The sequence below is a fragment of the Arachis hypogaea genome, chromosome 18 (assembly GCF_003086295.3).
Source record: "Arachis hypogaea cultivar Tifrunner chromosome 18, arahy.Tifrunner.gnm2.J5K5, whole genome shotgun sequence".
NCBI lineage: Eukaryota > Viridiplantae > Streptophyta > Magnoliopsida > Fabales > Fabaceae > Arachis > Arachis hypogaea.
In genome coordinates this window covers 125,326,075-125,398,163 of record NC_092053.1, presented here as the reverse complement: position 1 = coordinate 125,398,163, position 72,089 = coordinate 125,326,075, and the positions used below count along the sequence as shown (strand labels likewise).

Genomic DNA, 72,089 nt, shown 5'->3' with positions numbered 1-72,089 from the left:
ACTATAATTCTATAAATATAGTTATTTCTGAGTAAGAGAATATTTGAACTTATTCTTAAATGTTAGTGAGACTTATAGCAAATTTGGTGTTTGGGTGGCAACACAGCAAGTAAGGGTGGATTTTTACTCTATCTGGCCTCGCTTTGCCTTACAATAGTCTGTATAGAATCCATTCCATCCATATTCGCAGGTAGTAAAAACCTATATCCTAACCCACCCATTTCTACCCGTTTCTATTAATTATTAAAATTTAACACATAAAATTAAATCTCAAAATTTATAAAACTATGATTATATATAACAAAAATTAAACTAAAAACTTAAGAATGATACAATATGAAATAATACTGTGAATATTTTTGTTAATTTTTACATATTATATATATATATATATATATATATATATATATATAGTTTAATTTTGATGCATTGACAATGTAAAACGTCTTACACAATTAGTCAATTATATTTTTTTAATTATCATCCCGCATTCAATGTGAAATAGAATTATTTTTATTAATATGTCTATTCATACCCTGGGTCAAACTATCCGACTCGGGATGTTTAGCGACAAAGCGACCGACCTCTTCAGGTCAGACTATCTGACATCTTCTCAAAGAGCTCGGCCAAATTGTCAGGAAAGCCCAATAAAGGGCCCAAATAGAGGAACACGACCCAAATTCAAAGGCAGCCCAAGCCTATAGAGATAAAGGTGGTTCCCTTGAAGATAAGATGACCTCACCCAAAGATAAGATAAGATAAAGATAACTAACTTATCTTATCTAAAAAGGTCACTCCACACCATTATAAATACACTGGAGCACCCAGGTATAACTCATACTCTGATTCTCCTAAAAACCTGTTTAATACCCTTGCTAACTTAAGCATCGGAGTCCCTTGCAGGTACCCCCACCCTCCGGTGACTAAGGATCAGCAGCATAGTCAGTTCAACAAGTCGGACACAACCGCTCCGGCCGTCACTCACCAGCCGGACACATCATCTCCGACCAATACAGAATATCTCATCCGAGATCGACCTACAGTTTCAGGTAACCCTCGGAACATTGGCACTGTTGTCAGAGAACCTGGAAGTCATCCCATCACCATGGCAGACGACCATGACAACGACCACGATTCGGATCTGGAAGATAGAACGCCGCACAAGAATGCGGACACTACACCAAAAGATACTCCTCAACCTAACAAAAACAACGATTCATCAACTGTGGGAGCCATGGAGGCACTTCAAGATCACTTAAAGCAACTCAAAAAAGAGGCGGAGCATCAATGAGAAGCTGAGAAAAACCTACAAAGGGAAATAAGACGACGCCGGAAATTGGAGGACAAACTCCTAAAAATCGAAGCCGATCTCAAGGCCAAAGCTAATCGATCCTCTCATGAGGATAGCTCCCGCAAGGACTAAGATCCATTTACCAAGGAGATCATGAAGACCAAAATCCCAAAAGACTTTAAACTCCCGGATATGACTTTGTACGATGGCACTACAGATCTCGGCCATCATCTCAGCAATTTCAGAAGTAGAATGTACCTCACCGACGCCTCAGATGCAGTTCACTGCAAAGCCTTTCCAACTACTTTAACAAAGATAGCAATTAGATGGTTTGACAATCTACCTCCTAGATCCATCTCAAGCTTCGATGACTTAGCCAAAAAGTTTCTGGCCAGATTCTCCATCCAAAAAGATAAGGCTAAACACGCCCTAAGTCTATTAGGAATCAAGCAAGGAGATCGGGAAAGTCTTCGCAACTACATGGAAAGATTCAACAAAACATGCCTGGACATACAAAGCCTACCAACAGAGGCCGCCATTATGGGCCTCATCAATGGCCTGCGAGAGGGACCTTTTAGTCAATCTATATCGAAAAAACACCCCACATCTCTGAACGAAGTGCAAGAATGAGCGGAGAAGTACATCAACATAGAGGAAAACTCTCGACTAGGAGACACCTCAAAATCCAGATTCACCTATCCCTCCCGGGATAAGGATAAAGAGTCCAAAAAGAAGGAAGATCGACATGGGGAAAAAATAAAAAAATACCACAATTACACCCCTCTTCGGGTATCCCTTGTGGATGTCTACAGAGAAGTCTGCCACACTGAAAAAATACCCCCATCTCGACCACTCAAAGGCAAAAAAGGAGGAGGAAATCGGACCGAATATTGTGAATACCATCGAATCCGCGGGCATTCCACCAACAAATGTTTTGACTTAAAGAATGTCATAGAAAAACTAGTAAGAGAAGGGAAATTAGATCGGTATCTAGCCACCCGGGACGATGAGCAAAGAAAAAGAAGAAGGGACGAAGATGTCGGACGAACCGAGCGATCACCTCGTACACCAGAAAGACACATCCATATGATACACGGAGGGTTTGCAGGAGGAGGAATCTCCAAATCATCTTGCAAAAGATATCTTAAAGAAGTATATCATGTTGAGGGAAAGGAGGAAGCACCCGACATCCCTGCAATTACTTTCACCAAAGAAGACGCATCCGGTATCATCTCAGGACACGACGATCCCATGGTCATCACCATTATACTGGCAAATGCAAATCTCCACCACACACTGATAGACCAAGGGAGCTCCGCCGACATCTTATTCAAAACTGCCTTCGACAAGCTCGGCCTGGAAGAAAAAGAACTTAGAGCATATCCGAACATCCTGTTCGACTGGGAGACACCCCAGTGCAACCACTTAGATACATCTCACTACATACAACCTTCGGAAAAGGAAACCAGTCAAGAACACTCAAGATAGACTACATCGTGGTCGACGTGAGTTCTGCCTACAACGCCTTAATAGGTCGGACAACATTGAATCAGCTCGGTGCAATAGTCTTGACTCTACATTTATGCATGAAATTCCCAATTACGGAAGGGGTAGCTACAATAAAAGCAGACCAGAAGACGGCGCACCGCTATTACAACGAAAGTCTAAACCTCAGAGGCAGAGGAGAAGAATTCCACACAATCGAACTCAGTGGAGTTCAGAGGCAGGAAGAACTCCGTCCACAACCCGAAGGTAAAGTAGAGAAAGTCCAGATCGGAGATATCCCGGACAAAACAACCAATATTGGTACGATCCTAAAAGGAGACATAAAAGAATCACTCGTACAGTTCTTACAAGATAATGTCGACCTCTTTGCATGGAAGGCTGCAGACATGCCGGGCATTGACCCCAAATTAATGTGCCACAAGTTGGCGGTCTACCCAGGATCTCGGCCAGTACAACAGAGGCGAAGAAAGCTTGGGCTAGAACGATCCCAAACTGTGGAAGAGCAGGTACAAGCTCTACTGGAGGCAGGATTCATAAGAGAAGTCAAGTACCCACTATGGCTAGCTAACGTTGTCTTGGTGAAAAATCAAATGGGAAGTGGCGAATGTGCACCAACTATACTGATCTCAATAAAGCCTGCCCAAAAGATCCTTATCCACTTCCAAGTATCGACGCTCTGGTAGATGCCTCCTCCAGATATAAATACCTCTCGTTTATGGATGCATATTCGGGATACAATCAAATCCCAATGTATCCACCCGACCAAGAAAAAACTTCGTTCTTAACCCCAAAAGCAAACTACTGCTACATCGTCATGCCTTTTGGTCTTAAAAACGCGGGAGCTACTTATCAAAGATTAATGAATAAGGTCTTTACGGATCACATTGGAAAAATCATGGAAGTCTATGTGGACGACATGTTAATAAAGACGCAAAGTGAAGAGACGATATTGTACGACCTGACCCAAGTGTTCGACACTATAAGAAGGTATGGCATGCGACTCAATCCTGCAAAATGCACCTTCGCAGTAGAAGCTGGCAAATTCTTGGGTTTTATGCTCACACAAAGAGGAATCGAGGTAAATCCGGATAAATGCCGGGCCATACTCGACATGAAGAGCCCCACTTGTGTCAAAGAGGTACAACAACTCAACGGGAGGTTGGCAGCCTTGTCCAGATTTCTAGCCGGATCGGCAATAAGATCTCTCCGCTTCTACGCCACTCTAAGGAAGGGAAAGAAGTTCAAATGGACAACGGAGTGAGAGCAAGCCTTCCAAGATTTCAAAAGATTCATGGGACAACCACCTATCCTAACTCGGCCACGGGAAGGAGAACCACTCATATTGTACCTCGCAGTAGGAAGTCGGGCAGTAGCCTCAGCACTAGTTCGAGAAGACGACAGTGGGCAACAACCCGTATACTTCATCAGTAAAGCATTACAAGGATCCGAGCTGAACTACCAAAAAATAGAAAAATTTGCCTACGCCCTCATACTAACATCTCGACGACTTCGTCCATACTTCCAAGCTCATACTATTAGGGTTCGGACCAACCAGCCTATAAAAGGGATTTTGCATAAAACAAACCTAGCAGGCAGAATCTTGTAATGGGCAGTCGAGTTGTCCGAATTTGATCTTCAATACGAAGCTCGGACAGTCATCAAATCACAATACCTGGCCGACTTCATCGCAGAATTTACAGACACCCCAGAACTCCCCACAGAATGGAATATCTACGTGGACGGTTTCTCAAATAAAACTGGAAGCGGCGCGGGTGTGATAATTAAAAGCGACCAAGGAACCCAAATCGAACTCTCCCTCAAATTCGGGTTCCCTGCCTCAAACAACCAAGCAGAATATGAGGCACTACTAGCTGGTTTGAAGCTGGCTAGGGAGGTTGGAGCTCAAAAGCTTATCATCTTCAGCGACTCGCAAGTAGTCACTTCACAAATAGCAGGGAGCTACCAAGCCAAATATCCCACCATGAAAAAGTACTTGGAAAAAACCAGGGAAAAGCTCGGACAACTCGGAGAATATGAAGTCCGTCACATACCCCGAGAACAGAATGCCCGAGCTGACGCACTCTCAAAACTAGCCAGCACCAAACCAGGGGACAACAATAGAAGCCTCATCCAAGAAATGCTGCAGAACCCGTCAATCTCGGAAGAAGAAAAAATCCTAGCCATAACAGGTCAGGATCAAGGATGGATGACTCCCATAATTAACTACCTCAAAACAGAAACACTCCCCACAGATGAAAAGGAGGCAAAGAGGTTAAAACAGGAGGCACAATACTACACTATCATAAATAATACTCTATACAAAAGAGGGATTTCAATACCATTGTTAAAATGTGTGCCGACTTCCAACACAAAGGAAGTTCTAGAAGAAATACACAGTGGCATTTGTGGCAACCATCTCAGAGCGCAAGCACTTACCAAAAAAGTACTCCGGGCAGGATTTTATTGGCCAACTCTACAAAAGGAAGCCACAGAGTTCGTAAAGACATGTCCGCCATGTCAAAAACATGCCAACTTTCACATCGCCCCGCCAGAGGAACTCATCAGCGTGACCTTACCTTGGCCATTCGCAAAATGGGGACTCGACCTTCTCGGACCCTTCCCTCAGGGATCGGGACAAGTCAAATTCCTCATAGTAGGGGTAGACTATTTCACAAAGTGGATCGAAGCAGAACCCCTAGCTAACGCCACTGCTCAAAGAAGTCAAAAATTCCTATATAGAAACATTGTCACAAGGTTCGGGGTTCCATACTCTATCACCACAGACAATGGCACCCAATTCACAGATGCAGGCTTCAGAAAGTTAGTGGCCGACTTGAACATAAAATAACAATTCACCTCCGTAGAACATCCCCAAGCTAATGGACAAGCCGAAACTGCCAACAAAGTCATATTGGCTGGGCTGAAACGGAGGTTACAGGACGTAAAGGGAGCCTGGGCTGAGGAGCTTCCACAAGTCCTATGGGCATATCGAACAACGCCACATTCCACCACAAAGGAATCACCCTTCCGATTAGCGTACGGAACGGAGGTAATGATCCCAGTGGAGATTGAAGAAGGATCGCCTAGAGTGATCCACTATAATGAAAAAGCCAACTCCCAACTTCAAAGGGAAGAACTCGACCTACTTCCAGAAGTCCAAGAAAGAGCTCGGATCAGGGAAGAGGCATTAAAACGTCGAATGGCTTCGAGATATAATCAAAGGGTAGTGCCACGAGGTTTTTTTGAGAATGACCTCATCCTAATCCGAAATGATATAGGAACGACTCGACCTGGAGAAGGAAAGCTGGCAGCAAACTGGAAAGGACCCTACCGAGTTATAGAAGTACTTGGAAAGGGCTACTACAGACTGTCCGAACTCGATGGGCGAGAGCTTCCTAGGTCATGGCACGCCTGCAACCTAAGAAGGTACTATAGTTAGGGATGATAAAGGATCTTAGGATAAGGCGCACTCTTTTTCTTGAAAAGGTTTTTTAACGAGGCGCCAAGCCAAGACCTATAAATTGCCCAACTTAGAGGGATAAATCTTCCACATGTATATATTTGCATTCTCTTTTGAATAAAATCTGTTTAGATCTTCTACAAATTTGCAAGCCACATTAATCTGAAACATTCATCGTCCGATTATAAAGCTACAGATCGGCAGAAAGTGAAAATCAAATTCACTGCACGATCACAATAAAGACCAACAGAGATGAAAACCAAATTCATTAAAAGGTCGACCAAATGTGGATTAAACCCAATTTCTACAAATCGGCAAAGATGAAAACAGAATAATGCAAGAAGTTATCGAAAGTGATCCATAGAAAGGATCTGACGAGGTCTTAATAAAATGGATTGCTAAAAAATAACTTAAAGACTGGCCGACGTAAAGAAGTCGGACCAGTCGTAATAACCAAAGTTATAAGTAAATCCCTGGAAAGAGGTCTGGCCAGCCCTATAAAAGAGGATTATTATAGCTTAGAATGGCCCGACATGATGAAGTCGGCCCCAAAACATAAAAAGTTATAGAAGTAATCCCTGAAAGAGACCTGAACAAGGTCCAAGAAAGAGGATTACAAAAATAACTTAGAAGGACCCGACATGATGAAGTCGGCCCCAAAACATAAAAGTTATAGAACTAATCCCTGAAAGAGACCTGAACAAGGTCCAAGAAAGAGGATTACAAAAATAACTTAGAAGGGCCCGACATGATGAAGTCGGCCCCAAAACATAAAAGTTATAGAACTAATCCCTGAAAGAGACCTGAACAAGGTCCAAGAAAGAGGATTACAAAACTAACTTAGAAGGGCCCGACATGATGAAGTTGGACCCAAAACATAAAAGTTGTAGAAGTAATCCCTGAAAGAGACCTGAACATGGTCCAAGAAAGAGGATTACAAAAATAACTTAGAGGGGCCCGACATGATGAAGTCGGCCCGAAATATAAAGTTATAAAAGCAATCCCTGAAAGAGACCTGAACAAGGTCTAAGAAAGAGGATTACAAAAATAACTTAGAAGGGCCCGACATGATGAAGTCGGCCCCAAAATATAAAAGTTATAGAAGTAATCCCTGAAAGAGACCTGAACAAGGTCCAAGAAAGAGGATTACAAAATAACTTAGAAGGGCCCGACATGATGATGTCGGCCCCAAAACATAAAAGTTATAGAAGTAATCCCTAAAAGAGACCTGAACAAGGTCCAAGAAAGAGGATTACAAAAATAACTTGGAAGAGCCCGACATGATGAAGTCGGCCCGAAATATAAAGTTATAAAAGCAATCCTTGAAAGAGACCTAAATAAGGCCCAAGAAAGAGGATTACAAAAATAACTTAGAAGGACCCGACATAACGAAGTCGGCCTCCCAAAAATCCTAACGTTATAAAAAGTAATTCCTAGCAGAGACCTCACAAAAGGTCCAAACAAAACAGGATTACTAGAAAAAACTTCAGAAGCCGACATAACATCCACAATCCCAAAGGAATCAAAGCCACAAGTATGAAACACAAAGGCAATCCAAAGAGGTCGAGCAACAAGGCTCCAACACTACCAAAAAACCTAAAAAAGGTATCAAGATAGATAAAAACCGACATGATATGGAAAGCATAAAGTTATAATAATAACAAAATGAAGTCACTAAACAAGCAACTAAAAAAGTGTCAACAGTCAGCAAACATTACAAAAAGAAAGTTTAAAAGCCCACAGGCCGGGCTATCTACACAAAACATTTACATAATCAGGGAAGATCCGAAGGCTTCTCGGCAGCACAAGGTGAAGGAGGGTGAGTCTGAATGGGAACAGCATCCACTGTCCCATCATCCCGGTTTAAAATTTGACAATCAGGTTCCGACACGGAATGACCAACCTCGGCTAAAGGAACTGAAGAAGTTGGCACCACAGAGGCTTTGGCAGCAGGCACAGAGGGAGGTTCAACATCATCGTCTTCAGGAAGGTCGTCAGGGACAATCTTGCCATCCTTTACAACATTGTCCAGACTGAAGAGAGTAAGGTCGACCTCGGGTGCAAGAACTCGAACCTGCTCCTTCAGGTTCTCATAAGCAGCAGTTACGCTGCCTACAAGGTGACCCTGGAGCTCAGCATAATCAACCTGGGCAGACTCTAACTCCTCCCTAAAATGCATCACTTCCCTGTAGGCCGTGACATAGCTATCCTTGTGCCTCAATGCTGTATCTTCAGCCAACCTCACAGAAGCCGCCAAGGCAACAGAACTAGCCATTTCGCCCTCCAACTCCTTCTCTAGCTTGGTCACTTTCACTTGGAGCTCCTCCTTCAAACCCTTCATACGGTCGAACTCTTGCTTAGCCTCCTCCATAAAGGCTTTGGTAGCATGAAGAGGGAGTTCTTGGGCAGTTCGGTACAGGGCAGCTCCCATATGTGCCATCTTGACGCTACTCCGAGTAATAAAATCCAAGTGGCGAAGGAGAGAGACATCGTCGGTAGGAATGGTACCATAAGGACCAATCTGCTAATCGACAAACTCAACCGCGTCAAAGTCAAGGGCATCAAGGTTGAAAGGCTCATTTGTTTTTTGTTTTTTGTTTGGAGGAGCACCAGAAGTGGCAACAGAAGCTTGAGGAGGATCAACCAAATGAACCCAGGGAGTAGGGATTACCTTCCTCGCCCCCGGTGAGCTCGGTATGGCTGGCTTCGACTGAACCTGGGACGACCCCCCCCGGCCGCCTTAGCCGAGACGTTTTGAGCTGCAGTAGCCTTCCTTGCCCTTTTAAAGGCCTTCATGGATTCATTATTTTTAATCATCTCTGCAAACAAAACATAACAGCAGGAAACCAAGTTACAAATCAGAAAAGAGCTTACAAGAGATAAACTCGACAAAACAAGTAAAACAAAAAAATTAACCACTACCCAGCTCAGCTCGGAGGAGAGAGGGGTTGGTTAAAAATTTCTTTGTATCGAGATGGGGAGGCTGCCCCCAGTTTTCTTCCAGCACAGTCACGAAAGCTTGCTCAGCCTCATCTAACATCTCGCACGTATATTTAGATACCATTACATTCTTTTGCCATTCCAAGGGAAAGGCAGGCTCATCATTCTCATCCAGAAAAAAAGGGTCGAGCTCCTTCAACAGCTCGGACCCTAAAAAAAGTAATTTTTGAAGTCACGAAAAGATTCATCAAACATGGAGAAAACCTTTTTTCCCTGGGAAGCTCGGAAAGAAACCCAAGCGGCTTTCTTGTTAACCACCCCAGGCTTTGTCAAAACAAAGAGATAAAAGAAGAGGGATTGTGAAGCAGGGATACCGAACTCATGACACAGAAATTGAAAGATTTTTATAAAACCCCAGGAATTGGGGTGAAGTTGGGATGGAGCTACATTACAGGACCATAATAGGTTGGTCTCAAAAGGGGTAAAGGGAAGAGTAATATTCATTTGACTAAAAAAGAAGTTGTAGGCGTAGAAAAAGGGACGCTCTCCAGCAACTCGGGTAGAAAAACAGACCATCTCCTCAGAATTTGGAGATACAACCTCATAGTTCTTTTTATCACTACCATTACCACAAATCTTATGAAATTGCCTAAGTTGCTGACAAAACTCAGAATCAACCAACGAAACACACAGAAGAACCATGGAATCCACCCAATCAGCCATGCCCTCAGGGACTTGGAAGATGTCTCAACAATATTTTTGCGAGAAAACATGAGGTCAACTAGTCCTATAACAAGGAAAGAAGATTGGATTACTAAAAAACATCTCGGATGAAAGCAAAACAACTCGGCCAACATAATCCAGCGCAGTACAAACAATAAAAGGAAACCCCAAGACCCACACCAAAGATCCAGGGGCATCCTTTGGAGGCAGGCACAGAACAAGGACTTAGGAAAACCTACAAGCTCACACCTTGATAACGACCCCTTTCAACTAAAGCAACACTTTGAGAAGAAGACTACAAGCCACAAATCAAAATAAAACCATCAAAATAAACTCCAGACTCACCGTCCCAGTTCGATTAACAAACAAAGCTACCAAGCAACAAAATGTATCAAATCATCGAAGACGCACCCCTTTTTCAGAGAAATAAAATCCTCCCAAACAAACAAAGAAAATCAAAACAAAGCATCGTTATCTTCTACAAAGTCCAGTAGCAAGGAAAGCTATCAACAGGGCAAAATCAAGGGGCAATCTTTTCAGAAGCAAACAAGTGCAGTTCACAAAACTCAAGAACAACTAGAAGCAAGCAGCAAAACATGCAAAGCCCTAAAAAGTCTCAGCAGAAATACCAGGAGTATGCATAAAAGACGAAAAATAAGCTAGAAAAAATACATCACAGTAACAAGCAAACACAAGACTACAAAAAGGTTCGAGCTTTCCAATATACATTCAGTCAGAATCAAAGCTTTACCAGAAAAAATGATAAGAACAATGAAAAGAAGAACCAATCTGAACAAAGGAAGAAGCTTTGAAGAAGATTGAAGACGGAGAGACAGAATCACCTTTCGAAGCAAAGAAAAACACTAAGAAATCACCAAATGACATCGCAAGGAAGAAATGCGAAAACCGCAAACTTCAGGAAACAGAAAGAGAGAAAGAAAAGGGAAGTTACGGAGAAGAGAAACCGTTTTGTTCGAGTGTGAAATTCAAAATAGAGAGGTTAAGAGAAACGGGGCAATTAAAAACCAATTAATGAGGGTATTAAAACCCTCGCATATTCCCAAGGCTAAGAGCGCTAATGCAAAAGCGCGCGCTTTTAAGAAGAAGCAAAAGAAAACATTCCATATTCAAAAAGGAAGAACGCTACAAAGATGAAGTCGACAAGATGCTCGAGTTCGGCTTCACCAGAGAAGGATCGAAGTTCTAAAACTAAGACTCGACCTCAAAAAGAAAAGACCGAGCTCGAGCAGGGGCACTGTTCATTCCCTGGGTCGAACTATCCGACCCGGGATGTTTAGCGACAAAGCGACCGACCTCTTCAGGTCAGACTATCCGACCTCTTCTCAAAGAGCTCGGCCAAATTGTCAGGAAAGCCCAATAAAGGGCCCGAATAGAGGAACACGACCCAAATCCAAAGGCAGCCCAAGCCTATAGAGATAAAGGCAGTTCCCTTGAAGATAAGATGACCTCACCCAAAGATAAGATAAGATAAAGATAAACTAACTTATCTTATCAAAAAAGGTCACTCCACACCATTATAAATACACTGGAGCACCCAGGTATAACTCATACTCTGATTCTACTAAAAACCTGTTTAATACCCTTGCTAACTTAAGCATCAAAGTCCCTTGCAGGTACCCCCACCCTCCGGTGACTAAGGATCAGCAGCATAGCCAGTCCAACAAGTCGGACACAACCGCTCCGGCCGTCACTCACCAGCCGGACACATCATCTCTGACCAGTACAGAAGATCTCATCCGAGATCGACCTACAATTTCAGGTAACTCTCGGAACAATGTCGTTATGTAATTAAATGGGATTAAGTACTTTTTTCGTTCCTAAGGTCTAGGGTGAAAATCAAATTCGTCCCCAACCTTTTTTTGTTATTAAAATCATCTTCAACGTTACTAAACGTTATAAAATCATCCTTTTCATAACAAATAATAATGCTTTGACGATTTTGCCCTTAAAACAAAAATAAAAAACCCCTTTCCCACTAACCCCCTCTGTCCCCCTGCATCTTCATCATCTCTCTCTCTCTGTCTTTCTCTCTTTCAACCACCACCCACCACCACCACCACCACCATCAATTATCCTTAACTCTTTTCACTTGAATCCCTTACCCAACACAAAATCACACTCAGACCTCAACAAGCTCCAACAAAGAAAGTGAGATTTAGGGATGCGATGGAAAGTACAACGAGGAGAAAAGCTGCTACTGCTGGCACTTGCTTACCGGAGGGAGAGAAAGAGAAGGTATATGACAGAAGGAGGGGTTATTGCTGCATTCGCTGCTGTTGCTGCTGGTTCATCACGGTTGCCGCTGGTTTGTCGCTTCTGCCGCTGGAGCCTACCAAGTGTGGGTGTTATTCCGGTGATATCAAGTTCTGCCTGAGACGACGTCGTTATTCGAAGCCATCAAACTCTTCCACACTCCATCGAACTAATTCCGCCGCCGCTTAACTATTTGTGATTCTCACTTCAAAATTGAATTGCTGTTGTCATTTATTGTTGTTGTTTAGATGATAGGGTGGCTGACATTGTGATAGATGAAAAGTTATGATTAGTGTTAGAGTTAACGGTTGTGGGTGGTATGGTAGTGGTGGTGTTAGAGATGAGAGAGTGAGAGAGAGAGAGAGAGAGAGAGAGAGAGAGAGAGAGAGAGAGAGATGTGCGTTGATACAGGGGACAGGGGTTAGTGGTGAGGGTGGTGGAGAAGGGTTTTTTTGTTTTCGTTTTAAGGGTAAAATCATCAAGACATTATTATTTTTTATGAAAATGATGATTTTAAAACGTTTAGTAACGTTGAGAATGATTTTAATAACAAAAAAAAAGTTGAAAACGAATTTAATTTTCACCACAGACCTTAGAAATGAAAAAACTTTTTAACCCTAATTAAATGTATGTGTAAATCTATTTTACACTAATAATATATCAAAATTAAACTTTTTATATATATTGGCGGGACAAATATTTTCTAAATCCAACTCTCCAAACCTTGCTCCACCAAAAACTTACCTCGTAACAAATCGAATAATTACCTATCTGACCGGATAGAGGCAGAGAAAAAGGTAGAATATCCATAAGTTCAGGAAGTATTGTCACCCCCTACTTGGTGCAAGTAATTGGAGATTAGAATTCAAACATGTGTATTGGGAGAAAAATATAGAGGAGTGGGATGGCAAGCAAAAGAGTCTGAAAAGCCATTGAATTCTTTATTTTGTTGATGTTTTTTAATTTCTCTAGTTCTTAGGCAAGTTGTTGTTGATAATTACAAACAGGTGACTCTATCTCGTATTGTTTCTTTTCCTTTGTTCTGCCTTTTGAATACCAAAAAAAAGAAAGAGTTTGACTAGAAAATTTATTAGGAGTGAAGCTAACTCCAATTAATTAGTTAAAAAATAAGTTTATTATAAAAAAAATTTATTATCTTAATTTTTTGAATTTTAAAATAAAAAATAATCTTAATTAACTTGTATTATAATTGATCTTTTAGATTTTTTTAAAAGAAAAAGTTATAAATCTTCTATTATATACAAAATTTATTTATTTATTATTTGGCGTTAAATTTAATATATCATGTCTATTTTATGAAAAATTATATTTATATAATTATTTGGTTTATTATTTAATATAAAAAATATTAGAGGATCAGTAGAATTTATTAGTTTTGATAATTATTTTAGTTATCAACTCAATTTTTTTAATCTAGTAATTCACTAATATACTTTTTAGTTATCAATTCAATTTCTTCAATAATAAAAGTTTTAGTTCATAACTTTATATTTTTAAACATTAATAATTAACTGCTAGTTAAAAATAATAAATTCTACTGTTCCTCTGATATTTCTAAATATATAATTTACTTTTAAGATATGAAAATATTTTTTTAAAATTTTTTATTGATCACTTTAATACATAAAAAAATACATATAAAATAAACAAAAAAATTGTTCGGAACGTCGGGTTACCGGACAGTTCGAGTGGTAGGATGTGCGAGAAGATGGGTCTCTGTCTTGGTTTGGGCACTGGGAACGGTTCGCGTGGGCTACCGATCTGACGAGCTCTTGATGAAGTGAGGGGAGTATCACCTGCAATGACACTCCGATGCCCAAGTCAGTAGAGTGTATAGGTGATGTGAGAATTTAGAGTAGGGTCACGTACCTTGGGGGAGGGGTAGGACCCTCCCCATATATACCATGTCAGGAGTGGGTCCCGCGAGGACAGACCCACCTTCCTCGAAGCTTCCCAATACAGCTGTAGTAGTGAGCTGTAAAGGACATGTGTCCGGGTCAGCCGTTGAGCATCTTGCGCCCGCCTCGTTCGAGTCGGGTGGCCTATGGATCGGGTCAGCCTGTATGACGTTTGGACTGGGCCGTAACAGTACCCCCAACGCGCCAGCAATGATCGTGAGTGTCGTTGGTGGCGTGTTATGTTCTCTCTTGTGCGTTGTCGTTTGGTCGGCTGCTCGTAGAGAGGACGTGCCTCTTGCGCGCGTATCTGTTTGTTGCTAGGGATAACCTTTCGTTGCCTCGTTCTTCGCGTCAGGCATTTAATGCTCATAATGGGTTATTACAAAATTATGCACGCAAAGACTATTTTTCTCTTGCCTTTCGTGCTTCTTGAGTCAGTTTCCTAATCCCTTGGTCAGTTTGTGCACTTCATTCCCATTTCATTTCCTTGTTCACCTTCTCCATCTTCGAATTCCCTACTTTAATCTCTGCATTCCTGCGCATTTGTTCCCCCTTACTTCCTTTCCAACCATCACAATTAACCTGGTAACACTTCCTCCTTCACTTTTTACTTCATGCGGTTTAAATTTATTGTTCATGCCTTGGTGTGCATGTTGTTCCCCCGATTGCCTTGCATGAATGACACTAGTGTTAGGTAGACGTAATAGGGGGGTTACCATTCCAATACACTGGTTTTTAGCCTTTGCTTAAGATTTTCTATGATTTTCTTTGGTCATGTTTGGTTGGATGAGCAAGCTGTAGTTTCTGGGTTAGTTCCGACCTCCCGGTCTTTTAGACTAACTGAGTGGTGCCCCCACTGTAGGTATGGCCCCCCGTCACATTGCACGGGCTTCCGCCTCAAGTGCGGCTTACGATCGGTATGCCTGGGTGACTTCTGATGTAAAGGATTCCCCTAACCAAATGGGTGTGGAGGAGCTGACCGAGTTTCGTCAAGCCGAGTACTTGTGCGGAGGGACTGACGAGGAATCTAATTATGATGTTTTCGTCCCCGCCCCCCATGAATGGATATACGAACTCAACCTACACTCCCCATGAATTGCCGACTGGATCTGGTTCTACAAGGCAATGTTTACCCAATTGGGGGTTCGCCTTCCTTTCTCTTCTTTCCAAATGGCGCTCCTTAACCGGTGTTCCGTGGCGTCGTCGCAGTTGCATCCGAACAGCTGGGCTTCCATCCACTGCTTCGAGATGGTGTGTGAATATTTAGAGCTTCCGGTGTCCGTCGACGTGTTTCTTTACTTCTTTACCCTTACGAATCCTTCTAAAGAAGGGAAGGCGAGAAATGGGTTCATATCCTTCCTTCTGCCCAGGGTCAGAGGATTTTTGGCTTGTTTGAGGACTCGTACCACGGGTTCAAGGACAAGTACTTTAAGGTACGTCTGGCCAAAGGTCGCCATCCCTTCTGGTTGTCGTTGGCAGGGCAATGCCTCATCCCGACATATTGGAGCTTCAGGGCGGGGTCAAATGCCTTTACTAAGGTAACATACAAAGGAATGTCCTCTGTGGATAAGAGAATTGCCGACGTGTTGTTGGCTGTGTTTGTAAAAAACCATGTGAAGCCCCACCTCCTTATGGGTGACCGGGAGGTCGCTAGAAATTATATTTGTGAGTAGCTTTAACTTGCATTTCTTGCATTACTGTTGCTTTAATTTGTTGCGCTGCTTCCGCGACTAATGGGTTTCACTATTTTGTTGCAGTGGGGATGTCTGCCGAAGTGACCGGCCTTGAAAATTTATTCAATACCTTCCTTGCTGGAGACAGCGATGAGGAGCAGGCCAACGAGAACCAGGAAGCTCCGCCTGAAAATAACGAGAATCAGGTGGTGCCTCCCCCCAATGCAGCCGAGGTGCCGGCCCAAAATACTGACGGGGCGCGTGTCTCTCCCGTCCGAGACGAGGCGGTCAGTACTGGCAAGGACTCGACCTCCAGCCCACAATTCGAGGAGGATGATGTGAAAGTCATAAGCAACCCGAAGAGGAAGAGGTCGTCCTCCAGCCTCGAAGGAGTCCTCACTGTGATGGAGAGGAACTTCGATACCGGGAACGTTATAGACTCCCAATTGCTTCCTGGCACGGAGAAATATTTCTATGGCTCCGACCTCCCTAGGCAGGCGAGGTGGATGTACCGTTCTCTCCTTCGCGGCGCTGCCATAGCAAGAAAGGCCGAGTTTGAGCTGTCGGGAATGCAGTCAGTGCAGAGAAAACTCGAGGCTTCTGTTCAGGCTAATAATAAAGTCAAGGTCGAAGTGGAAACACTTCGGGAACAGTTGTCCAGCGCCGATAAGAAACTCAAAGCTGCCGAGGAGAAGGCTATAGTTGCTGAGGAAAAATTGAAGATTTCTGACGCAGCCGTTTCCTAGCTAACCGAGAGGGAGCTGACTTCGGAGAGCCAGCTTAATACTGCTCAGGGTCGGGTGGTTGCTTTGGAGATGGAACACGACGAGGCCGCCTCGTCGGCTAAGACTGCTCAAATTGAAGCTGGAGATTTTAAGAAGAAGTACAAAGAGACCGTGAAATAGGGGAAGAGCGCCATACTGATGACTGAAGAGGCCCTTAAAGCCCAAGTGAAGCTCGTGGCCCCTGACTTCGACACATCGGCAATCGGGGTCTCTAAAACCATCAAGGATGGCAAGATTGTCGATATGCCGAAGAAGTGATCTCTGTACTCTTGTATGAATCTTGTAATTTTTGTTTTTGTGGACCTTGTCGCGTAGTTTGATGAACTTTGTTGTTGCGTATGTTGGATCTTGTAATTTTGAACTACTTTAGTAGTCGCTTGGTCATCTTACTATTACTGCTCTTCCCCGTTTACTCGGTAGTGCGTTTTCGTTCTATTTTATTACCGTTTTGTTGGTATTGGCTTATCGCTTGCATTTGTTTACCGTTGCGTTGGTAATTTGGCGAAGCCAAGTTGTGGCTTTATTATTGTTATAGCCGTTTGTTATGGTCTTAATTTGGTTGGTTTCCAGGGTGATCAGTCCCGGGATACCGTATCGTTTCCTCGTTTAGCACGTATCATGAGAAATTCGTTGTCATGGGATGTATGAAAGGGAAAAAGTAAATTTAACCACAAGTGAATATTAATCGGCAGTTGAACAAATCTATGGCAGTGATAAGTATTTGACAGAAGTAAATTATTTACTGATAAAGCAAAACCCGGGTCTTATTGAGCTGGTTAGGTCGCCTATTCGGCGTGCTTGGACTAAGAATAAAATATTCTTAAGTTACCCGCATTCCAAGTTCTTGGCACTTCCTTATTGTCGAGTCTTTCCAACTTGTAGGCACCCTTACCAATCACCTCTTTGACCCTGTAAGGGCCTTCCCAGTTAGCCGCCAGCTTGCCTTCCCCCTGAGTCGGCAGCCCGATGTCGTTGCGCCTCAGGACTAGGTCATTTTGTTCGAATTCTCTCTTGAGTATTTTAGCGTTGTAGCGCAGGGCCATTCTTTGCTTCAGCGCTGCTTCCGACAAATGGGCATTTTCTCTAGCCTTGTCTACTAGGTCTTTTTCTACGGCTTCCTCTACTCCTCCCAGAAGTAACCGTGGGCTCGGATCGCCGACCTCTACAGGTATCATAGCATCCACCCTATACGTCAGGCAGAATGGGGTTTCTCCCGTGGACGATTGCTGGGTTGTGCGGTAGGACCAGAGGACTGAGGCGAGTTCGTCAGCCCATGTTCCCTTTTTCTTATCAAGCCGCTTTTTGAGGCCTAGCAAGATGACCTTATTCGCGGCCTCAACTTGGCCGTTCGTCTGGGGGTGTTCCACGGATGAGAACTTTTGCTTTATACCCAAACCGGTGAGAAACTCTACGAACTTCTTATCAGTGAACTGCATCCCGTTATCAGAGATAATGACCTCAGGGATGCCGAATTGAGTTACCACCTGTCTCCACATAAACTTCTGACAATTGGATGAGGATATGTTGGCCAGTGGCTCAGCCTCTATCCACTTGGTATAGTAGTCGATAGCAACTATAAGGTACTTGACTTGCCCTGGACCGGCCGGAAAGGGTCCCAGGAGGTCGACTCCTCAATGTGAGAAAGGTTGGGAAGACGTCAATAGACTTAGCTCAGTTGCCGGCGCCCTGTAGAAATTGGCATTCTCCTGGTACTTGACGCATTTCCTTACGAATTCTTTGGAGTCCTTCATCATCGATGGCCAGTAATAACCAACTCTGATGAGCTTTCTTGATAGGGCTTTGCCCCCGATGTGGTGACCACAGCACCCCTCATGGACCTCTCTGAGCACATAGTCCGTTTGGTTGGGATGCAGGTATTTCAACAAGAGTTGGCTGAGTCCCTTCTTAAACAACTAACCTTGTATGATCACATATTTGGCCGCCTCCCTTCTCAACGCTTTCGCCGACTTCTCGCCATCAAGGAGCTTGCCGCTTTCCAAGAAATCAGTGATTGGGTCCATCCAAGAGGGATCTATCTTTGTCAAGTGGAGGGTGACCGCTGGTTCTTTTATCAAACCCTGAATGAGAGACCGATTGCCGCCCCCTGGTTTTGTGCTTGCTAGCTTGGACAGGATGTCTGCCCGTGCATTCCTTTCTCTCGGAACGTGTTGGATCCTGACCTCCTCGAATTGTTTGCTCAACTCTTTGACCCTCTCCAGGTACTTCTATAACAGTGAGTCTCTGGCTTGGTAGGTCCCATTGACCTGAGAAGTAACGACCTGCGAGTCACTGTAAACTTCTAGCCTTGTGGCTCCGACTTCCCTAGCCAGGATTAAGCCGCCCAGAAGGGGCTCGTACTCCGCTTGATTGTTTGACACCAGGAACTCGAACTTGATCGATTGTTCGTAGATGACTCCGGCTGGGCTTTCCAGGATGATCCCGGCACCTCCGAACATTTGGTTGGATGCCCCGTCTACGTGGAGCTTCCACCGTATGCTCGTTGTCTCGGTTGGATCTCCCGTTACTTCTACCAAGAAGTCGGCCATGGCCTGCGCCTTAATCGCATGCCTGGGTTCATACTGCAAGTCGTACTGGGATAGTTCGATGGCCCAAGTCATCATTCTTCCCGCTAAGTCAGGTTTCTGGAATACCTGACGGATTCCCTGGTCTGTCCTCACAACCACTTGATGACCTTGGAAATACTGTCGCAATCTACGGGAAGAGGTCAGGAGTGTAAATGACAACTTCTCTAACTTGCTGTATCTCAATTCTGCTCTTTGCAGTGCTTTACTCACAAAGTAAATTGGTTGTTGGATCTTTCTTTCTTCTCGCACTAAAACCGCCGCCGTCGCTTCATCCGTTATGGCCAAGTACAGGTATAGTGGTTTTCCGACCTTGGGTCTCCCGAGAATAGGTGGTGTTGCAAGGATCTCTTTGAAATGCTTGAATGCTTCTTCACATGCCGGGGTCCATTCGAAATCTATCCCCTTCCTCATCAAGTTGAAAAACGGCAGGGCTTTTGTAGCCGACGCCCCGAGGAAGCGGGACAGTGCGATGAGCCTTCCTGACAACCTCTGAACGTCCTTAACGCAGCCCGAGCTCTTCATTTGAAGTATTGCTTGACACTTTTCAGGGTTGGCCTCCACCCCTCTCTGGGTTATCATAAACCCCAAAAACTTTCCTGCTTCCATGGAAAAGGCACACTTAAGCGGGTTGAGCCTCATGCCGTGTTGTCGGAGGGAAGCGAACACATTTCTTAGGTCGCTTAAGAGGTCCTCAGGTCGGGTGGTCTTTGCAAGGATATCATCCACGTATACTTCCACCGTTTTGCCTATGAGGTCGCCGAATATCTTGTTCATTAACCTTTGGTATGTGGCCCCAGCGTTCTTCATCCCGAATGGCATTACCTTGTAGCAATATATTCCCCCGGCGTTATGAATGCTATTTTTTCTTCATCTAGCCGGTGCATTGGTATCTGATTGTAGCTAGAATAAGCATCCATGAAGCTTAGATATCGATATCCTGCCGCCGCGTCGACGAGCGCGTCAATGTTGGGTAGGGGGTAGCAGTCCTTGGGACATGCTTTGTTAAGATTGGAGTAATCCTTGCACATCCTCCAATTTCCATTGTGCTTTCTTACTAGAGCTACGTTCGACAGCCAAGTCGAGTAGTCGAGTTCCCGGATAAATCCCGCTTCGAGGAGGTTGGCCGTCTGTCTGAACACCTCCTCTGCTCTTTCTTGTGACATTTTCCTTCTCCTCTGAGCCACCGGTTTGGCCTCTGCCTTGACGGCCAAGCGATGCAACATGAGCTGCGGGTCTATCCCCGGCATGTCAGCTGGTGTCCAAGCAAATAGGTCGCCGTCAGCCCTGATCATTTCCATCAGAGGTTCCTTCAGGTCGTTAGCCCTGATCATTTTCCTTCTCGTCTGAATTGCCGACCCTGAACTTTTCAAGATCTCCCTTTGGTTCCGGCCTGGGTTTGTCATCGACCCTGGCATCTAGGTCGGCAAGAAAGACAACGAATGCTTCTTTAGATTTCTTTCTCAGGGAGAGGCTAGCGTTGTCGCATGTGACTGCCGTCTCTAGGTCTCCTCTGATGGTCCCAACTGATCCATCATCAGCTACAAACTTCATTAGCAATAGCTTGGTAGAGATCACCGCCCCAAATTCGTTGATGGTATTCCTCCCCAGGATGAGGTTGTAGGCCGTCGAGTCTCTTAAGACCACGAACTCTGCCATTAGCGACCTCTTCCCCATGCCTTCGCCTATGGAGACCAGGAGGGAAATTACGTCGTCTGGCTTGATGAAGTTGTCACCTAGGCCTACCACGCCGTGCTGGTGGCCTCAGAGGTCAGCGTCTCATAGGCTCAGGGCGTCAAAAACATTGCGAAACATGATATTGGAATTAGCTCCTGTGTCCACCAAGATCTGCTTTACTAGGCCGGTGCCCACCCTGGCTGTGATCACCATCGGCAGACTCTCCGCCACCCCATCAAACCATTGATCCTCGGGGCCGAAAGATATCAAGGGGAACCTGCGAGAGGTTGGTGCGGGGCCAGAGGACATAGCTAAAACCTTGGCGTCCTTCTTGCTAGCCGACTTCGACCTGGGAGGGGCATCCCTTCCAACCACCACATTCACCACGGTGAGGGCACGCTCCGTGTCCTCCTCGGGTTCCCGTCTCTGTTTTACGGTGCGGCTTTTGTCCTCGGTTGACCGGTCCCTCCACCTAGGTTTCCTTATCAGGTGGGCGAACTCGGCCAGCTTTCCTTCCTGGATGGCCTGCTAAGGTTACCGGGAAAGCTCGGCATCTCACTTCGTCACCTACCCCTTCCAGGTTCATCCTGGCCTCGAAGGCCGTTAGATGTTTCTGGGGATCCTGGGTACCGTCATAACTCATATCTGTCGGTTTGTCAAAGTGCTTTGGTAGTCGTACTCCAAGGATCGAGTGGTGGAAAGGGGTTGCCCCCATGACCACCGGTTGCCTTTCCCGATGTTCTCTGTTGGGTCGGCCTCTCCTCGTCCTTTCTCGGTGGTGTACTTGAGGTGGTCGGTTTCTTCTTCTTCGTTCTCTGTCGCTTTCCCAGTCTTCTTCTTCGGTGTCTCCCGTTGGCGATCTGTTGTAGACCAACGGGTCTCGCCTTCTCCTTGGCACCTCTCTGCTCTCTTGGCTTTCTGATTCTGTCCGGGGGTTCGGGGTGCGCCTGGAGCGACTCCTCCGGAGACTCCTTTCTCCCCTTGGAGTGGATTAGGAAGGCTCCTGGCTAGGAGTGGGCTGACGACTTTCACGGTTGGCTACTTCTCGCTCCAAGTTTTGCACCCTGTGGCGCAGCTCTTGTATTATCCTGGCGCTATCGCTGTTAGTCCCTCCAAAGGGTCGTCCCTCCATGTGTCGTGGGGGAGATCTGCTGCCTTCGCGAACGGTGGCTCCGACGGCTACCCCGCTACTTCGGGGATCTATCCCCTCCCCGCGGGTTCCGGCCCCACCGTCGGCCGCGCCAGAAACCAAAATCCATGTTAGAGAGAGTCCCCGCAGACGGCACCAATATTCGGTACGTCGGGTTATCGGATGGTTCAGGTGGTAGGATGTGCGAGAAGATGGGTCTCTGTCTTGGTTTGGGCGCTGGGAACGGTTCGCGTGGGCTGCCGATCTGACAAGCTCTTGATGAAGTGAGGGGGGTGTCACCTGCAATGACACTCCGATGCCCAAGTCAATAGAGTGTATAGGTGATGTGAGAATTTGGAGTAGGGTCACGTACCTTGAGGAGGGGTAGGACTCTCCCCATATATACCATGTCAGGAGTGGGTCCCGCGAGGGCAGACCCACCTTCCTCGAAACTTCCCAATACAGCTGTAGTAGTGAGCTGTAAAGGACGCGTGTCCGGGTCGGCCGTTGAGCATCTCGCGCCCGCTCATTTAGGTCTGGTGGCCTATGGATCGGGTCGGCCCGAATGACGTTTGGACTGTACCGTAACAAAAATAATATTCTTCTTCTATAAGCGTCTATAGACTTAATCACAGGTGAAAACTATTTTCTTACTCTTAAAAAAGTATGAATCTTGATTTAGCCAAGACTTATATTTCTATGATGATTATTAATCAAGATGTTAACCCCACCATTTGCAATTGCATGTGGCATGCATATGCCTACCACTCACTCGTTGAAGCTAATTAGCTTCAATAAAACCCAAAGCTTAACCCCACCAATTTTAACATAAACTCACTATCTCTCTATCACTGTCAAATTCGTTTTATTCACCAACCACTTATTCAGTTACTTGTATATAATAACCCATTACTCACAAACGTTAACCCACACACTCACACAACACACTTAAGTACATGGCTTCTTCTTCTTCGCTCTTGTTCCTTACTCTCTTTATCTTGTCCGTCATATCTGCCGTTACTGCCTGCCCGCCGTCAGACCGGGCAGCACTCATAGCCTTCAAGGACGCCCTGACCGAACCTTATCTCGGCATCTTCCAGACTTGGACGGGCAACGACTGCTGCCAGGGCTGGTACGGTCTCAGCTGCGATCCAAACACCCACCGTGTCACCGATATCAACCTCCGAGGCGAGTCACAAGACCTTATCTTCCAGAAGCTTCAACGCACCGGCTACATGACCGGAAATATCTCGCCGGAGATTTGCAAACTCACCGGACTTTCCACACTCGTGGTCGCCGACTGGAAGGCAATCTCCGGAGATATCCCCTCCTGCATTTCATCGTCACTTTCCTCGCTTCGAATCCTCGATCTCACCGGAAATCAGATCTCCGGTGATATTCCGGCCGACATCGGAAAGCTCCGGCGACTCACAGTTTTGAGCCTTGGCGACAATGCCATCTCCGGCAAGATTCCGAAGTCGATCGTCAACCTTGCCGGGCTCAAACACCTTGACCTCAGCAACAACCAAATCTCCGGCGCGTTGCCGTGGAATTTCGGAAATCTCAGAATGCTGAGTCGCGCCCTGCTGAGTCGAAACGAACTAACCGGTTCGATACCAAAATCAATTTTTAAAATGAACCGGCTTGCGGATCTTGATTTATCGATGAACCGGATTACCGGTTCAATCCCGGTTCAGCTTGGAAAAATGAAGGTTCTTTCAACACTTAAATTGGATGGCAACTCTATGTCAGGTCAAATACCTTCGAAATTATTGAGTAATTCGGGTATGGGTATATTGAATCTGAGCCGAAACGGGTTCGAGGGTGCTATACCCGATGTTTTTGGGGTAAGGACCTATTTTATGGCACTTGATTTGTCCCATAATAACTTGACCGGTAAGATACCCGGTTCGTTATCTTCGGTTCGGTTCGTTGGACACTTGGATCTGAGCCACAACCATCTTTGTGGAACCATTCCGATTGGATCACCTTTTGATCACCTCGATGCGGCGTCGTTTAGTGACAATGATTGCTTGTGCGGAAATCCATTGAAGAGTTGTGAATGAAAAAAAAAAAAAAATCTATTTTACTTTATCCTATAGTAGTAAAATAACGTGAAATCTCTTGGAAAGTGAAGCAAAGTGTGGTTTTAGATTTGTATTCATGATTTCATGTATTTGTTCTTGTGAAGTGATTTCTACTTATTTTAGATGTGCAAGTTGAAAAAAGAAAAATGCAATGGACAAAAAAGGGTAAAGGAGATGCATGTGCATGCTAGATGGGCATAGGTCAAGATGTTAGATTGGTCTGAATATTCCTTGTGGTGCATGTGATTTTTAGAGCTAAGTAACGTGGAGGATTTGGATGATGTTTCCATAATTGTTTATCACCTTGATTTAAATGTATAATTTATTGTTTTTTTTTTTTTTTTTTGTGATTGTTGCTTGATTTTCTTCACTTTCATTCTAGATTCTACAACCAAAGCCATGCATGTTTCCGAGGGAAAAATCATAATTATTAGTTGCCATAAAAATTGGAGAAAAAACTATGTTTCATCCACATGATACTTTTCAGATAACATTATTTTTGTTCTCAAAGATCCTGAACATCACTTCTTCATGTGATCGATTTTGAAGGGAAGTTTGTAGGAATGGTAATAGAGTTACGGGGACAAGTATTCCTTTCCATGCTTCTATTTTTGTTAAGAAAAATACTCATATTTTCTTTTTATTTGTCTTAGTTCTTTATTTATCAGTTTTTTTGTGGGAAAGGCTAATTTTTTGCGGATATATGTGAATATTAATTTTTTTTTAAATTTCAAAAAAAAATTACAAAATAATAAAGCATAATACAAATAATTTAATATAACCTGACTTAACAGATAAGGATTAATTTTCTCTTTTATTGCTTAAGATGAAAAAAAAAAAACTGTTGTTTGATTGAAGAAACAAAAACCAAACTTTTTTGGGTGATAGAAAAGAGCAGAAGTAGAATTTTTCATTACAGATAAAATTCAATGTTCCTCTCCAATTCTCTCTAAAGGTGAAAAAATTATTCATAAACTCCATAACTATTCTCTATTTAAAAAACTTATACAACTTAAAATGAGTATTGTTCATACTCGGGGTCGAGCTACCCGACCTGGGATGATTGACGACAAAGCGACCGACCTCTTCAGGTCAGGCTACCCGACCTCTTCTCAAAGAGGTCGGCCAAATCAACAAGAGAGCCCAATAAAGGGCCCAAATAGAGGAACACAACCCAAATCCACAGGCCGTACGAGCCTATAGAGATAAGGGCGGTTCCCTTGAAGATAAGCTGACCTCAACTCAAAAGATAAAGATAAGATAAAGATAACTAACTTATCTTATCTAAAAAGGTCACTATCACACCATTATAAATACACTGGAGCACCCAGGTATAACTCATACTCTGATTCTACATAAAACCTGCTTAATACCCGTGCTAACTTAAGCATCGGAGTCTCTTGCAGGTACCCCCCACCCTTCGGTGATCAAGGATCAGCAGTGCTGTAAATCCAACAAGTCGGATACAACAGCTCCGGCTGCCATCAGCCAACCGGACACGTTATCTCTAACCAGTACAGAAGATCTCGTCCGAGATCGACCTCCAGTTTCAGGTAACTCTCGGAACATTGGCGCCGTTGCCGGGGAACCTGGAAGTCATCCCAACACCATGGCAGACGGCCATGACAACGACCATGATTCAGATCTAGAAAACAGAACGCCGCACAAAAACGCGGACACCACACTGAAAGACACCCCGGAATCCAACGGAGACAAAAATTCATCAAATCCGGGAGCAATAGAGGCGCTTCAAGATCGCTTGAAACAACTTGAGAAAGAAACCCAACAACAACGAGAAATCGGAAAGGATCTACAAAGAGAGGTACGGCAACGTCGAGAATTGGAAGAAAAATTACAGCAATTAGAAGCCGATCACAAATCAAAAACTCCTCGGACTACTCCTGAGGAAAATTCACGCAAAGAACAAGATCCATTCACCAGGTAAATCATGAAAACCAAAATTCCAAAAGACTTCAAACTCCCGGATATGATTTTGTACGACGGCACCACAGATCTCAACCATCATCTCAGCAATTTCAGAAGCAGAATGTACCTTACCGACGCCTCAGATGCCGTTCGCTGCAAAGCTTTTCCAACAACCCTCACGAAGATAGCAATCAGATGGTTCGACAACTTACCTCCAAAGTCCATCTCAAACTTTGAAGACCTGGCCAAAAAGTTCCTGGTCAGATTCTCCATCCAGAAGGATAAGGCCAAGCACGCACCCAGTTTACTAGGGATCAAGCAAGGAGATCGGGAGAGTCTCCGCAACTACATGGAAAGATTCAACAAAACATGCATGGACATACAAAGTTTACCAACAGAGGCCGCCATCATGGGACTCATCAATGGCCTACGAGAGGGACCTTTTAGCCAATCTATATCAAAGAAGTACCTCCCGGATATACCGCCAACTTGTGGCACATTAGCTTGGGGTCTATACCTGGCATATCTGTGGCTTTCCATGCGAAGAGATCGACATTATCGCGTAAGAATTGTATCAGTAATTCTTTTGAGTCTCCTCTTAGGATCGTTCCGATATTAGTTGTTTTGTCCGAGGTGTCTCCGATTTGAACCTTCTCTATCTCGCCTTCCGGCTGCGGACGGAGTTCTTCTCGTCGCTGAACTTCGCCAAACTCAATTGTATGAAACTCTTCTCCTCTGCCTCTGAGGTTTAGACTTTTGTTATAACAGCGGCGTGCCATCTTTTGATCTGCTTTTACCGTGGCTATTCCTTCTGTAGTTGGAAATTTCATGCATAGATGTGGAGTTGAGACTATTGCGCCGAGTTGATTGAGTGTTGTCCGACCTATTAGGGCATTGTAGGCTGAACTTACGTTGACCACGATGTAGTCTATCTTGAGGGTCCTGGATTGGTTCCCTTTTCCGAAGGTCGTGTATAGCGATACGTATCCCAGTGGTTGTACCGGGGTATCTCCTAGTCCGAACAGACTATTCGGGTATGCTCTAAGCTCCTTTTCGTCTAAGCCGAGTTTGTCGAAGGCTGTTTTGAATAAGATGTCGGCAGAACTCTCTTGGTCTACTAATGTGCGGTGTAGATTGGCGTTTGCCAGTATGATAGTGATGACCATGGGGTCGTCGTGTCCCGAGATGATGCCGGATGCGTCCTCTTTAGTGAATGTTATCGCAGGGATGTCGGGTGCTTCCTCCTTTCCCTCGACATGATATACTTCTTTGAGATATCTTTTTCGGGAAGATTTGGAGATCCCGCCTCCTGCGAATCCCCTGTGTATCATGTGGACGTGTCTTTCTGGTGTTCGAGGTGATCGCTCAGCTCGTCCGTCATCTTCGTCCCTTCGTCTCTTTCTTTGGTCATCATCTCGGGTAGCCAGAAAGCGATCTAATCTTCCTTCTCTCACCAATTTTTCTATGATATTCTTTAAGTCGAAGCACTCGTTGGTGGAGTGCCCTCGAACTCGGCGGTATTCACAATATTCCTTCCGATTTCCTCCTCCTCTTTTGCCTTTGAGTGGCCGTGCTGGGGGAATTTTCTCCGTATGGCAGACCTCTTTGTATACATCGACCAGGGATACTCTGAGAGGGGTATAATTATGGTATTTTTTGATTTTCTCCCCTTGTCGATCTTCTTTCCTTTTGGATTCCTTGTCTTTGTCTCGGTAGGAGGCCTCGGATTTTGAGGTTTCTCCCAGCCGAGCATTCTCTTCCATGTTGATGTATTTTTCCGCTCGCTCCTGTACTTCGGTGCAGCAAAAATGAAGAAAACTTGGGCCAGAGCGATCCCAAGCGGTGGAAGAGCAAGTACAGGCACTACTGGAGGCAGGATTCATAAGAGAAGTCAAGTATCCATTATGGCTAGCCAACGTCGTCTTGGTGAAAAAATCAAATGGGAAGTGGCGAATGTGTACCGATTACACCGATCTCAACAAAGCCTGCCCAAAACATCCTTACCCACTCCCAAGTATCGACGCTCTGGTAGATGCTTCCTCCGGATATAGATACCTCTCGTTTATGGACGCATACTCGGGATACAACCAAATCCTCATGTATCCACCAGATCAAGAAAAGACCTCGTTTTAAACGCCAAAAGCAAATTACTGCTACATCGTAATGCCCTTCGGTCTCAAAAACGCAGGAGCTACTTATCAAAGGCTGATGAATAAAGTCTTCTCAGACCACATTGGAAAGATCATGGAAGTCTATGTGGACGACATGTTGATAAAGACACAAAGCGAAGATACATTATTGTCTGACCTGGCTCAAGTGTTCGACACCATAAGGAAGCACGACATGCAATTTAATCCGGCAAAATGCACCTTTGCGGTAGAAGCAGGCAAATTCCTAGGTTTCATGCTCACACAAAGAGGAATTGAAGCAAACCCGGATAAATGCCAAGCCATACTCAACATGAAGAGCCCGACCTGTGTCAAAGAGGTGCAGCAACTCAACAGGAGATTGGCCGCCCTATCCAGATTCTTAGCAGGGGCAGCGATAAGATCCCTCCCCTTCTATGCTACTTTAAGGAAGGGAAAACAGTTCGAAAGGACGACAGAATGCGAACAAGCCTTCCAAGACTTCAAGGAGTTCTTAAGACGACCGCCTATCTTATCTCGACCACGAGAAGGAGAACCACTTGTACTATATCTCGCAGTAGGAAGCCGGGCAATAGCCTCAGTACTAGTCAGAGAAGACGAAAGTGGGCAACAACCCGTCTACTTCATTAGCAAAGCACTACAAGGATCCGAGCTGAACTACCAGAAAATAGAAAAGTTTGCCTATACTCTCATTCTAACATCTCGACGACTTCGCCCGTACTTCCAGGCTCACACCATTAAGGTTCGAACCAACCAGCCCATAAAAGGAATATTGCAGAAAACAGATTTAGCAGGCAGAATTTTACAATGGGCAGTCGAGTTATCAGAATTCGACCTCCAATATGAAGCTCGGACGGCCATTAAATCACAGTACCTAGCCGATTTTATCGCAGAATTCACAGATGCCTTGGAGACCCCCACAGAATGGAATCTCTATGTGGACGATTCTTCAAACAAGACTGGAAGCGGCGTAGGCGTGATAATAGAAAGCAACCAAGGAACCCAAGTTGAGCTCTCCCTCAAGTTTGGATTCCCGGCCTCAAACAACTAGGCGGAATACGAAGCATTATTAGTTGGTTTGAAGCTGGTTACCGAGGTTAGAGCTAAAAAACTCAACAGTTACAGCGATTCACAAGTAGTCACCTCGCAGATAACAGGGAGCTATCAAGCCAAAGATCCCACCATGAAAAAGTATTTGGATAAAACCAAGGAACAGCTCGGACAACTCGGGGAATATAAAATCTACCACATACCCCACGAGCAAAATGCCCGAGCTGACACACTCTCAAAACTAGCCAGCACCAAACTAGGGGGCAACAATAGAAGCCTCATCCAGGAAATGCTACAGAACCCGTCAATATCGGAAGCAGAAAAAATCCTAGCCATCACAAGTCAGGACCAAGGATGGATGACCCCCATAATTAACTACCTCAAAGCAGAGACGCTCCCCACAGAGGAAAAAGAGGCGAAAAGATTAAAAAGGGAGGCACAGTACTACACTATTATAAACAACATCCTGTACAAAAGAGGGATCTCAATACCACTACTTAAATGCGTGCCGACCAACAACACAAAGGAAGTGTTAGAAGAAGTACACGGCGGCATGTGTGGCAATCATCTCGGAGCACGAGCTCTTGCCAAAAAAGTACTGCGAGCGGGATTTTATTGGCCAACCCTACAAAAGGAAGCTATAGAATTTGTAAAGACATATCCACCATGTCAAAAACATGCCAACTTCCACATCGCCCCACCAGAAGAGCTCATCAGTGTAACCTCGCCCTGGCCATTTGCAAAATGGGGACTTGATCTTCTCGGACCCTTTCCCCAGGGATCAGGACAAGTAAAATTCCTCATAGTCGGAGTAGACTATTTTACAAAATGGATTGAGGCAGAGCCCTTAGCCAGCGCCACCGCTCAAAAAAGTCGGAAATTCCTATACAGGAACATTGTCACGAGGTTCGGGGTTTCATACTCCATAACCACAGACAATGGCACTCAATTCACAGACGCAGGCTTCAGGAGACTAGTAGCCGACTTGAATATAAAGCACCAGTTCACCTCCGTCGAACACCCTCAAGCCAATGGACAGGCCGAGGCCGCCAACAAAGTCATATTGGTAGGGCTAAAACGGAGACTACAAGATGCAAAGGGAGCTTGGGCCGAAGAACTTCCGCCAGTCCTATGGGCATATCGAACGACGCCACACTCTACGACAAATGAATCACCCTTTCGACTAGCATACGGAGTGGAGGCAATGATCCCAGTAGAGATCGAGGAAGGGTCACCCACAGTAGTCCACTACAATGAAAAGGCCAACTCTCAACTTCAGAAGGAAGAACTCGACCTACTACCTGAAATTCAGGAAAGAGCTCGGATCAGGGAAGAAGCACTAAAACGTCGAATGGCTTCCAGATATAATCAAAAGGTGGTGCCACGAAGTTTCACGGAGAATGACCTCATCCTAATCCGAAATGATATTGGAACAACTCGACCAGGAGAAGAAAAGTTGGTAGCAAACTGGACAGGACCCTACCGAGTTGTAAAAGTACTCGGAATGGGCTACTACAGACTGTCCAAACTCGATGGACGAGAGCTCCCCAGATCATGGCACGCCTGCAACCTAAGAAGGTACTACAACTAGAAAAGTAAAAGATTTCACCATTGGATGCACTCTTTTTCCTGAAAAGGTTTTTTAATGAGGCACCAAGTTGAGACTCAAACACTATTCGACATAAAGGGATGAAAAATTCCCACATGTACATATTTGCACTTTTCTTTGAATAAATATACATTTTATATATTCTACAAGATTTCAAGACGCATTAATCTGAAGTATTCATCGTCCGATTATAAAGCAACAGATCGGCAGAAAGTGAAAAAAATAATTTCACTGCACGATCACGATAAAGATAACCGTCTGATAAAGGTGAAAACGCGATTCACCCAAAGGACGATCTAAAGATGACAACCACTTTCTACAAATCGGCAAAGATGAACACAGAATAATGTAAGAAGTTATCGAAAGTGATCTAAAAAAGAACCTGACGAGGTCTTACGGATTGCTAAAATAATAACTTAAAGACTGGCCGACATTAAGAAGTCGGACCAAGTCAACCCAAGTTATAAGTAAACCCTGGAAAGAGGTCTGGCCAACCTTATTAAAGAGAATTACTTTAACTTAGAAGGTCCCGACATAACAAAGTCAGCCCAAAACTAAAAAGTTATACAAGTAGTCCCTGAAAGAGACCTAACACAGGTCCAAAAAAGAGGACTACAAAAATAACTCAAAGGAGACCGATATAACGAAGTCGGACTCCTACTACTAAAAAGTTATTTGCAAAAATAACTCAAAGGAGACCGATATAACGAAGTCGGACTCCTACTACTAAAAAGTTATTTGCAAAAATAACTCAAAGGAGACCGATATAACGAAGTCGGACTCCTACTACTAAAAAGTTATTTGCAAAAATAACTCAAAAGAGACCGATATAACGAAGTCGGACTCCTACTACTAAAAAGTTATTTGCAAAAATAACTCAAAGGAGACCGATATAACGAAGTCGGACTCCTACTACTAAAAAGTTATCTGCAAAAAGAACTCAAAAGAGACCGACATAACAAAGTCGGACTCCTACTACTAAAAAGTTATAAAAGCAAATCCAAAAAGGTCGAGCTGCAAGGTTCCAACATTCTCAGAAAACAGAAGAGATACCAAATCAAGCACAAAAAGCATGATATAGTCTACAAAAAGTTATAAAAGCCTTGGAGGCCACCGAAACCTACCTTAAAAAGCTAAGCGAGCTACCTTTTGTTTTTCAAAAATAAAAGTTGCTAGGCAAGCAACAAGAAAGTGTCAGCAGTTAACAAAACATAAAGAGTTTAAAAAGCCCACAAGCCGGGCCAACTATATAAATATCCAGAATGAATGAAGCTAAGGGTCAGAAGACTTTTTAGCAGGAGACGGAGGGCGAGTCTGGAGAGGAACAGCATCCACAGTACCGTCATCTTAGTTTAAGATCTGGCAGTCAGGATCAGAGGCGGGAGGGTCGACCTCGGTAGGAACAGCAGAAGTCGACACCTTAGCAAAGGACACAGGTGGAAGTTCGACATTATCATCATCCTCGTCATCAGGGACAATCTTGCCATCCTGGACAATATTATCCAGGCTGAAGAGGGTCAGGTCAGCCTCGGGAGCAATAACCCGAACTTGCTCCTTCAGGTTCTCATAAGCAGCAGTCACGCTGCCAACAAGATGACCTTGAAGTTCAGAATAATCTTCCCGGGCACTCTCCAGCTCCCCCCTCAGGTGCATCACCTCCCGATAGGATGTAATGTAACTATCCTTATGCATCATTGCCGTGTCCTCGGCCAACCACACAGAAGCTGCCAGAGAAAGGGAACTCGCCTTCTCGTTCTCTAGATCTTTTTCCAGCTTGGCCACCTTCACCTCGAGCTCCTCCTTCAGCCCCTTCATCCGGTCGAACTCTTGCTTTGCCTCCTCCATAAATGCTTTGGTGGCATGGAGAGGTAGGTTCTGAGCAGTTCGGTGCATAGCAGCCCCCATATACGCCATTTTTATGTTGTTTCGGGTCATAAATTCCAAATGATGAAGGATGGACACATCGTCCATAGAAAGAGCGCCATAGGGGCCGATTTGCTGATCTACAAATTCAATAGCATTAAAGTCGGGAGCATCGAGGTCAAAGGGCTCAACTGTTTTTGTTTCTTATTGGGAGGAGCGACAGAAGGAGCAGTAGAAGTTGAAAGAGGGTCAGCCAGACGAACTCGGGGAGTAGGGATCACCTTCCTCATCCCGGGAGAACTCGGCATGGACGGCTTCACACGCACTTGGGAAAATCCCTCCCCGGCCGCCTTAGCCGAGATGTTCTTGGCAGCAGTCGCCTTCTGCGCCCTCTTAAAATCCTTCATGGATTCATTATTCTTCATCGCCTCTGCAAATAAGACACAACAGTAAGAAATTAAGCTACAAGTCGGAAAGGCATTCACAAGCGATATAAACAGATAACAAAGGAAACGCAAAAATACCCAGCTCAGTTTGAAGAAGAGAGGGATTGGTTAAAAATTTCTTTGTATCAAGATAGGGGGATTGACCCCAGTGTTCTTCCAAGATAGTCACAAAAGCTCGCTCAGCCTCATCCAACATTTTCCACATATATCTGGACACTCTCACATCTTTTTGCCATTCCAAGGGAAAGGCGGGCTCATCATTCTCGTCCAGGAAAAAGGGCCGAGCTCCTTCAACAGCTCAGACCTTGAAAAAATAGTTCTTAAAATCACGAAACGATTCATCAAACATGGAAAAGACCTTCTTTCCTTGGGAAGATCGGAAGGAGACCCACGCTGCCTTCTTTTTTACTACTCCAGGCTTTGTCAAGACAAATAGGTAGAAAAAGAGAGATTGCGAGGCAGGGATGCCAAAACCATTACACAACAATTGAAAAATTTTAATGAAACCCCAGGAATTAGGGTGAAGTTGAGAGAGAGCAACATTACAGGACCATAACAGGTCGGTCTCAAACTCAGTAAAAGGAAGGGTGATACCCAGCTGACCAAAGAAGAAGTCATAAGCATAGAAAAAAGGGCGATCATTAACAACCCGAGTAGAGAAACAAACTCTCTCCTCAGAAGAGGGAGGGACAAGTTCATAATTCTTCTCATCACCATGATTACTACAGACCCTACAAAACTACCTAAGCTGCGCGCAAAACTCGGAATCAATCAAAGAGACACACATAAGAACCATCGAGTCCACCCAATCGGCCATGCCCTTGGGAACCTGGGAAGACATCTCTACAACGTTATTGCGAGAAGACATGAGGCCAACTAAATCTTACAATAAGAAAAGAAGAGTGGATTACTAACAAAACATCTCGGATGAGGGGCAAAACAACTTGACAGACGAACAAACAGGAAAGGAAAACCCCAAGACTCAAACCAAAGCCCTGGGGCATCCTTTGGAGGCAGTAACAAAGCAAGGTTTCAAGAAAATTCTACAGCTTACGTCCCGGCACTCATCATAGGAGAAAATAAGATTTCAAAACGAAAGCAAAAAACAAGCAAAAACCATCGAAGGCACAAGCAAAAACGACGACAACATGCAAAAGCCCTAAAAAAGATTCAAGCAACAAGAAAAGCAAAAAGATTCGCACCAAAAACGAAGAAATTCCAGAACACGCAACAATCAGGCACAGTAAAAGCAGAAAGATCCAAACTTTCTCTGAGCAAAAATCAAACTTTCTAAAATCAGACATATAAGGAAACAGAGGAAGAAAAATCGAACCTGGAGAATAGAAGAAAACCTCGAAAGAAAAGAGCAGAAGCGGCAAAGCCATCCCTCGAAGTGAAAAACTGCGAAGATGGAAGGAGAAATCTGGAAATCGCCCTTCTTCCACAGAAAGCAGTAGCAGAACAGACGTTGCAGGAAGGAACCACGAAACTCCAGGAAAGAAACAGAAAATGAGAGAGTAAAGGGAGAAGTTACGAAGAAGAGCGAAGAAGAGAAACCGTTTTTGATTGAGAAATTCAAAATAAAAAGCCAAGAGAAAATGGGGCAATTAATACCAATTAATGAAGGTATTAAACCCTCTCACATTCCCAAGAACAAAGCGCTGATATAAAAGCGCGCGCTTTTAGAGAAAAACGTTTTACATTCAAAAGATTCTACAAAAGGAAGAAATTGACAAAATGCTTGAGTTCGGCTTCGTCAGAGAAGGACCGAAGTCAAAGACTCGACCTCAACAAAAAGACCGAGCTCAAGCAGGGGCACTGTTCATACCCAGGTCGAGCTACCTGACTTGGGATGATTGGCGACAAAGCGACCGACCTCTTCAGGTCAAGCTACCCGACCTCTTCAGGTCAAGCTACCCGACCTCTTCTCAAAGAGGTCGGCCAAATCAACAGGAGAGCCCAATAAAGGGCCCAAATAGAGGAACACGACCCAAATCCACAGGCCGTACGAGCCTATAGAGATAAGGGCAGTTCCCTTGAAGATAAGCTGACCTCAACTCAAAAGATAAAGATAAGATAAAGATAACTAACTTATCTTATCTAAAAAGGTCACTATCACACCATTATAAATACACTGGAGCACCCAGGTATAACTCATACTCTGATTCTACATAAAACCTGCTTAATACCCGTGCTAACTTAAGCATCGGAGTCTCTTGCAGGTACCCCCCACCCTTCGGTGATCAAGGATCAGCAGTGCTGTAAATCCAACAAGTCGGATACAACAGCTCTGGCCGCCATCAGCCAACCGGACACGTTATCTCCGACCAGTACAGAAGATCTCATCCGAGATCGACCTCCGGTTTCAGGTAACCCTCGGAACAAGTATGATTATGAATTTTTGGATGAATTAGAGTGGATATGAAACTTTTATCAGAGAAGAAAGTTATTCTAATGAGGATTGAAATTAGTTAACTAATTTCATGAGACTTTTAAGTCAGTCAAGCTAACAATTAAGAGAGAGGATAAAATTATATGAAAATTTAACCAAGTTTGATTGATCTAGTAATTAGTTCACTAGTCTAATTCATTGGCCAGCGGTACATCCTTAAATGAAGTACCCACTTTAGCCTGCGGGATTGGGGGATACCATAGGAGACCAAAAAAAATTATTTAACTAACTCTTTTGTACAGGTTTTGCAAACAGAAATACTTCCAGAGGATATAATAAGTTATAGTTTCATTAATACTATTTGAAGAGGCTTCGTCCTACAAAGAGTTGAGTTGTTTGCTTAGTTTGCTTTGGCTGGCAGGGTGAATACCAAGAAAAAATTATGTAGATTAGGTGTTATTGATCAAAATGATAATATGTATGTATTATGTAATAGGGTTGTTGAGAATATCTTTTACTTGTTTTTTGGTTGTGAATTTATTTAACAGGCGTGGTGTGTTTTGGTTGACTACATTTGGTAGACTATGGTATGTTCCAAATATACTTAAGCAACACTTTAAAAGTTGGTCGAAGTGTCTGGTAGAAAAAATGAGTAAAAGAGATGGTGGATAGGATTTTTTGCAACCATCTAAAATGTCTGATTAGAAAAGAATGATAGAATCTTCAAAATGAAGGTTCATGGTTGTAGAAATAATAAACAAGTCATTTACAAGCTACGACGACTAGAATAATATTGAACCCTATGATTATTGATGACAATGCCCAAAATGACTATGAGTTGAATTTCTTAGTTTGTTTTTTAGTAGTTATTTATTGTTTCTATTCTCTATGTTTCATCTTGTTGTGTTGAGCTTTTCTAAATAAAAAAACTTAAAATAAGTAATAGATTCTACTTACATTCTTATTACTGAAGAGGGAGCGAGACTTTTACAGCTTGTTTGGAATGCTAGGAATTAGAATTCACTCAAGAGTTGAATTCTGGTTCTTGCTTTGAAACAACTAAAAATGAATGATTTGAATTCTTTTGAGAATTCCAATTCCCATTTTTTCTTCATTTGTAAATCAGACCAAAAAGGGTCTGATTTCCAAATCAACTCTCACACTCTTTAAACTTGAATTCTATTCCATTAATATATTATAGTTATTCCAAATCATGAAATTGAATTTCAAATAGAAATGAATTCTTTTCTTAAAGGAAATAGAATTCTTTTCCATGTTAAATGGTTTATAAACAAGCTTTAAAGTCCTAAAATAAACTTTGTGAAGTATATCAGTTCAAGATTTTTTCTTTTTATTTTTTTATCATTACACAACTCATGCACTCATGTTATAAGATTTTTTAAACCTCATCCAAGTCTTAGCTAAAATTTAAATTTGATACAGCCTGATCAAAAGACAATCTAATTTGCCACTTGATCTAGGCCTCAGCTGCATATAAGTCTAAGATTTTCTTTTAAGTTGAAAATATAATGTAAACAATGAAAGCCTCTAAAGTATATATACAAAAACCTTTTTTTCGGCCATGGACCCCTATATACAAGAACTTTGATTTTTTTTTCTTTTGGACTTGGGTAGGATCTCCAATCCAACCCAGAAGAGATCCCACAATTTCAAACAGTACAATGATACTTTTTTCCTCCCATAGCCCCACCTAATATATCTGAACTAATGTCTAGTGGAGAACACCAATGCTAATGCTTGCAACGCTACTAATCAAAGTCCAGTGAGAAGAAAGACACTAATAGAAAATTGATGTAGCTATCTCCATTGACACCGATCAGGATCCGTTCTCCTCGATAGGTTCAAGAGCACCAACCAAGGATTATGGGCGCTACACTCGGAGGTGTTGTGGGTCCTTCGCCGACTACAGACACAGATGCTACTGGTAGTGGTGGCATCCTCAAGAGAGTGCAAGACGAGTTTTGATACCAGCTGCGTGAATTTACGGGATATGTTGCGGCCATAACTCCTCTCTCCTTCTCATCCACACGACCCAAAGAGGTCTTAGGTGCCGATTTTGAGAGGGATGAGTGGATCTTACTGTCGAGCTGCTTCACCTGGAAAATAGGATGTGCGACTCCAAGCAAGGATGAAAATGAAAAGCCGATTCATTTCAATGTCTCCAACTGCCTCTAAACTGTTTCATACAATTGCCTCGTTGGTAACGGACTATTGGCTTTGAGGGCCTGCGGCTAGAGATCAGATGTCGTATTGTGATCCGCCGTTTGGATGCTATCTGCATTGATAATGGTAGTAAGCTGTTCAATTGGCCTTGAGCACCAGTTACCTGGAAGAGCCTCCTCTGCTTTAAGCTTTGCAATTAAATGAGCCCGGGAGTTTTCCTTTCTCGGGGTCCAGGTGAAGCCAAAGCGTTGGTGCTTTGCCATTATGCCTCTGATGTCTTGTAGAATTGGACGGATCTCCCACCAATCTTCCCATGATTTGATAATTTGGATTAGTATTAAACTATCGCTTTCAATTATAGCCCTTTCCATGCTCAAATTATCTGTTAGAATCACTGTTTTTCTTATAGCTAATGCTTTTGCAATTGTTACTAATCCTTCCTGGATTTTTATTGCAGATCCTCTTATCAATCGTCCCAGGTTGTCAAGAATTGTCACAGCAATTGCTCCCCTGTTAGATTCACTAGAAAAGGCTGTGTCAACGTTTAGTTGTATCCAATTGGTTGGAGGCGGTCTCCACTTTACAGGGAACCTACTTCTCCTTTGCATTTCACTGCTGGATTGAATTAGTATATCTAAGGATTTCCTAAACTCTGTTTCCAATAATTTTGCATTGATTATTGTTCTGAGTGGGTCTGGTTGTGAATTGTTGTGAACTTCTGTATTTTTCGCTTTCCATAATGCCCACATCATTTGGCTTAAACTGCTATCCCTTTGTTCCTGTACCTCCTTGCTCGGTCCTTTGATTTTCTTCCATTTGTCCAAAAGCTATCTTCCTAGTGCAGAGACCGTATCCTTTGTTGGATTAGTGACTATTTTCTTCTTAAATAGATTTGTTCTTATCGGTGAAATATTATGCACTGCTTTTCATAGAAATATTTTAATCTTTTGATGAATTTTTAATCCTCAAATTTTCTTCCATAGGTCCTTATGATTGTCACTAGTGGTTGGGTTATCATCTTCTTTCTCTGTCGCTTCCTTCTTTGTAATGGGATACCCTGTTTTGACTATGAATTCTCCATTCCTCCTGTACGACCACCTTAGAGTATCTTCTTTATCAAGCATGCTTACTAGTGTTTGAAGGACCTCTTCTCTTATAAAATCTGGGAATAATTCCTGAACCTTTGTTCTGTTACAGTTTCCACCTATATCAGCATGTCTGATACCTTGCTAACATCAGAATGGCGTCTTTTCAACGGTTGGCTTAATCCGTGAATCTAGTTATCCTCCCATATGTTAATCTTAAACTCATTTCCTACACTCCACTCTCCGTTCCTTTTAAGAAAATTACTTCCTTGCAAAATTGTTGTAATTATTCTATAATTAGTATATATTTGTTTATATTAGGACAGATTTGGTGCAGATTTGTTTTGAATAGCTTTTATTACCTGTTATTTTCTTTTCTTAATTAGGTTGTAAATAATCTTTATATTCTGTATGTAATCACACTCTAAGTGAAACAATTCAGGAATAATATTCAAAAATCTTCTTTTTAAGTTGGTATCAGAGCTCCCAATTCTGAGGGTTCTTCTTTCATATTTTTTCAGCATTTTTTCAGGCAGCCTTCATTGCTGCAGCTATACCTGTTTTGGTGCCCTGCCGCTGCCGCACGCCGCCACCAGAATTTTTCGGCGAGTTTTTGAACGAGACCACCACCATCAGAAGCATGATTTATCGATCTACAAAGCCCAGGAGATTTCGTTGCCATCGGCCACTCCGCACGCGATCTCTTTGATTGCGACGCTGCTTGCCCAGACACGATCGTCGGTTTTCTTTTTTCTTCTTCTGTCTTCCGTTTGCTACCTGAAATCAGCCGTAATTATATGTACTTCCCCATTGCTAAGGAGATTTGGAATAATCTAAGTCAGGCATACTCAATGAAGAAGGATACTGCAGCATGTTATGAAATAGAAAACAAGATCTTCAATACCAAGCAAGGGAGCCTCTCCGTAACAGACTACTATGGGACGCTGAATTGTTTATGGATCGAGTTAGATCAGTATCAAAATTTGACTATGCAGTGCACACCTGATTCTACTACATTGACACAATTTATTGAAAGGATACGTATATTTAAATTTCTGTCTGGCTTACACTCTGAATTTGATCCAATTCGGGTTCAAATTTTGGGTAAAGAAAAAATTCTTTCTCTCTCAGAAGTTTTTCATATTGTACGAGGGGAAGAAACTCAGAGGTTAGTCATGTTGGAAGAAGAAAATTCTGTTGATGGTTAAGCTCTAGCCACTGGCAAAGGTCCTTTAAAAGGTCCATCCCTTTCGTATGGAAAGCCTCCCTCAAAGGCTCACCGTGATGATCGCTGGTGCAGTTATTGTTGGAAAATAGCTCATACTAAGGACACATGTTTTAGACTTCATGGAAATGAGAAGGTCCTCGAACGTATTGGAGGATTCAAAGGTGCCATACAAAGACGTGCTAACCACACATTATCTGACTCTGAAAGTGTGGAAGACCCAAGTATCTCACAAGCTGCAAAGGAAGCCCCAGCCCTTAGCAAAGAAGAATTAGACCATTTACGTAGTCTTATGGACTCACTTAGTAAGACATCTAGCCCTTGTGCTTTAACCATGACTGGTAAGGGTTCTAGCTTCTTATCCTTTAATGCTCCTAGCACTGAGAGTACCTGGATTGTAGACTCTGGTGCTACAGATTATATGACACCTCATTCCCTTTCTTTTTCATCTTACACTAATTCATATGGTCACAAACAAATCACTGTTGCTAACGGTTCCCATATTCCTATTACTGGATATGGTAACATCCACCTTCAACCTTCTATCCATTTAAAAAATGTGCTTCATGTTCCAAAATTATCTACTAACCTCATGTCTATTCATAAGGTTATTAAAGACTTAAATTGTGCTGCAACTTTTTTTCATACTCATTGTGTATTTCAGGATCTTACCACGGGGAGGACGATTGGAATTGCTAAAGAGCAGGACGGGTTATACTACTTACAGCACAAAAAGAGTACCACATAAAAGGCACTTAATTCAAATCATCAGACAAACATACTGTCCTGGGCAAACTCTCAGATATGGCTTCAGCATAAACGTCTTGGTCATCCTCCATTTAGTACCCTAAAGTCTTTATTTCCTTTTTTATTTACAAAAGTGTCTGTCGAGTCTTTTCAATATGATGTTTGTCAATTAGCTAAACACCATCGGGCTACTTTTTCTCCCAGTAATAATAAAAGTTCTAAACCTTTTGATCTTGTTCATTCTGATGTGTGGGGACCTTCAGCTATTAGTAATATTTCTGGTGCAAAGTGGTTTGTTTCTTTTATTGATGATTGTACACGAGTTACCTGGATCTTTCTCATGAAAGATAAATCTGAAGTTTTCTACTTGTTTGAAAATTTTTACCAAATAGTTCGAACACAATTTGGAAGCCTGATTAAGCGATTACGTTCTGATAATAGCAGAGAATATGTGAACCAAAATTTTTCCAAGTTCCTTAAGGATAATGGAGTTATTCATGAATTGACCTGTGTAGACACCCTTCAACAGAATGGGGTGGCAGAAAGGAAAAATCGTCATCTTCTTGAGGTTACTCGAGCATTACTCTTCCAAACGTCTGTTCCTAAGTCTTACTGGGGGGAAGCTGTCCTAACAGCCACTTATTTGATTAATAGATTACCATCTCAGGTCTTAGACAGTGTTAGCCCTATTCAATTTCTGACCAAAATTTACCCCTCTATCCCTATTATGAGTAGTCTTCAAGGTTGTATCTTTAGTTGTCCTATTTTTGTTCATATTTATAGTTCTCATCGGGGTAAGTTGGATCCTCGGGCAATCAAATGTGTCTTTATAGGTTATACTTCAAACAAAAAAGGATACAAATGCTATCATCCTCAAAGTCGTAAATTCTATATCTCCAAGGATGTCACATTTCATGAGTCCGAGTCCTTCTTTCCTAGTTCTCAGCTTCAGGGGGAGAGTCTTCCAGAAGCTGAGTTTCTTGAGTCGTCACCTTTTCCCTTGTTGCAGAATTTCACTTCTCCGGAGGATAACAAAGACCCTGAATCAGCATCACTATTAGAAAAGAATAATGAGGAGAATAATGAGGACATGTTTTTTGGAAAATAATATCAACAAAGGCAGCAAGAACCTGTCCTGGTCAAACAGCAACTTCATTCGTCTGAACCGGAGGTAAGACCTCATACTCTTGAGACTCTTAACACCTTAAATACCACTTATGCAACTAACCTAGATGATTTACCTATTGCCATGAGAAAAGAAAAAAGATCATGTGCCAAATATCCTATTTCTAAATTTGTGTCCACTAAAAATATTTCTGTACAACACTAGAATTTTCTTTCAGCTATTGATTCTGTCAGAATCCCTACATCAGTACAAGAAGCCTTAAAAGATGAGAACTGGGTTCGAGCTATGAATAAAGAAATGGGTGCATTAGAAAGGAACGAGACTTGGGAGATTGTAGAGAGACCAACGGACAAGAAAGCAATGGGTTATAGGTGGATATACATAGTTAAATATCAATCTAATGGCACACTGGACAGGTATAAAGCAAGGTTGGTTGCAAAAGGATATACCCAAACCTATGGGATCCATTACGAGGAGACATTTGCTCCGGTGGCAAAAATGAATACTGATAAACCCATATTTTATGATTCATTTTGTGCTCAATTAAGTGTTTTTATCAATTCTTCACCCACTTATTCATATGAATTGCATGGTTTTACTTTCTCTTCCTTATTTTATGATATATGTAAAAAACATGTTTCCTATGCTTTAAAAATATTAAATTTAATTATCCTTCATTACCATTCGATGCCGTGATTTGTGTGTTAAGTATTTTCAGGCTTCATAGGGCATGAATGGCTTAAAGGACAGAAAGAAAACATACAAAAATGGAAGGAAAGCAAAAAATGGAGTTTTGAAGAAAAGGCAGCGACGCGAACGCATAGATGACGCGGATGCATGCCTAGCACGAAATGGCACTGACGCGAACGCATGAACGACGCGAAGGCGTGCCTTGAGCAGAACGCAAATGACGCGTACGCGTGACTGACGCGCCCGCGTGACTGACGCGCCCGCGTGACAGACGCCACGTGCAGGAATCTGCAAAAAACGCCCCCAACGATTTCTGGACCCTTTTTTGGCCCAATTCCAAATCCAGAAACACAGAATATAAGCCAGAGAATGGGGCAATCAAACAACAATTCACAGAGAGACATTTTGACAACATTCATAATACACAATTTTAGGATTTAGATGTAGTTTTTAGAGAGAGAGGCTCTCCCCTCTCTCTCAAGTTTTAGGATTAGGATTCCTTTTATTTTATTTCATGATTACTACTTCAATGACAGGTTCAATGTTCTTTTAATTAATGTTTCTCTTCTACTTTTATTTATTCCAATGCTTTTACTTGTTAATGTTCCAATTTAGCTTATGAATCTTTCCATGTTAGATTTAAATATTCTATTTAATATAATTTGAGGTATTTCAGATTTATAATTGCTTTATTCTATTTATGATGCTTTCTATTTAATTTAGATTTATTTTTCCCTTTTGGCCTTGGTTAAGTAATTGGTAACACTTGAGTTATTAAACTCAGCGGTTGATTGAGATTTGGGAATTGCTGATTAATTTGGATCACTCTAAAGCTAGTCTTTCCACGGGAGTTGACTAGGACTTGAGGATCAAATTAATTAGTCCACTTGACTTTCCTTTATTTAGTAAGTTTTAACTAAGTGAGAGCAATAAACAATTTTCATCACACCTGATAAGGATAACTAGGATGGGATTTCCAGTTCTCATACCTTGCCAAAAGATTTTATAATTATTAATTTATTTTTCTTGCCATTTAACTTACTTGTTCTCTATTCCAAAAACCCAAAAACATACATTTTTCCATAACCAATAATAAATCACACCTCCCTGCAATTCCTTGAGAAGACGACCCGAGGTTTTAATATTTCGGTTATAAATTTTATTGGGTTTATTGAGTGACAAACAAGTTTTTGTATGACAAGATTATTGCTTGGTTTAGAAACTATACTTGTAACGAGAATTTATTGTGAATTCTAAACCATCAATCTTCCAGTTCATCAAAATGGCGCTGTTGTTGGGGAATTGCAAACGTGTGCCTTATTATTGGTTATTGTAAATATTTCCTTTTTCCTGTTTATTTGTTTTTATTTTTGTTTTTAATTTTTATTAATTGCTATGAGTTCTCACCCCCATCGCTTTGAGTTTGGTTCTAATATTGTTGAAAGGAATGTAAGCTATAACAGGAACATGCATCAAGGTCAAAACAACCAGAGATGGACGGAGCCGCGAGGATTTGATCAACCTTTTAGGCAACAATATCTTCCAACGTACCATGGACAACGACCATTCAACAATGCATGTCGAGACAATAGTTATGGTAGACCCTTTCGTGACAACCAACACCTACCAAATTACTATGGTCAAGAGCCATTCCGAGGTGCATACCAAGATAATAGATACGGTGGACCCCCTCGTAGTTACCAACAAGCACCATCACATGCCTATGAACCACCTCCTCAACATAGCTTTGAACCACCATACTCACAAGCCCCCTACCAACATTCACCTCCGTATGACCCTAACCCATACCCACCCCAATTCCCACCACGTCCTTATGCACCATGTCCATATCCATCAACCCAAGAATCAAGGGAGCAACTCAAGGAAACATTGGAAAAATTTCATGCAACCCTTCACCAACTGGAGCAAGTGATTAATCGATTACCTTCCCGACGTTTGGACACTCAAGGAACCCCCATGGCTTCATGTGGACAATCTAATGAAGAACGCAGCATGAAGGCGATACTAGAAACTCCAATGGACAGTAAGGAGCATGATTTTGTACTGGAACAAGTGGATGAAGCTGAAATTATCGAAGAAGAAGAATTGGTTGAAGATTTAGGAGATGCTGAACCTCCATGGGAATCTAGAATTGTGGAGAATTCCGTCAAGAAATTTGCAATTGATGCTAAGGAGGATAGTGCACAGCCCCCAAAGCAGGTATCTTATGAAGAACTGGACGGTTCAACTCAAGATGCGAGTTTCCTTGATAATGACAATCACGAGTTAAGTTCTCCTAGTAATGAACTTGCATCCGCAAGTGAATTCTTTGAGATTGAAGAATCTTCCCCAAGTGAATACGAAAATGATGCGGAGGTCGACTTCTCTCAACCTCCAACTTATGACTTGAGTGATGAGGAAGATATCGAAGACTTTGATCAAAACGTGGTTGCAGTTGAAGAAGTTCGCAAGGAAGTGGAGGAATTCACAAAAGAACACAAGGGAGTAGAGCTTGCAAAACCCCTGGAAGCACCTTTTCCAAGGCCATTACCATCCAATACAAATTTCAAGTGGGTAAAATCCTTAGCCTTTATCTTTACTTTTCCACTTGAATATGGCTTGCTTGAAACAGATGGCCAGCTTAGAGCTCTTTGCGGCTTTAAGAGTAAAAGGGAAATGGTTCGTGCTCAAGGCTGGTATGCAAGATTCAACAAAGTTCCACGCTTCACTTTGAAGTGTAGGGATTGGTTTCGAGTTCGATTGAATGGGTCTCGGAAGATGTTTGGTCAACATGGTGAGAATACAACTTCTAAACCGCCCGGCTGGAAAAATATAGATCGAAACAAAGGCGGATATAAAAGCAAGGTTTGGGATCCTGGAATATATTCTGATATTCAGCACCCTGGGAGCCTGAAAACCTGTTTGAATTTGCTCAAGGCCTTTACATGCCTAGTTTGGGACCCCGGAGGCTATTGGAATTCCAAACAGTGGTAGAGATTTTTGGATGAATTCAAGCACAAGCCACCATAGCAGGAAGCTCAGCAAATGTCCAACTTAAGGACTTTAACCAAAAGTGCTAGGTGGGAGACAACCCACCATGGTATGATCATTCCTTTTCCAAATTTGATTTTATTTCGTTTTATTTGTTTTTGAGTTTTATTTTATTCTATTTTCATTGAACCTGGAATTATTCATAGCACCTACATTATCATTGCATTTTGCATCCTGCATATATAAAAAAAAAAAAAGCACCCACGCATGAGCATGTGCCACGCGTGGGCGTCGATTGCAAATCGGCGTCAAAAATCCAACGTCCAGAAAGTTGGGCTGGAATCATGCGGATGTGGTGCATTAGGCACAATTTGGGCCACGCGATCGCGTCGCTGACACGAACGCGTCACCTTCATTACATCTCACCCACGCATTCGCGTCAGTGACGCGAATGCGTCAGTGACGCGAACACGTCACTTTCACTTCACACACACCACGCGAAAGCGTGGGCGACGTGTACGCGTCGCCTGGAAATCTTAGCCCCCTAATTGGAAATAGAGAGTTGTGCTAAAACGACGTTGGAATTGTGCGTTTAGCACAATTCTCAGCGACGCGTACGCGTGCCCCACGCGTACACGTCACTTTCATTATCCATCAATCACGCGATCGCGTCATTCCCCTTTTCGCCCTAAACACGCGATCACGCGCCCCACGCGTTCACGTAGATTCAAATACCCTAACCCCAACCCATGCGAACCCTACCCCTTTCGCGTACCAAAACCCACCCCCCCAAACCCCCTCTGCACTCTCTCTTCCTTCACCCCCAACCACCACATCACCACCGCCCCTCCCTCACCGAGCCATCACCACCACCCAGGACATCTGGCCGACCGCCACCACGCCCCAACCACCGCTCCCTCCCCTTCTTCTTCCTTCCCCGCTTCTCCTCCACTGTCGCGCCGCCCCGTCCCCAAGCCGCCCAGCGCCGCCGTCACCTCCGCACGCCACCACGCCCCCAACCCTCCCCTTCTCCCCTCTTCCTCTCCTTCCATCTCCCATAACCCCGTTAAACCCACACCCACCACACAGCCACCATTGCCCCCACCAAACTGCCGCCGTGCCGCCTCCCAGGGCCACCGCGTCCCTGCCACCACCAACACCATCTCTCTGCGCCCTAATTCTGTTCCTCTGCCCACCAGGTTCCGCCGAACACTAAATCCTTTTTCCCGTTGATTAGTTTGTTAGTTTTTCGATTTTTGTTCAAATTAGGATAGTTAGAGATGCATGATCATAGTGGATTTTAGGTGGTTAGGTAGTTAGGATGTGGTTAGTGGATTTAGGCCTGATAATTACGCCGTTCTTGTTACCTGTTTTAATCTGTTTCGCAATTTGAATATTGCTGTGATGTTACTGTTGTTCATATGTTGTTTTGATGCAAATTGAGTTGTTTATTTTGAATTCCTATGAATTACTAATTGTTTCTCTTTTCTGCACTATTTTATTATCATATGAACTGGTTTTTGCTGTTGTTTATTACCCGGGAATGTCCAATTTTTAGACGAAATGCTGCCCAATTTTTTTCAGCATATTATTTCACTCTACTACCATTCATGAATTCGTTTTGGAACTTTCTAATTTTGCACTAAATGGTTTTAACCAAAGCAATACATGAATGCACGGGCCTGCTTTCTCATTCTTTCTGATTCCCTTATTTGATTAAATCAATTTTGAATTTGCAATTCTTTTCCATGGTTAATCATCAGTAATCTGCACTTTTTCCTTGAATTTGAGTTACTTGTTTTCAAATTTGTGCAATTTTAGTTATTGGGAACCACAACAACATGCCATTGACTTTAACTTCATTTTTAACTCTTAACCACTTTTAACTTTCTAACTTTTTAATTTTCAACTAACTACTTTCAAAACCACTTCAAGGCATGTTTAGTGTTGTTCCTAATTACAAACAATTCCGCACATCTAAGATTTTGAATTGTGATTTTTCTTCTCCAACTTTTAACTTGCCTACAATCCAAAATTTTACATCAAATTAACTCAATTCATGCTTACATTGCCACTTTATTCCTCTTTTGCCAATCTATGCTTCTATTGATATATTCCTATTTGCTTACCTGTTTTCCTGCTTTAATTCTTAAACTTTATTATGGAAATTCTGCTTTTCAGGATGTCTGACCCTAAAAGTAAATGAAAGGGCAAAGCCACCACTGGCAAAAGAAAAAGAGGAGAATCCTCTTCTTCTATTTTGGATATCCTCCACGATGATTCCTGGCGGGAGAAGAACTTTACCCTGCAGGAAAAGGCCGATCAGCTACTGACTGCCACATATCCTGTCAAGTTTGCCAACAGATATTGTGAGCTGAAGTATCCAGTTTTTGCCACTTCCAGGAACCTATACCTAGAAGGGACCCTCAAAATTCCAGAAGAACTCAAACAATACACTTCAGAACAAATTAAATAGAGAGGCTGGTTCTTCTTGGAAAGGAACCTGACTGAAGTCAACTCATCCTAGGTCAGAGAATTCTACTGTAACTACTTCAAAACATCCCTGGATGCAGTACAGCTTCGAGGCAAGCAGATTCTGGTTACTGAGGAAGCAATAGAAGAAATCCTCCAGCTCCTACCAAAATCCGATCAGCCAGACGGTTACCAAAAGGCTGAGGAGGATATGAGATTCATGAGATTTGACTGGGACGCAGTGAAGCAGAGAATAGCCCTTGATTCTACTGTCCCATGGGTCATGGGCAAGTCCACAGTGGCCCCAAAAGGACTAAAGATTATCTACCTGAATGATGAGGCTCGGCTTTGGCAGCAGATCCTAAGTAACTATGTGATACCGAGCACTCATGAGACAGAGGTGCCAGCTGCTATGATTACCCTCATCTGGTGTGTGATGGAGGGAAAAGACTTATATCTGCCCTGCTTTATCCGGTATTACATGGCCAGGATCCATGTTAGAGGCACTCTCCCCTTTCCCTACTTGATTACTCAGCTAGGCCGCCGAGCTGAGGTGCCCTGGGAGATTGTTGATGAAAAGCCCACTGCCGCCGACTGCAAGAAGATCATCCCTCACAGTAGAAAGTTTCAGGCTTTAGGTTACCGACCTCCTTTTCTCACTGACTCTGCTGAGGCAGCTACATCTTCTGCTGCCCCTTCAGCATCCCCTGCTGCACCTGCCACCACTACTGCACCCTCACCTACTTCAGAGCCCATCTACCATCTCGTGCATCGCTTATTTGACCGATTGGACTAGATGGAGTGCCGCAACCAGCGGCGATATGAGAGATCTGAGCGTTGCAGCAAGCAACGCTATGAGCACTTAAAGTTGATGATCCGATCTGGCCACCACGACATCCCCTCCGAGCCTGACACCCCTTCTGAGCCATCTGAGGAGGAGGCAGACGATCATGAGGAGGAGGCACATGCAGAGGCTGAGCAGGCAGGACCCGAGCAGGCTACGCCACACCATGAGGAGCCCCATCAGATACAGCCGGCTGATCCAGAGATCCCTCTACAGACAGAGCCTCCACTTCAGCAGGCAGACCCTCCGACACTCATACAGATTGCAGAGCCTCAGACCACCACAGAGACACCTACTGCACATCCTTCCGGAGATGACACTTCCTCACACCCAGCTTGAGTGAGCATCGAGGATGATGCTATTATTTAAGTGTGGGGAGGTTGCCATCTCTGGCGAACTTTATTTTGGTGAACCACTTTTCAGACTCTCTTTTATTCTATTTTGTTTATTCTCTGTATTTTTATTTTTTATTTTTTATTTTATTTTTTATTTTATCTTATCTTATTTATCTTTCAGTACTTGCACATTTTTCTGTATTTTTACTATATTTATGCATTTTGCACTTTGGTTTATATATTTATCTTAGATATCTAGTTTAGTTGCACTTTTAGCTTATTAAGTTGTGATATAGAATATATGGATTAATTAGCTTAGTTTACCCTTTTAGCATACGATAATTTGGATTAATTGAAAATAAAAAAGAGTAAACTAGAGACTTTAGTATAACAGAATCACAACAATCCACACACTGTATATATATAGCAACAAATGTGAGTTAGTTAACAACATTTCTTCAAGGAAGAACACTAAGTTTTTAAGAGCCATCCTAAGATTCACATTGAGAATAATGGGAACTCTTGATTTCTACTTGCATGACACACATGACTGATATATGGTTTTTGAGCCAGAGAACACACAATCCGTGAGTTTTTGAGCTTAATTGTATGGTTGCATTTAACCATAAATTCATTCCTGTGTGTTTCGCCCTTCTTTTCTATGCTTGTAATCTTAACTTTGTTTTAATCTATATGTCCAATATAGAATGTAGATACATACCCACATATGATTGAGGCCATCATTTGAATTTTTTCTTACATATCCCAAATAAACCTACCTCCTACATCACCTTTGTTAGCCCCCTTAAGCCTTTTAATCCCCTTTTATTCTATAACCACATTACTAGCCTTAAGCAGAAAAATAATTTAAAAATCCCAAGTTGAATCATTGGTTAGCTTAAGATAGAAATTGTGATGCACACTAAGTGTGGGGAAACGTGGAAACATGGGTTGATAGGAAAGGATTAAATTAATAAAATAATCAAGATTTTGGGAGCATACTCATATGAAACCAAAATAAATGAAAATACCTTGTGCATTGAAAATGTTATGTTTATGTTTCAAAAAAAAATTTTAAGTAATTAAATAAAGGGACAAAATTTCCCCAAGAATAAGTTTAGTGAAAAATCAATGCACATAGGATAACATTAAAAATAAATTGGTACATAAGTATGTAATACAAAAGTGGAAAAATTATGGGTAGCTAGGCAAATTTTCAAGCTTATGAAAGAGTATGTATATGTTAGGTGAGATCTTAGGCTAATTAAGGATTCAACTTATAGCTCACTTAACCTTATATATACCCTTACCTTTACCTTGGCCCCATTACAACCTTGAAAAAGACCTCATGATGTTTGTATGTATACATTATATATTTGTTGATTGGTTAGATGAAGAACAAAGTTTTAGAAAGTAGGAATAAAAAAGAATAGAGTGATTAACCCCAAACACTGAGTGACTAGAGAGTAAACACAAAAATCCAGTGAGGGTTCAATAGCTCATCTCCATATATCCAAATTTAATTATTTAATTGTCTTGCAAGTTTGTGAAATATTTGAACCCAACTCAATTGTGAATGTATTTTAATATGGCTTGGTCTTAATTGTACATATATGATTCCTTGAAGAATATGAATCAAATTAACCACATGTAAACTCTATATATATAGGTGGATAGTAATTAGAATTGCATGATTCATTTAGGTAGCTTGCATTTAGAATAGATTGCATTGCATAAGATTCTACCATTCTACCTTTACTCTTTCTCTTGGATTTATCATGAGGACATGCTATTGTTTAAGTGTGGGGAGGTTGATAAACCCATATTTTATGATTCATTTTGTGCTCAATTAAGTGTTTTTATCAATTCTTCACCCACTTATTCATATGAATTGCATGGTTTTACTTTCTCTTTCTTATTTTATGATATATGTGAAAAAACATGTTTCCTATGCTTTAAAAATATTAAATTTAATTATCCTTCATTACCATTTGATGTCGTGATTTGTGTGTTAAGTATTTTCAGGCTTCATAGGGCAGGAATGGATTAAAGGACAGAAAGGAAATATACAAAAATGGAAGGAAAGCAAAAAAATGGAGTTTTGAAGAAAAGGCAACGACGCGAACGCATGGATGACGCGGACGCGTGCCTAGCGCGAAATGGCACTGACGCGAACGCATGAACGATGCGGACGCGTGCCTTGAGCAGAACGCAAATGACGCGTACGCGTGACTGACGCGTACGCGTCACAAGGAAAAACTCGAGACCACGCAAACGCGTGACCCACGCGCCCGCGTGACAGACGCCACGTGCAGGAATCTGCAGAAAACTCTCCCAGCAATTTCTGGACCCTTTTTTGGCCCAATTCCAAATCCAGAAACACAGAATATAAGCCAGAGAATGGGGGAATCAAACAACAACTCGCAGAGAGACGTTTTGACAATATTCATAATACACAATTTTAGGATTTAGATGTAGTTTTTAGAGAGAGAGGCTTTCCCCTCTCTCTCAAGTTTTAGGATTAGGATTCTTTTTATTTTATTTTATGATTACTACTTCAATGACAGGTTCAATGTTCTTTTAATTAATGTTTCTCTTCTACTTTTATTTATTCCAATGCTTTTACTTGTTAATGTTCCAATTTAGCTTATGAATTTTTCCATGTTAGATTTAAATATTCTATTTAATAAAATTTGAGGTATTTCAGATTTATGATTGCTTTATTCTATTTATGATGCTTTCTATTTAATTTAGATTTATTTTCCCCTTTTGGCCTTGGTTAAGTAATTGGTAACACTTGAGTTATCAAACTCAGCGGTTGATTGAGATTTGGGAATTGCTGATTAATTTGGATCACTCTAAAACTAGTCTTTCCACGAGAGTTGACTAGGACTTAAGGATCAAATTAATTAGTCCACTTGACTTTCCTTTATTTAGTAAGGGTTAACTAAGTGGGAGCAATAAACAATTTTCATCACACCTGATAAGGATAACTAGGATGGGATTTCCAGTTCTCATACCTTGCCAGAAGATTTTATAATTATTAATTTATTTTTCTTGCCATTTAACTTACTTGTTCTCTATTCCAAAAACCCAAAAACATACTTTTTTCCATAACCAATAATAAATAATACCTCCCTGCAATTCCTTGAGAAGACGACCCGAGGTTTCAATACTTCGGTTATAAATTTTATTGGGTTTATTGAGTGACAAACAAGTTTTTGTATGAAAGGATTATTGCTTAGTTTAGAAACTATACTTGCAACGAGAATTTATTGTGAATTCTAAACCATCAATCTTCTAGTTCATCAAATACCGTCATGATTATCCTCTCCTTAGCAGCACACTTTGGTTGGGAGATGCATCAATTTGATGTTAAAAATGCCTTCTTGCATGGAAGTCTGGAAGAAGAAGTGTACATAGGGATTCCACCAGGATATGGTATCACTAGTGAAGGAAATAAGGTGTGCATACTAAAAAAGGCTTTGTATGGTCTTAAACAGTCCCCTCGTGCCTGGTTTGGAAGATTTATTCAAGCTATGATATCTTTAGGGTATCGACAAAGCCAAGGTGGTCATACTCTGTCTATAAAACATTCACAGGAAGGCAAACTCACTCTACTCTTGGTCTATGTAGATGATATGATTATTGCAGGTGATGATGAGTTAGAAAAACAAACTTTGAAAGAAAAGTTAGCCACTCAGTTTGAGATGAAGGATCTTGGCAAGCTAAAGTACTTCCTTGGGATAGAGGTTGCTTACTCTAGACAAGGCATCTTTATTTCCCAAAGAAAATATATCCTAGATCTCCTCAAAGAGATTGGTAAGTTGGAATGTAAGATCACTGGAGTGCCCATAGAGCAAAATCATAGAATTGAAAATGATGAGGAAAGCCCAAAGGTGGAGAAGGCACAGTACCAGAGGCTTGTGAGAAAATTCATCTACTTATCACACACCAGGCCTGACATAGCCTATGTAGTTAGTGTAGTTAGTCAATTCATGCATGATCCAAGAGAGAGACATTTGCAGGCTGTAAAGAAGATTATTCAGTAGTTGAAAGCCTCACCAGGAAAAGGATTGCTATTCAAAAAGGAAGGGATTTTATCCATGAAAGTATATACTGATCTGACGACGCTGGATCAATTATTGATAGGAGATCCACCTCAGGATATTGCATGTTCTTGGGTGGAAACTTGGTGACATGGAGGAGCAAGAAGCAAAATGTAGTTGCAAGATCAAGTGCAGAGGCGGAATTTAAAGCCATGCCCAAGGGATGTGCGAATTATTATGGATGAAGATCATACTCGATGACCTCAAAGTAAAGTGTGAAGCTCCTATGGAACTGGTTTGTGATAATAAGTCTGCCATTAGTATTACACACAATCCAGTTCAACATGACCGAACAAAGCATGTAGAAATAGACCGACATTTCATTAAGGAGAAATTGGACAATGGTCTTATAGCCACCAAGTACATCCCTTCAAGACTCCAATTGGCAGATATGTTCACTAAGGGACCTCCCACAGAGCACTTAAAAGACCTTACTTGCAAGCTGGGAATGATAGATATACATTCATCAGCTTGAGGGGGAGTGTTGTAATTATTCTATAATTAGTACAGATTTGTTTATATTAGGACATATTTGGTGCAGATTTGTTTTGAATAGCTTTTATTACCTGTTATTTTCTTTCCTTAATTAGGTTGTAAATAATCTTTATATTCTGTATGTAATCACACTATAAGTGAAACAATTCAGGAATAATATTCAAAAATCTTCTTTTCAAGTTGGTAGCAGAGCTCCCGATTCAGAGGGTTCTGCTTCCGCATTTTTCCAGGCAGCCTTCATTGCTGCAACTATACCTGTTTCGGTGCCCTGCCGCCGCCACTGGAATTTTTTCGACGAGTTTCTGAACGAGACCACCACCATCAGAAGCGGGATTTGTCGATCTACAAAGCCTAGGAGATTTCGTTGCCATCGGCCACTCCACACGCGTTCTCTTTGATTGCGACGCTGCTTGCCCAAACACGATCGTCGGTTTTCTTTTTTCTTCTTCTATCTTCCTTTTGCTACCGATTCTTACCAATGACGGATGATAAGATTGCGCCTCTCGTCAGCCCCAATAATCTACCGGTGTTACAAGGGTCGTATCGTTTTGATGAGCGCAACTACCTCCAATGGTCTCAACTGGTTCGCACTACTCTCAAGGGACGAAAGAAATTAAATCATCTATAAGGGAACCCTCCAGCCACGACAGACCCCAAATATGAAGCCTGGGATGATGAGGATGCTCTTATCATGACCTGGTTATGGCATTTTATGACACCAGAAATCGGCCATAATTATATGTTATTCCCCACTGTTAAGGAGATTTGGAATAATCTAAGTCAGGCATACTCAATGAAGAAGGATACTGCAGCATGTTATGAAATAGAAAATAAGATCTTCAATACTCTGTTTTGACTATGAATTGTCCATCCCTCCTGTACGACCACCTTAGAGTATCTTCTTTATCAAGCATGCTTACCGGTGTTTGAAAGACCTTTTCTCTTATAAAATCTGGGAATAATTCCTGAACCTTTGTTCTGTTACAATTTCCACCTATATCAGCATGTCCGATACCTTGCTAACATCAGAATGGCGTCTTTCCAACGATTGTCTTAATCCGTGAATCTAGTTATCCTCCCATATGTTAATCTTAAACTTATTTTCTACACTCCACTTTCCGTTCCTTTTAAGAAAATTTCTTCCTTGCAAAATGCTACTCCATGTCCAAGGAGCTTTCCTCTTCTTCTTTGCCTCTCAAAATTCCTCCCCAAAGAAGTATATGGCTTTGAGGATTTTAGCCCACAACACATCCGAGTTATTTGCTAGTCTCCATGCTTGCTTAGCCAACTGTGCTGTGTTCTGATGACAGAAATCTTTGAAGCCCAAACCCCTTCTTTTCTACTCACGCATAACTTGTCCCAACTTCTCCAATGAATCTCCTTCTCTTTACCCGTAGATTTTTACTTGAATCTTACTATCTTTGAGCACAGCCTTCTACAAAAATTCTTAAAGAATCTAAGGATACTCATAGCATAAGAAGGAATGACTTGAATTATTGCTTTGATGAGGACCTCCTTTCCTGCTTGATTAAGAAGGCTTTTCTTACACTCCTCTATTTTTTCGGTCACTTTTTCTTCTATCTATTCCAAAGATTTTTTTTTATCTTCCCCATTGCCTAGCATTTTTAGGCATTTTCCGGGGTTGTCCCAAGTTAGAATGCCTAAGATGTCTTCTATATTCACTCTGGTCTATATTGAGACTCTGTGTCCGAAAGTAATCCTTGATTTCTCCAAATTTATCATTTGGCCAGATGCTATAGTGTAGGTGTTTAAAATTTGTATGAGTTGGTATACTTCATCCTACTAAGCTCCTGAAAATATAATACAATCATCAGCAAAGAGAAGGTAAGTGAGCGCTAAGCTGTATGAGCCAGTTTAATCCTTTTTTATTAACTTATTATTTTATGCGCAAATCATCAAAATAGTGAAAACTTCAGATGCTATGATAAATAAATAAGGGAATAGAGGATCTCCCTATCTAAGTCCCCTTTGAGGGATAACTTCCTTAATTAGGTCTCCATTGATCTTGAACCTGTACTTGACTCCCCTTATGCACTTTATAACTAGCTCTATCCACTCTTGACTGAATCCAAACGCTTTCTGAACCTCCTCCAAAAAGTCCCATTTCATCCGGTCATAAGCCTTGTTCATATCAACCTTGATAGCCAGCTCTTGGGAGTTTTTCATGACCTTCTCTGTAAGAACGTGAAACACTTCTTGCACTATGAGAATTTTGTCTTGGATAAGTCTCCCTCCTACAAAAGCACTTTGAATCGAAAAAATAATGTCTTCTATAAACTCTTTTAACTTGGTAACCATAATCTTTGAGATGATTTTGTAGATAAAATTTTAATAGCTGATCGGTCTAAGGTGATTTAAACTCTCAGTTTGTTTTATCTTTGATGCCATAACTACGTGGGTGTGGTTCACTTTCTCCGGCAGTTCACTATTTTCAAAAAATTTTCTGACCACTGCTCCTACTTCTTTCCATAAATCCCTCCAGTGTTTTTAGTAAAATTGACCATTCAACCCATCTGGTCCTGGAGTCCTTAGACCATTCATGCTGAAAGCCGCTTTCTTAGCCTCTTCATCTGTGACTTTTCTCAATAGTCTTTCATTCATATGATTGGTGACTCTAATAGATATTTTATCCAGGAAGTCCCATATGTTTACCGAACCTTTGGTAGTATAAAGGGATTTAAAATGCTCATCAATGAGTTTTTTAACTGTATTCTGCCTTGCACACAGTTTTTCTCTACATTCTTAAAATTTTCAATTCTGTTTTGGTCTCTTCTTTAGATAGTTGAAGCATGAAAGAAGGCTGTATTTTTATTCCCCCATTTGATCCATTTCAACCTCGATCTTTAACCTCAGTATTTCTCTTCCCTTTTCCACAGCTCAATTATTTTCTACTTTGCTTCTTGAATTTGTTTTTGCTTCTCTTCAGAAAATTCTGAGTTCCGTAGTTTTTGTAACTTGTCTTACTATTTGTCTATTTCTCTATCAACTCTCTTAAATTTATCCTTGCTCTACTTCTTGAGATATGTCCTATAAGTGTTCAATCTCCCTAAGAACTCACCCCATTCCCCTTGCTTGTCCAAGCCTTTGGCCCAAGCTCTTCTTATGATGTCTCCGCATTCTACCTCATCGTCCCAGTAGACTGGCCTCGTATTTAAACATTCTCTTATTGAAGAGTATTAACTATTAAGAAACCGGGCCTTTCACAATAAAATTTTGTTTATAAAGCATAGAAAGCCATTTTAAAGTTTATGACAATGACTCCGTCCAATTTTCCTTTTTTGTGCAAAAAAATAACTATTAAAGGTTATGACAATGACCCAGCCACCACGAAAGTTTAAACTTGCTTTTTTTCTTAAAAAAAATAACCAATGTGCTACGTTTTAGAAAGTTGCTAAAATCTCACTCTTTTAAAACTATCTAAATATCACACTTTTTATATTACTATAATTAGTTATAATTAAAAATAAAATGACAAATCAAATTAAACAATTACCAGCTTAGCAAAAGAGTGATACTTGAATAATAAGTTTAAAAATTAGGCTAAGTTTTTTAAAAATAGAAGAAGATTATGCGTAATTCAGTATAATAGTTAATGTGTTTTTTTCCTAATATAGATTTTAATTTTTTAAAATTTTAAATAATAAATTGGACCTTTAAATTTATGTTGAAATATTTTTGTTTCCCCGTAAAATAAATCAGAAGATCTGATTTGCACATTTAAAAAAACTTTTAATACTAAAATACAAATTTAACCCTCAAATTTGCATGTTTAAGAAAATTTAAAATATAAAAAAAAAACAAATCTAAAGATCAGATTTGCATGTTTAAAAAAAGTTTTTAAAAAGTCACATGATCTTCACAAAAAAAAAAACACCAAATTTTAACATTGATGAAAAACACCACTGGACAACACCAAAATTAAGAAGTGTAAAAAATATAGTATTTTGATAATGAGTTTCAAAAAGACTCATTAGTAAAAAACCCTCAAACTTTGACACCATAGTCAAGTTTCCTGCCCTCATTTTCAAAAAACAAAAAAGAAAAAGAAGAAAAATAAGTGTATATCTAAATGAACAAGGCAAAAATAAATTATTTATAGGAATAATTCAAAGCATTTCGATACCCGTTACAAGAGTGTAGTAAAACGGATAAATTTATCTTCTAATAAATGGGAGCATGAGGTTTATTTGTTACAAGGCATCTAATACTATTATTAGTATAAGCAATGCCTACAAAATATGTTTAGTACACTAGAATAATTTTGTTTAAACAAATTGTACAAGTCATTGCTCTTGCAATCTGAAAGGTTGCTTCTCAAATTTGAACTTGTATTCTCGTTTTTACGAGACCAAGTTGCTTATCACTCGTAGAACAACTTACTAATTAGTAAGCTAGATTATATACTTACATTTCAGATTCAAATCCAATATTCCAAAATCCTTCAGGAGTCATAGGTGGAACATACCTATATCGATGCCTAGAAACACCATCATGATGTTCACAGCGGAAATTCTGCTCACTTACATCATGGTCCTTACCATCAGCACTAGGAAGAACAGCTTCATAGAACTTCCTACACTGTTTGCATTCAACTCCTTTCAAATTTTCACGCTCGGCTTTCTTCCTCACCGGTTCAATGTACTTGAAACTCCTCTTGTTGACCACTTGAATTGAAGATTGCTTCTTTAGGGGACTGCTTCTAAGATTCAAATTCTGTGTTTCATCGTCTGAGCTGTTCATGACAATGTCTTCCTCAATTGGATTTGGGAGATCTTCCTTAATCAACTCTCTATTCAAATTTTCTCTCACATTCTCAAGTGGTGTATCAAGAAAATCATCATGGAGGTCAGGACCTGCTCGACTTTGATGTGCCCGGGTCTGCCGCCAAGAAGATGCACGCCGTTTTGTACCAGATACAGAAACCGGTTTTGTGTTTGACGGACATCTTGGGACACGAAAAATGGAAGGAGGAGGACTCAAATCGGCCCCTCTAGCATCTTCCAATATCTTCTCCTCCACTTTGATTGTGTCACAGGCAGCAACAAACACATCAGGATTTGTATTCTCAAGACCTAGTAAAAATAGGTAGTGGATGATCTGTTATTAACCTATATTGTACTTTCAACACAAATCTATGCAAGTGACTCAATTCAACACAGACTATCAGAGTTAGGGCCATCCCATACCAGACAGCAAAATGGGATCAGAGATAGGGAAAATGGGTGGAGATTAAATTGAGGCAGTGTGTTTTACAAAGGGTGAGGGTGAGAAATACAAGGGATAACCATACTGCAACAGACAAAGTAAGTATAGTTAAGTGATGAGTTCACTAACGAAAATGAACACTTATTCAACACACTAAAATCACAATATATCATTTAGCAAGCAAAATCCATGCAAGACACATACTTGCATACATATTGGTTGGAGCAAAGACTAGATCCAAACAGACAAGGAAATATTAAGACCATGCAGATACTTAAGTAACAAGAGCATACAAGCATCCTGCGTTACGCAGGGTCTAGGATAAGGCCGCACCCAAAGGTGTAACGTAGGTAGCCTAACCTGGAAAATGAATTAGTGGCTTATCCATGGCTTAAACCTGTGAACTTGAGATCACAAAGCAACAAGGACTATTGGAAATTTACCTTCCATGTGTTCCTCCGGGATTTCACTCTTCACTTTAGCTGCTTTGCAAGCATCCTTGGAGGTATTACAGGTCTCAAATGCACCATCTGCAACCACATGCAATAACTGATTGTTCACTTTGAAGGAGACAAAGACACCAGATTTTAAATTGCAATCTGCAATTGCCACTGTAGCTACAATACTAATAATTTCTAAATTTTCCACTGCCACAGTTGCAGCACACACAAATCATAAATTCACTAAATATATCAGAGTAACTGTTTGTGCTGATATGTCAGTGTTGGACAAAACGTCAGTGTAATATTGTTTATCAGTTGGTAACTGAAAACATGATCAGCCGTCGACATGTCTCAGACTCTCAGCTACTGCAACACTCACTTCTGATCAAAAGGTTACAACTCAGTCCACTCTGCGTATCCAATTTTTGAATAAACTCTCTCAACCACTAATGCCTCTTATCAGTGTCCCATTTCAAATCATCTTTCAAGCCAACCTTTTTCTCCTCAGTACAGTGCGTGTATCTCATTGAAGTCTCTTCTCATTATTAACCTCACTTCTATGGCAGCGAGATATCCTAAGTGAAGATTTGTTATGAAAGAATAACTTGACACCTTGGAAAACTTGAACCAATAACTCATTGAAAACAATAGTCTACAAATGCACATACAAAATAAGTATAATATAATGGCTCGGTTATCCCGTTGAACAATGGTTCATGGAATTTGTGACTACCATTTTACTTTGAGGTTTCAAACATTTAAAGCCAGTCATTATATCTTTTTCAATGGAGCAGGCCATTCTTCTGTAGTTCTCTCATTCCTACTCAGTTGAACTCATTTCTCAATTTAAGCATGCTCCGTAAGAGGCATCCAATGAAGCTTAACAATAGAGTATTTCCTAGCCTTTGCAAAGCAAATATACACTTTCACATGTTCAAGACACTAGATTCCTTGATGCTAAACCGGCTGTTGCATTACTATGTATAACAGAATCCGAAACTCAAGATCTAGCCCTTTTTGTGATGATTCTTGGTATTGAAGAGCCACTAGCAGAGAAATATTTGATTGTAACCAAACCAGCCATTACGTATGCAGTTAATATGCCTGGTCAATTCATGTCTAAGACTAGAACAACTTACTTTCAAGTTGTTCACTTCCTGTTATGTGTTTTAAGGACATCCTTGGCTAAGGTTATTATTTTCTCTTTGCAACTCATCTTCAAGCCTATGCAGATGCAGATTCATGATTGTCTTGGTAGAAGAAAGTAGGTATCACAACATAGTATTATCTTTGGCGATTTCCTCGTCTCTTAAAAATCATAAAAGAAAAGACCATTACTATATCGTCTGCTGAAACAGAGAATTCTTCCCTAGGAGTCTAAGCCATTAAGATACTTGGTTAAGATCTTTACTTGCAGAATTAGGCTTGACAATTGACACTACAATGGCTTATTGTGAGAACCAGACAGCTATTCACATGTGTGATGTATCCACAATCCAACATTTTATGAATGTCCCAAACACATTTGAACTGATCATCATTTCATCTAACAAAAGTACATTCAACATCTCAGCAAATTGGTGCATATTCCTCAGCACATCAATTAGTTGATCTATTAATTATGCTCCTGCTATTGAAAATATCAAAATTGCTACTCAATATGGGAAAGAGCAATATCCTCATTCCATCTTGTGGGACAGTGTCACACTTGTATTTTGGTTAGAATTTATTTAAGTAGTTATCTATCCCAGTTATATTTCAACTTAAAAGATTGATGAAATTTTAACTACACTTTTTATAGAAATCAGTATAATATGTCAGTGTAGAAATTAGCAAACAAAAGTGATGCATGGAGGCATAATTTAGCATAAACTGATCCGAGTGAAGGCCAGTTTGTACCAGAGAAACACGGAATCAGAGACAAGAAAATCTAGAAAAGGATAATACAAATAATGAACACATATATATAGATTAATATGTCTAACCAACTTCTAAACAAACGCCCACTCAATCTTCTGACTACCTCCTATTATGACCTGTAGCTAACTTAACACTAACATAGTGTAAAAGAAAGCAATGTAAACATTATGGGATGATGGATTGCTTAACAAGAAAATGAATAACTTCTCAACTCTTCACTATCTCAAATCTCAATGTAGAAAGCCAATAAAGGTACTTTCATACATATTGATCGAAGCAACAACCAATTTTCTCAGTCCAAATGATATAGCAAATATTAACACCATGCAAATATTAAGAGTCTGGAAAGATAATTTAATTTACCTCCCAAGTCTTCTGGGATTTCATTCTCCACCTTACCTGCATTACAAGCATCCATAGAGGTCTCTGAGTTCTCCACAACTGCAGTTGCATCACAGACAGACCATGTTATAGTAACTGAATAAACTGTCTTTGTAACTGTGCTGCCATGTCATAGCTAGTTAGAATGCTAATTCTATGCTCTTTTTTTATTGAGGAAAAAAACAAATAAACAAACGAACTTAGTAACAGAGAATGATTGAATGCTTGGCTAACACTTATTTCTGATTAATAGAATGCAAGTTACTCCAGAAAAATACACTCTTTTCTTCAATTTCTTCTGTTTTCAATATTTTTTTTCCTGCTTACTTGTTTTCAATCAACACAGCAAGTTTGAAACTCAAATGTTCCTTGTTTATGAGACTACAAATGACCAAAAGTGTCTTGTTAGACAGATGATGAATAATGAACTAGCAACTAGAAAATTCAGTTAAGTGTTAAATATACCTCTAATCTCTAAATAATTATATTGTGAAAAATAGAGGATCAATTAGGAAGTAACAGGAATTTCAGTTAAGTCACCGTTAATTGTGCTAAGGAGACATATAATGTAATTAATCTGGTTTTCAATATCTGTCAATTTAGTCATTTGCATACTAATTAAACTATTAAAGAATTCTAAATAAATAATTAATTACAAATTTATTTACCAAAAAATCCTGATTTAATAACTAGTTTATATTTATATTTTAAATATTTCATTGTTTACTATGCTTAATATTGTTTGCATGGTAAAATGAAAAATATATTTAACATATAATTACATTGAAAAATGTGAAAATGACTAACATATTGAAACGAGAAATTCCTCTAGAGTAATGAATATTGTGAACTAAGGTGTAACAAGAATCTTAGTAAATATTTATGCCTTGATCACATTTTCTAAAACATGAACATATTAAAATAGAGTTTAATTTTGATGACCTATTTTACACTTTGATGACTATTCACGCAGTCAAGTCAATGTAAAAGATATTTATTTTTGCTAATAACAATGTAAAAAGATATTTATTTTTGCTAATACGGTGTTATGAATTGAATACACCTGTAAAACGGTCATAGTGCATCAAAATTAAAATTAAAATATATATTAAAAAAAAAAAGTGAAAACAAACAACAGTACCATGTTGGATGACAGGAAACTTAAGCTTACATAAATCTTCAGATTTGTTTTGCTGAATCATGTTTTCGTCGGTGATCCCAACCTTGCGTCGAAGGTAATTATGCTGAGACTTAAGCTTCTTATATGCCTCAACCAAACGATTCTTCTTCGTTCTCTCGCCATTCAGCTTTGATTTCGTATTCTCCAATCTCTCACTCATCTCCCTGCACGAGCCCTCAGCCTTGCTAACCCTCTCTTCCAAAACCCTAACCTTCTCGGCAAAACCCTCATTCTCCAACCTCAAGTTCTCGCGAGATTCTCCAACCTCCCGAGATCTATCACTCAGCTTCTTCTCCAACTCACCGATCTTCTCCAAAAGCACCTTCTTCTCCCTCTCAAAACCTTCAATTTCGTTCTGCCGCGACTTTCTCTTCTGGCAATCTCTGAACTCCCTCTCCCTCTCTGCCTCCTCCAGCTCCTCAATCCGGTGCCGTTTCGCCTCGTTATCGACGCGGAGCCGGTCGAGTGTGAGCGAGAGCGCGTTCTGCTTGTCCTTATGGATCTGGAGAGATTCAAGAATGTTCCGAAACGAGTTGGAATTTGATTTTAAATTGGGGAAGAGGAGAGTGCAGAAGATGTGTTCGATCTGCGCGATTCGCTCTTTCGCGTCTTGGATCGACGCGACGAGGACGGTGCTGAGTCCGAAAACGTCTTTATATTTGGGCTTGTCGTCGTCGCCGCCGCCGTTGGGAGGAAGAAGGTGTGGCGGCGATGAGTTGAGGAGAGGGTCTGTGGGTAGTTCATTGAAGGGTATTTCGGGTATTTCCATTGTGAATTGGATTCCAAAAAATGGAAGAATGATGGAGACGTAGGAAGAGATTCAGAGTTGAGAGTGTGGAGACTGCTGAAGTGCAGGGAAACCCGCGCGGGTATTTTGTGCTTTTCATTTTCAGTTTTGAAAAAATGAGTAGCGTGGCGCGGAAGGACCAGGGCAAAATGTTACTTCGTTCCTAGCTGCTTGCCGGTGAAAAAAGTGAATTTTGAATATAATAAAATAATATATTTATGTATAAAATATATAATTTTTTTGAAAAAATATTTTTTTTGTATTTTATTATTTTAAATTAATTAATTACTAAAAATTGAATCGATTTACCTAATTAACTGATTTATTGTTAGTTGATTTTCATTTTAAACCGAACTAATTTGGTGACCTATTTCTAATTAACTGAACTGATTCTCAATTTTCAATTCGGTTCTTAAAATATTAATTTTTGCATAAATAACTTTTTTTAAAAAAAAATTTTTTTTTGGTGACCAAAAAAAAAAATATTTAATTTTTCTAAACAAGTTTTAAGAAATTTTTTTATGTTTTTATTTTTTTCTCTATAAAACGTGACAGTTTTTGGGTTTAAATATTTTTTGTATGAATTCTAATGAAAATGTCAAAAATATTTTTAAAAGTGTAATTTATAGAAAAAAATAATGATTTAAAAGAATAATAACACTTTTGGATAAGATACCCTAAAATAATAGTATTGTTGGAAAAACGAATAAAATTCGACAATAATTTAATTACCGTCGGAAATGATTAGACCTTGTCAATAAATGTTTACCGTCGAAAATTTTTCTTCCGACAATAATTACCGTCCGATGTTGCGACGAATTATCGGCTCGAAAAACTAGTTGGTGGTGCAAAAAAATGTCGTTTCACGCACTATTACCGTCGGATTAATCCTACGGTAATTCTGGCGGTAATGTCAATTTTTTTTTAATTTGAAATAAATAATCAATTTTAATTTTAAATTTTTTTTACACAATTAGTGGTCCATTCATAAATAATGAAAAATATTTATTCAAAATAAATAATACAATATTCAAATAAATTAAAAAAAAAGTACACCAAATAAATACAATGAAACAATAAAATGAAAAACTAAAAACTAATAACATTAAAGAAGTATGAACACAATCCTCTGAATAAGTTATGGCTTATATCCGATCGATTCACGACATGGCTACTCTTGATGTAGGGGTGTTTGCGCTGTACATTCTTGCTCCATTGAGGGAGAACATAGCATGATGGTACTCCATCTACTCTGTAAGCTGAAAACACAACAAGGCAACGGCAACACAGTATATTTCTTTATTCAAACATATTGCAATTGCACCGAACCTTGTGTGACGAAGGGTCAAAATGAATGTCGTAAGTGCAATACCTATACTCCCCGTACAGTAGGTATTGATCGTCCACATTAACGCGAAACAAATCACCCTCTCGTGTCACGCCACGGATTAAACAATCACCTTTCTTCCTGAATTTTTGTTGGACTTCCCTAAACATACTGTATGTGTATTCTTGTTGAAATTGTCTCTCAATTGTAGAGTTGGATGTACATGAGATAACTCCTTTAGAGTCTGCATCATCGTCTTCTAGATCTTTTTGTTCTTTATTCCCAAATATGTTATCATACTCATGCACAAGCTGAACCAAACCACTCTTGCAATGTAAAAATCCGCTGTAAAAAATATACATATTTTCACTCTTTTGAATACTCTTCATACCAGCCGAAAAATCACCTTAAAAAAATATTAAAACCTATATTCGTCGGTCATTATAAAGATCTACACAAAAAAATAAGCACCTCCATGAAGTCTAGCACAAACATAGATTGACTTAGGAAAGGAAACACAAAGCGAACTTGAAAGAGATACATCCAATATATTATACTAAATAAATGAAACTTGTGTGGCAGCTGTACTTGATTTTGGATTTATTAAGAAGTCTATTTCAAAATGCCACCTATGAATTATGATTATATTTAGGTTAGATGCAATATTGTACTTTTGAATAAGAAAAAGTATTTATTACTTAATAAATACAAAGTTTTATATAATAATTTTTAAACAAATAATTATTGAGCACTTAACCAAACCCTGTTGACTATACTGGAAAACGACCTTCGAGGATTAATAGCACATATATTCAATCATAGAGATAAATAAATAGATTGATTTCAATTGAGAACATACAGACACGTGACAAAAACGTAATACAAAAACTAAAACTTGATATAGGATAGTGATAACGAACCTGATAGCCATATGTTTTGTCTTAGGTCGAACTTTGCAATGAATTCAGTCCAATCAATTTCGAAAGATTTGACAGACCGAGCATTCTATACAATGCCGGTCATTTTAGCATGTATTTCTCTATACCGAGCATATCCTCTGAACTTACTCGGTATCTTCTTCAAAATATGCCATATGCATCATCAGTGGCGCGTGTTTGGAAGGACATTTCTAATAGCACCAAACATTACCTTACATTGGTCCGTGATGACACCCTGTGGCGCATTACCCATGCACTTAACCCATTGCGTAAAGACCTACTTAAAACTCAGGATTTCCTCATTCCCAAGCAAAGTACAGCCAAGCAGGGTGGACTTCCCGTGATGGTTGACACCAATAAAAGATGCAAATGGTAGTCCATGCCTATAAGAAAAACAGCCACTTGTGAGGACTTGCGATAATTTCAAAACAGAAAAGCTTTCACAAGAGACACAATCAGACGCATACTTGTTTTCTCCTGTATGTTGTATCAAACGACACCACATCTCCATAATATTCCTACGATGTCTTGCATCTTGCATTTACCCAGAGCACACTCCTAAACGTGTTAGCATCGTCAACATCTACTGCATAAAAGAAATTTGGATTGATCTCTTTCATTCGCAAGGAATAGCTCAACATTTCCTTATCATCTGCATTATTATCAGCACAACGGACTTTGCTTGTGATGTAGTTCCTCACGTCCTTCTCTGAGTAACTCAAGTTTGATGACCCACCAACCTCGTTGGCCAATGCGGGGTAGGTCTTGTTGGGCCATATGCCAACCTCATTGTTGTCCTCAATCACACACTTAGCATGCATGCTCAGTTCTCTGTACTCGTGGTAATAGACCGATTGCTTAGCAGAACAGGGGTGAGTATGCTTCAATTCTAATTTCGACACTATCCTATTATTCTTATCCCTATCCAACATCACGTACATCCTTACTTTGCATCTCGTTGTTGTTATTTTCTTTACCCGAGCTACTGCCTTCACTCAGGACTCCTAATAACCTTCCTGATTGCAATGAATCGATTGGTTAATAGGGATCCTTAACTCCTTCCCAGTCTTGTCAAAATTTGTGTTTCTAATCTTAGTGACGAACCGAACATTCTTTGCATAGTTCGAATAGAATCCATGTGCCTGCTGCAACGAATCAAACTGCAATCCTACATAGGGGTTTTCCTTTAGAAGAATGCCACTATGATCCAGCAACTACAAATTCATCTAGAAAAAAATAAAAATCAATGTCGTATGCACATAAAAATTCGACTCCAATCTCTGACTTAGTGCTATCGTAACAATAAAATATAATTCATACCTCGTGACTCAACTGTGAATCATCATTTTCCAACATAATCACATATGTAGCTTCTTCCACCTGTAGTAAAAAAATCTCTAATACAGCTGCGTGAATCAAATAAAAAATATCAATTACTGCTTTTTGATCCAACATAATAAACAAAGACACATCCACTGGTTTATATAAAAAAATCTACTACTATACAGTGGAAGATCAAATAATGCTCACAATTAAATAATAACAAAATGAAAACATATTAAACAACTCATTAAATTGTTTATTTAAGTTAAAATGCAAACATTTGACCTTCAATTATTAATCGCAATTGTGAGAACTTAATCCCAAATTAACAATTGAAAGGAGCACCCAAAAGATAGAAATAGTATACAAACAAAAATATTTAATTTGGAAGCATTTACCCCTACACATTCAAAACTTGCGTACCTATTTTTTTAGGTGAAATTCTTCCATAGTATATACATTGAAAAAAAGAAAGCAAGCAAACTAAAGATAGTAGTAGTATCCAATTTGAAAAGAATGTGCATTAATGCATGCGCAGTGATGAATTGAAGCATAAATAATGCAAAATTATTAATTTAAGCACACAAATGTAATGTGAATCATATTGTTGTGGAGCCATGTATGCATATTCCATCAAGCTAATTAAGCAACTAACAAGGCTCAAGTTGATAATCATCCACTGGTTTACATAAAAAAAATTCACTATTATACTGCAAAAGATAAAAAAAAAATGCACAAGATTATCACTATTGCTACCTACCAAGACAAAAATTAGAACAAATTTGAAAGGAAACATGCAACTTGCATAAAAGAATTCCACCAAAAACAAATTATATATCATAGTTGGAAGATTCAGTATGCATTAAAAACAATCTACACCAAGTATACTACTAAACCACCACTTACCTTAATACATTGTCTCCACATTGACAATCATCACCACTCAAGCACGGACAATGCTTTCTGTGCAATTAGAGTGATCACTCACATCATAGCAAGTGTCATTCGATCCTTATTCAACCTTTGATGGTTCCATTGATGCAACACTACGGAAATGCTTACAGTGGCAACCATAGCACCGTGTTGACGTCATTGTTGTTGGGCGGTCTATTCGGCGTTATGACGTTATGACGATGGCGCATGCATGACAACGACGACAATTGGAGTGTGGTTAGGATGCGATCGCAGTGTGTGTATTGAGTTTCTCCTTGACGGGACGGTGTGGTTGAGAAATGGAAGCGGAGATGGTGGCACGACAATGGCACAGGAACGACAACAGTGCAAGCACGATGATGGCGACAGTACATGCGGAGGGGTTGTGTGCGATTGCCGGGTTTAGGTTTGGTTTAATGTTTTTCGTAATGTGAATATGGAGTTATTATTTTGGGCAATCCTTTTTTTCAAATTCTTAATTAATGTTGATAATTAACCTATTATTTTTATTAACAAAATAGTTATTAATTATTGGTGTTACAACTTGGCTGATTATGAGTTGGTCTCTAATACTTTTCCTATTATTATTGAGGTATTAACTAAATGAATAACATTCAACAAGTAGTGCAACTAAGCTGCCAATACATACATTTAGATTAAACATTAGGTGCGGTTGTTGAAAATTTTTTGTCCTCTCGAACATTTTCTTATTTTTAATCATTAGGCAAGGTTGTGTTGTATTGTGTTGTACTCTTAAGGTCAAATTTAGAGATTTGGTTGAGACATTAGAGTTATTGCTATCCAATATGATTTGATTTTCAACTTGTATTATTACTTATTAGGTTTTTCTGATTTGTTACGTAGGAATATTTCTACAAAAATAATTGGATTGACAGAAAACCAAAAGATTAAGTTATAAACATAATAGCATATTGGGTTTGGCTCCATAACCTAGCTTATCATACAGATTTGGAATTTATTCTTTGAACTATGGGTCTTGAAAATTATTTGTGTTGCTTTGGTTTTTAATCAAATTCTTTGTTGACAGTGCAATGGATTTTAATTTATATGAGAATATAAAGTTGATAGTAGTTTATAGTTCAGAATTCAATGCAAGTAGTCTATTATTGTTCTGTCATTTTGATGAATTTAGAGTGGCTCTTTCTATTTAATCAACAAGCTATACCATCTTCAACATTGAATATCCAACTATAATCAAACACCAAGTAGAAACATGATATTATGCATTATGATTTTTTATAGATATTATGCATTTTGATTATTCATGTTTTAGATTGTCCCAACTATATGAATTTTATTTTTCTGTGGAAGATTATGATGTATTTTATACCAATTATGCAAAGAGAGTTAATTTTTCATGGAATAGAAGATCTACTAAGTGGGATCAAAATGAATAGATTACGTACTAAATCTTGGTATGGTCTAGAACTGGTTATCGAAGATCAAAAATTGATTTGCTAAAGAAGACAAATCCAACTTCTGATAAAAACTATAAAGCTAGGATAATTGTGAAGAGGGATAAGAAGCTGGAGTATATGTTAACCTCTGTTAACACTCAGCATAACCATGATGTTAGTCTTAGCATGGCAAAGTCTCTAAAGAAGAACAGGAAACTAAGTTTGCATGTCAAATGGATAGCTGAGATCAATGATGAATCTAGTGTTACAATGAGAAATACCTATCAAAGTTTTAGCAATTGTGAATGGTAATCATGACAAATTGATTTTACAAAAAAAGATCTTTGTAATTGTATAGTAACAAATGTCAGAGTCATACAAGAGGAGGGGATGCCCAATCATTAATGCAATATTTTCATAAGATGTAGCAACAAAACCACAACTTCTTTTACAAAGTTAAATTGGAAGAGCAACACTACGTAGAGCATGATTTTTGGGCCAATGCTAGAAGTCATGATGTTTATGAGTACTTTGGCAATTTTGTGAGCTTTGATACGACATACCAAATAAATAGGTACGACACCACAATTATATATTTCAAGTTAATTATATCTACTCTTGTTTTTGCATGTGTGTGATGTATAGGGATAGGCAAAATAGAATGCATTTGATACTACTGTGCATCTTATACTGAGTTTGATTATTTTATTGAGTGAGTTTGATTAGAGTATGATTATATCATGAGGTTAAAACTTTGATTTAGATTTTTGAGTTTGATTGCTACTTTGGCAACTATAATTGGATTCCCAATTTTGATTATAGGTATGATATGCCTTTTGTCTCATTTGTTGGGGTTAACCACCATGGCCAACCAGTGCTACTTGGTTGCGCTCTTCTTTCATGCGAAGAAGAGAGCTCATTTGTTTGGTTATTTGATAGTTGGATCCGATGTACGGGCGGCAAGCCGCCTATTAGCATATTGATGGATCAATGGAAAGCTATGTGAAATGCCATTGAAAAATTCTTGCCGATGACACATCATTGATGGTGTATTTGGCATATCTTGAAGAAAATTCCAGAAAAATTAGGAGCATACAAGCAATTTAAAGAGATTAGTGGTGAGATAAGACATATTATGTGGGAGTCTAGGTCTAATAAAGCATTTGAAAGCTCTTAGATTGCTTTTCTCAATAGATCCAATTCGCATGATAAAAATTGGTTATCAAGTACATTATAAGTTTGATTATTTTATATCTAATGTTTGATTATTTATCAATTATTAATCATAGGCCTTATAAATTTAATTATACACATTTTATGTTTTTAGTTTTGTACGAAGAACGTGACAAGTGGGTCTCTGTTTTTCTCAGCAACAAGTTTTCGATAGGCATGAGTTGTATTCAAAGGAGTGAAAGCATGCATGCATTTATGAATAGCTACCTAACCTCAAAGAGCAATTTGCAATAATTTGTACTATAATATGACAATTGTCTTTCAAATAAAGTCCAAAAGAGATATAAATTGGATAATGCTACCTTTAATATCATTATCCATTGTGTTACTGTCTCTCCAATTGAGAAACAATTTCAAACAAAATATACTCATGGCATGTTTAGTGAACTTCAAAAGAAATTTAGGGCAACGATTAATTACATTATAACAAAAGATCATGAGGAGGGTTATATTATCACTTACAAGATTATAAAAGAGATTGAGCATAATGATAAGATGTTTGATTCTATGTATGAGGTGCTATTTGATTCCTCAACTCCAAATGTTTGTTGCCAATACCATCTTTTTGAGTCAAAGAAAATCTTATGCCGCCATAGTCTTTTTGTCCTTGGTCTTGAAAGAGTGAAGAAATTGCCAAACAAGTACATCCATGATCGGTGGAAGAAAACTTTAAAGTGCAAGCACAATAGCATAAAGTGTAGCTATGATCATTTAGAGCCCGCAAAGAAACAATATTATGACATGTGCAAGCAATTTTATAACATTGCCGAAGTAGCTGCTACATCTAAGGAGTTCACCAAAATCGTACATCGTGTACTTAACTTGAATTAGGTTATGTTGTTGGAACCAAATGCCTCTATAATGAATAATATATATGATTAACATTCAAATGAGGTAGATAAAAATGCAAATGGTTTGGAGATTCACAAGCCCCAATAAGTATCACAAAAATGTCGAAAGCATAAGAAGAGGCTTCAATCTACTATAGAAGCAATTATTAAACAATATAGGAAGAAGAATCTTCAAATTGCTAACACTAAGAAACATAGCAAGAATGTGAAAGAGAAAAAAGAGACAAGTCCAGTATTTGATTGATATTATTATTATTGCTAAAATGTTTTATTATCACGTTATTGATTTTTATGTTTTTTTTAGCCAACCTTGGAGTTACCGTCAGAATTGAACATGAGCTTTAACT

At 40.4% G+C, this 72,089-nt stretch overlaps 4 protein-coding genes across 7 annotated transcripts; 2 read left to right on the top strand and 2 right to left on the bottom strand.

Annotated features, from left to right (window-relative positions):
• The first annotated feature begins 22,803 nt into the window (after nt 1–22,803).
• On the top strand, nt 22,804–24,384 carry LOC112772300 (uncharacterized). Its single transcript, XM_025817209.3, has one exon. The coding sequence runs from the start codon at nt 22,916–22,918 to the stop codon at nt 24,023–24,025; it is 1,110 nt and encodes a 369-aa protein (XP_025672994.1). The 5' UTR covers nt 22,804–22,915; the 3' UTR covers nt 24,026–24,384.
• A 13,347-nt stretch (nt 24,385–37,731) lies between these two features.
• Nucleotides 37,732–38,412, bottom strand: LOC112770461 (uncharacterized). The gene has a single exon (XM_025814813.1). It carries the CDS (start codon nt 38,410–38,412, stop codon nt 37,732–37,734), a length of 681 nt encoding a protein of 226 aa, XP_025670598.1.
• Nucleotides 38,413–39,545: 1,133 nt separating this feature from the next.
• On the top strand, nt 39,546–48,795 carry LOC140181466 (uncharacterized). Its single transcript, XM_072225065.1, has 6 exons — nt 39,546–39,916; nt 40,091–40,580; nt 40,638–40,710; nt 40,894–41,812; nt 42,080–42,262; nt 48,489–48,795. Exons 1-6 carry the CDS (start codon nt 39,546–39,548, stop codon nt 48,793–48,795), a joined length of 2,343 nt encoding a protein of 780 aa, XP_072081166.1.
• A 9,122-nt stretch (nt 48,796–57,917) lies between these two features.
• Nucleotides 57,918–63,952, bottom strand: LOC112771705 (protein gamma response 1). Of its 4 annotated transcripts, none has more exons than XM_025816513.3 (4): nt 62,894–63,952; nt 61,735–61,812; nt 59,452–59,538; nt 57,918–58,875 (listed from the first exon to the last, which is right to left on the bottom strand). In XM_025816513.3, exons 1-4 carry the CDS (start codon nt 63,699–63,701, stop codon nt 58,208–58,210), a joined length of 1,641 nt encoding a protein of 546 aa, XP_025672298.1. In that variant the 5' UTR covers nt 63,702–63,952; the 3' UTR covers nt 57,918–58,207. The 4 variants fall into 4 exon arrangements, with proteins under 4 accessions (XP_025672298.1, XP_025672299.1, XP_025672303.1 ...); XM_025816514.3 differs by having other exon boundaries at nt 62,924–63,952; XM_025816518.3 differs by lacking the exon at nt 59,452–59,538.
• Nucleotides 63,953–72,089: the final 8,137 nt, after the last annotated feature.

Excerpts from the sequence above, each read along its gene's own strand:
- LOC112772300 (XM_025817209.3), top strand. The coding sequence starts at position 22,916 with ATGGCTTCTTCTTCTTCGCTCTTGTTCCTTACTCTCTTTATCTTGTCC.
- LOC112770461 (XM_025814813.1), bottom strand. The coding sequence starts at position 38,412 with ATGTGGGCATTATGGAAAGCGAAAAATACAGAAGTTCACAACAATTCA.
- LOC140181466 (XM_072225065.1), top strand. The coding sequence starts at position 39,546 with ATGTACTTCCCCATTGCTAAGGAGATTTGGAATAATCTAAGTCAGGCA. Across the intron at positions 39,917-40,090 it reads CGAGGGGAAGAAACTCAGAG|ACTTCATGGAAATGAGAAGG; the intron begins GTTAGTCATGTT and ends CACATGTTTTAG. Across the intron at positions 40,711-40,893 it reads CTACTTACAGCACAAAAAGA|CTAAACACCATCGGGCTACT; the intron begins GTACCACATAAA and ends TTTGTCAATTAG.
- LOC112771705 (XM_025816513.3), bottom strand. The coding sequence starts at position 63,701 with ATGGAAATACCCGAAATACCCTTCAATGAACTACCCACAGACCCTCTC. Across the intron at positions 61,813-62,893 it reads GTTTCCTGTCATCCAACATG|TTGTGGAGAACTCAGAGACC; the intron begins GTACTGTTGTTT and ends ATGCAACTGCAG. Across the intron at positions 58,876-59,451 it reads CCCGGAGGAACACATGGAAG|GTCTTGAGAATACAAATCCT; the intron begins GTAAATTTCCAA and ends TATTTTTACTAG.